The sequence below is a fragment of the Ipomoea nil genome, unplaced genomic scaffold (assembly GCF_001879475.1).
Source record: "Ipomoea nil cultivar Tokyo-kokei standard unplaced genomic scaffold, Asagao_1.1 scaffold2647, whole genome shotgun sequence".
In the NCBI taxonomy this organism is placed as follows: Eukaryota; Viridiplantae; Streptophyta; class Magnoliopsida; order Solanales; family Convolvulaceae; genus Ipomoea; species Ipomoea nil.
This window is the reverse complement of record NW_017619075.1, coordinates 4,148,299-4,220,387: the sequence shown is the minus strand read 5'-3', so window position 1 is coordinate 4,220,387 and position 72,089 is coordinate 4,148,299. Positions and strand designations below refer to the sequence as shown.

The following is a 72,089-nucleotide window of genomic DNA, read 5'->3' as shown; positions in this document are numbered from 1 at the left end:
GAAGGTTTTATATGGATATCTCAGGTTCAGGTAGTTACTATATATCTTTGTTTAAGAGTTGATTATATATATATATATATATATATATATATATATATATATATATATATATATATATATATATATATTCCTCATGAATGCTTGAAATTGATTATGATTGCTACTGCAGATTGCACAACATAGTTTGTACGTTCTGCATGGTGAGTTTTAGAGACACGTAGTGGTGGGCTTGTTGTAACATATTAGGAGGGCGATGGTCGGAGCCGGCAGCCGCCGCGGTGGAACCATCGATAGAGTCGGGGGTAGGGGAGGGATTCTCATCGGTGGCCATAGGATCGAAACTGTAATCTGATACCAAATTAATGAATAGAACTGTATGTTCGTATATATATATTTTGCAGAGGAATACACAGGCCTATTTATACACAGAAGACTAACAGATAAATAGGCAACAGTTACATAAAAGGCTCTAACAGACTCTGTATTATCTAACTGACTAATAGATTGATATTGATTTATAAGGAAAAGTATAATTCTAATTCTCCATTTGTGGCATCTATCATATCTTACAAATCCTCACTCAAAGCATAGATAATATATTTAAAATTTTCTTCTTAATTGCATGTAGGCTGCAAAACTCTGATTTCAGCTTCCTTTCCATGCCATCTTATGATCAGATTGCATTCCCAAAGCTACCTACTAATGTAAGAGTGTTGTTGTTAAGGTGATTGGCTGCAGTACAAAAATGGCAGTCAACATCTTCCAACACTAGACAAGGTTAGAGAAACTTGAAATATGCATTATTAGATTGCGTGTATTTTGAAATTTAAATTATTAGTGAAAAAAAAATTGCCTTAGAAAATTAGGAAATGTTGATATTCTCAAACCGAACTAATGTATTTGACAGTAAATGGCTTAGAGCTCCATAAGTGTGTTTATTCGTATGTAAGGCTTCTGTTTTCTCATGGAATTCAATCTTTAGCCTAGAAACATTTAAAATGTCCAGCCTCATTTTTGTTCTACTTAGCATAGTTGGATATTTAGTACATTTGACATGTCACATTTCCTTTTCTAGGGATTTGGAGGCTTTAAAATGTGATTGGTTCTACTTATTAGAGAATATATATCAGTTACATCCTACAATTTTACGGCAATGTGTAATGTGAAATGAGTGTATATGCTTAAGATTCATTACTCATGTGCTTTCTAATGTTAAATATTGTAGGATTTATCTCTTAGCTTCTCATATCATATTAGATCGTACTTGTTATAGTTTTTTTTTTTTTTTAAATAAACATAGTTGTTATAGCTTGTTTAAGGAAATAACTAATAAAAAGGGGATTAGGTTCAAAAAAATTTGTAAATTTATAATCTTTACATATAGAGTAGTTAAGCTGTTTTCTTGACTTCTTCCCAAGAGTCTTAATCGTTTTTTTTTTTTGAAATCAGGACTATGTTGCGGTTGGCTGGCATGATGAGAGTTTATAGGCTCATATGGTAGCATCATTTGTGGTCCAATTAATGCTAACACAATAAATTTTCTATGCTTCTTATGCAGTAAAGATTAGATCTCTTGTATGTGAGAGAGCTAGTACTTCATCCTCACCCTCATCACAAGTGGATTAGACTTGATATTCATATTTTATGGATTATTATATTGTTGTTTAGACATGAATTTCATATTAAGTATACCATTAAATTTGTGAATTATAAAGCAGTATTACTTTTATATTACAAATTATATTGTATTTTAGTTTTAAGAGTGCTTTTGTTTATAAATATAATTGCATATTAACATTTTATATACTCACCTTAGAATTTTAACATAATAATAATTACTGAAATATTAAAAAATTAATAATTTAGAAGAATAGCAACGAAATGTGATTTTAGTAATAGAATATTCATTGTCGTTATGATGATGAAATTGGTGACGAGAAGATTACTGTCGCCCAAAATGCAATGAAATTGCGACAGTAATTAGTTTTATTACTTTCTTACTACGAAATTTCGTGATGGAAAAAAAAAATTTGCGACAAAATATCTAGCGATGGAATTGCGACGACAGTTTGTTCTGTTGTTTTGTTACGGCGGAATTTCGTGACGGAATACAAAATTTACAACGGAAAGGTTAGCGACGGAATCGCGATGACAATTATTTTCGTTGTTATATTTCACGACGATGTGCGACGGAATATGAGTTTCGCGACGGAATATTTTCTCACACGATGGCGACGGAATGAAAGATTTCCGTTGCCAAAATCGCGACAGACTCACGACGGAATGATTTCCGTAGCCAACTTCACGACGGAAAATTCCGTTGCGGTTTTCTGTCGCCACCACTCGTGACGGATTATTTCCGTCACGAAATGGAATACTACAAGCCTGGAGACTACGGAATGAATTCCGTCGCGAAAATGCAAAATTCCGTTGCAAAACGCGATTCGCGACGGAATTTCTCGTTTTCACGATGGAAAAATTCCGTCGCAAATCGAGATTTTTCTTGTAGTGATAGGATTCTCTTCCCTATAATCAATCTTCTTCTTTGTATAAATTAGGGCTTGTATTTTCCAATTGAAATGAAGAACTATTCAGAATTTCTTACATGGTATCAGAGCCTGACTCTAAACCCCTAGCTCTTCTCTATCCTCCCTCACCAAATCTCTCCAGCAACTATGTCTAAACCTATTGAAACCCTTCCAGTTGATTCCTCACCGTTAGATGGGTCATCACATCCTTCTCACTCGACTTTCACAAATCATCTTAACCTTCCTCAAGTCCTTGCTTACCGTGAATTTTCCAGCAAATCTCACGATAATGTGGCTGCAACCTCCGAAACATCACCCAATGAAGTCAGTCCTTTCTCAAAAATTAAGCTTGAGGCGCTGCAAAAGCTTTTTGGGCAGATATCTGTTGCACACAGTCAATCCCACCTTCCGCTGAAGCACATGTTAGTATGATGAGTCATCAAGGTACCACTTCTCACGCATTTGCTGCAAATTCAAATAACAGAAGTCCTTGGATTGTGGATTCCGGGGCATCCGACCATATGTCAGGTGATTTAAAGGTTTTTCATACATTCAAACCTTGTACCAATCCCACCACGATCAGAATTGCTGATGGATCCCTCTCTAACGTGATAGGAACAGGATCTGTCAAATTAACTGATGAACTTTTTCTTTCATCTGTTCTCTTTGTTCCTAAATTAAGTTGCAACCTTCTTTCCATCAGTAAACTCACTAGAGACATGAATTGTGTAACTAAATTCTATCCTAAGCTTTGTGAATTTCAGGTTGTGGGCTCGGAGAAGGTGATTGGCAGTGCTGAAATTTGCGATGGTCTCTATATTCTCAAAAACACTCCTGAAAATAAACATTTCCCCAAGTCAAATTATGGTTTCAATTCTGTTTCTGTCTCCAATGAGAGTCTAGTCATGTTGTGGCATTTTCGCCTTGGACATCCAAATTTTGTTTATCTTGAAAAACTGTTTCCTGGTTTATTTATCAATAAAAAACCCAAGTTTTTTCATTGCGAAGTGTGTCAACTTGCAAAACATACTCGAAGCATTTATTCAAGCAATCCTTACAAACCTTCTCAACCTTTTTCGTTGATACATAGTGACATTTGGGGGCCTTCAAGGGTGAAAAATGTTAATGGTTCTAGATGGTTTGTATCCTTCATTGATGACCACACTAGGACCACATGGACTTTCCTCATGAAAGAAAAATCAGAAACTGCATCAATTTTTAAAGCTTTTCATTCCATGATTCAAAATCAGTTCAAACAAAAAGTCAAAGTTTTGAAAACTGATAATGGGACAGAATACTACAACTCAATTCTTGGTCCATACTTGTTAGATCAGGGAATTGTCCATATTAGTTCCTGTGTCAACACCCCTCAGCAAAATGGAGTGGCTGAGAGAAAAAATAGGCATCTCCTTGAAGTCTCTTGGTCCATCATGTTTTCAAATCATGTGCCTAAACACTTTTGGGGGGAAGCTGTACTTACTGCCACTTACCTCATAAACCGTATGCCTAGTAGTGTCTTAAAGTTCAAGACACCACGATCTTTGTTATTACAAGCATTCCCTCACCTCTCAGTTTTTTCCTCGGAATTGCCACTCAAAATTTTTGGTTGTACTGCTTTTGTCCATATCTATGATCACAAAAGAACAAAACTTGACCCCAAATCACACAGATGCATCTTCATTGGGTATTCTAATACTCAAAAGGGGTACAAATGTTACTCTCCAGTCACAAAAAGAGTTTATCATACTTTGGATGTCACTTTTTTTGAACACCAATCATTCTTTCCCAAATCTGGTATTCAGGGGGAGCATTTGAGCGAATATCAACTTTGGGAAACACTTCAAGATAATCAGGCTACCTTTCCCTCACCTAATGTCCTACCATACCACCATCAACCTACTCCAACTCAACCTGATTTATCACCTACATCATCCAATTCTCTATTACCTCTTTCATCAGATGTGACTCCAGAAAACATGGTCAATCACCCGCCATCCTCTCTTCCTACAATCAACCCATCTTCGCCTCTAATAAACAACCATCCATCCTCAGAAAACACTCTACCAAATTCACCTCCTCAAGCACCAGAACTCCGTGTTTATAGAAGGAGAAAACTTCAAAATATAGAGGCTAACATGCAAAGCCAGGACTGTTCAAACACACATTCGAGCTTACTTGACCTTGAAAATCATGAAGGTAAGGACTCTATGACCCATGAGTTGGTATCTACTGCTATTGATGATCTTGATTTGCCTATTGCTCAACGAAAGGGTGTTAGAACATGCACTAGTCACCCAATAGAAAGGTATGTTGCTTATGGGAAATTAACTCCTATGTATCGAGCCTTTGTTGCCTCTCTTGATCTTGTCCAGATTCCCACAAACATCTACGAGGCACTAAGAGATCCCAAATGGAAGGTTGCTGTCAATGAGGAAATAAATGCTCTTGAGAAGAATGGTACATGGCGTCTTGTTGAGTTACCTAAAGGAAAACATGCAGTTGGATGTAAGTGGATTTTCACTGTCAAGTATAATTCAGATGGGAGTATCAACAGATTCAAGGCTCGGTTGGTTGCCAAGGGGTTCACTCAATCATATGGTGTTGACTATCAAGAGACCTTTGCTCCTGTTGCCAAACTCAATACAGTAAGAGTTATGTTATCACTTGCTGTGAATTGTGATTGGCCTTTATATCAGCTGGATGTAAAAAATGTATTCTTAAATGGAGAATTGGAAGAAGAAGTTTATATGGAAATTCCACCAGGTTTGAAAAAGAACTCCAATGGACGACTGGTATGCAAACTACAAAAATCTCTCTATGGCTTGAAACAATCACCTCGGGCATGGTTTGATAGGTTTGCAAAGTCAATTGTAAAATTTGGATACACTCAGTGTCAAGCTGATCATACCCTGTTTGTTAAAATCTCTTCAACAGGAAAGCTAGCAATTCTCATTGTCTATGTGGATGACATAATCCTAACTGGAGATGATTTAGGTGAGATTTCAAACCTCAAGAAGTTTCTTGCATCAGAATTTGAGATCAAAGATCTAGGATTCCTCAAATACTTTCTTGGGATGGAGGTAGCTCGATCTAAGGAAGGGATTGTTATATCTCAACGAAAGTACATCCTAGATCTTCTAAACGAAACTGGAATGCTTGGAAGTAAGCCAGCAGATACTCCAATGGACCCTAACTTAAAAACAAATCGGAGTGGGGAACCAATTCCAGTAGAGAGGGGGAGTTATCAAAGATTAGTGGGAAAACTAATTTATCTCTCCCACACTAGACCTGATATTGCTTTCTCTGTTAGTGTTGTAAGTCAACATATGCATAACCCTAATGAGGAGCATTTGGAAGCTGTTTATCGTATTCTAAGGTATCTCAAAATGACACCAGGTCTTGGTTTGCACTTCAGAAAACATGACAACCGAGACCTAGAAGTTTACACGGATTCTAGTTGGGTGGGAGAGTTGACTGATAGACGATCGATTAGTGGTTACTGTACCTATGTATGGGGAAATCTAGTCACTTGGCGCAGCAAAAAACAGTCAGTTGTCTCTCGGAGTAGTGCAGAATCAGAATACCGTGCACTGGCATTAGGTATATGTGAGGGGATGTGGATTAAAAGGTTGTTGAATGAGTTGAAAATTGAAGCTCCTACATCTTTCAAATTGTACAGTGATAGTCAAGCTGCCATCAGCATTGCTAAGAACCCGGTTCATCACAATAGAACAAAGCACGTTGAAATAGACAGGCACTTCATTTATGAGAAGGTGAATTCGAGGATCATTGAACTCAACTACATTCCTACAAAGAAACAGATTGCCGACATCCTTACGAAGGCTCTACCTAGAAGGAGCTTTGAAGAATTCAATTCCAAGCTGGGCTTGTATAATATATACAACTCAGCTTGAGGGGGAGTGTGGAAATATTAGAATTGATATGTGAAAATATTTGATTGATATGCATATATTCTTAGGATCTGTAATTAGTGATATGATTTTATTCTTTCCTAGTTTAATGATTCTTTTTATTTACATTCCCTGATTATAGGATTCTCTTCCCTATAATCAATCTTCTTCTTTGTATAAATTAGGGCTTGTATTTTCCAATTGAAATGAAGACCTATTCAGAATTTCTTACAGAAAATAGTTTTTATGTTTGAGTGAGTGACAATTCAACTTATATTTGAGTATATGACTGACATATTTGTCTGAGTAGGAAAGTAGAAACATCCAGTTTATTATTAAGACTTAACAACTGCATCATGCAAAAAATGATGTTAACATTGGGAATATATCTGTTCAAAAGTTTGGCTATCCTGAATCTTCGATGCGTGTAGATATACTTTACCCTTGTATTTATTCTAAACCTATTTCTTTTCTCAATTTCAATTGCCTTATACTCTATTTGTTTTTATGATGTTATACTGTTACATATTCATCTTGTGAGATCTAAGGGGTATATGCCTCCTTACATGAATACGCAAAGAGGTTCTATGTTTTATTTCCTAGCATACATGTACAAAGGTCTGAATTTTTTGAGAAAAGGTTTACAATGTTTGAGCTTTTGTCATCCGTTATCAAGAAAATGCCACACTGCTTTTGGTTTAACCGTGTCAATTGATCTGTTACGATAAATGGTCATTTCAGTATAAAAGTTTGTTTTGCTTCCGTTTTTCATGATTGTTTGTGTGGTAGTTCCTGTTGTACTATGGTTAATAACATCAAATGATGTACTTATAAAGAAACAGAAAACATAGAAAAATGTGGTGGATACACTTTATGACTTTAAGTTAATTTTACATAATTGAGATAAATACCTGATAGCCATGTAAACATCCTGCATTCATTAGCTTTCTACTCCAAAAGCATGTGCAATATACAGTGTATGTATTTTTTTCCCTTCTCTTTCAAATGTAAGACATAATTCTAAAGCATTGTTACCCAAAGAAGAAAAGCTAATAAAATTATTTTTATATATGAGAGAGTAGGAATGGAATTAGAGTAATTGAGTGCTAATCTTCCTGAGAGGTGGAAATTTTTCTTGATTTCTCAATTGCAAGGCACTACAGGTCTACAGTATATATCATCTTGCAGTTCTGAAATAAGATCAGAAAAATTGTCAAAGTAATCAACCTGAGACACGATTTCAACCCAATTTCAAAGGTCAGTGCATGATACTGATGATCATTCTAATAATATAGTCAGTATATTTTTTCTTAGGCACCACTGTATTTATCAAATGAAGTAACTAGAGCAGGTTTCAGCAGTTTACCATAACCAACTTCCATGTTCCAATATGAATACTGTGTTAACATTCTTTCAGATATTAAGCAACCTAATGCACACTTCTGCTTTCCCTTTGTCTAGAAGTGTTTATTATTTACCAAGTTAGACTTCAAATGAATTATTGTATGGAGAAAACTAAAAAGGATTTCTTTTAGCAATTTATGAATGATCATCACACTACTGTTATCTCCTTCACTAGTGGATCTTGTATTGAGCTTATGGCAAGGTGAGCTGAGTTTCCACTACTTTGGATTTATCATTGCATAAGAGCAGCTGCTGCAAGAGGTTGCATGTGCATTGACCCCCTCCAGGTTTGTTTCCCAAGTTGCTTTTCCATCCCTTCTGTACAACATTTTAGAGCGCTTTCCTCATCTTGTTTAGAAAACTTAGATGACATCTCTAACTTTGACTATTTTTACTGTAAGTATTATAATATTCATATCTCATGCCATACTTGACTAACGTCAACCTGTTTTGATGGCATTGAACACCCATCTAACTCCCTTCGTCCTCGTCTAACCCAATTTTACATTGTCCAACCCTTGTCCAATTAAACCTAACCATGTCTAACTTTCTAACCCCATCCAACCCTTGTCCATCACCATTGAATCTATTCTAACCGTGTCAAACTCCTCAAATCCCATCTAATCCCGTCCAATCCTATCCAACGTCATCCAAACCAGTTGAATCCATCTAACCATGTTAAACATTTTCTAACCCCATCTGACCTTGTTTAACCGCATCTAACCTTGTCCTACCTTGTCCAACCACATCTAACCCAATTTAACCCAATCTAAACTTGTCTAATCCCCGTCCAAGAATGTCTAACCCTGTCCCTCCAATCGTGCCTTTACTATGACCAATCCTATATAAACACATCTAACCTTGTATCTATCCAATTTCATCAAACTCCTAAAATCGTATAGCCACGTCCAACCTGGTCTAACTCGATTTATCGACATCCAACCCTGACTAATATTGTCCAACCCCATCTAAACTAGTCCAACAACGTCCAACCCAATCTAACACACCCCATTTAATCATGTTTGACCTATTTTAACCACGTCCAACCCCGGCTAATCCCATCCAACATTGTCTAACTACGCCAAAATGTGTTTAACCTAGTCCTACCTCGAACAACCTCATTGTCTAACTACACATAACCCATTTACTCACTTCCAACCCATTCTTTTGCGTAAAGCCTTGTCCAACCTCGTCAAACTCCATCTAACCTAGCCAAACCTTGTCCAACCACATTTAAATATGTTCATGTCTATCCTCACTTAACCCCTTCTTACATTGTCCAACCCTGTCAAACCCCTGTTCGTTCATGTTTAACCCTGTTCTAATCCCCTCAAACCTTGTCTAAAGTAATCCAAGCTTGCCTCCCACCTAACCCCATCCACCACAATTGAACCATGTCTAACATCTCCAACCTCGTCTAACCTAGTCCAACCTTGTAAACATTTCATAGCGTTTTCGTCATTGTGTAGAAATCTTAGATGATATCTCTAACTTTTGAACTATGATTACTGTACCGTATTATAACATTCATATCTCATGCCAAACTTGGTTATAATATAGTATCAGTACTGAAATTCTCTTTCCTAGTTGCTTTGTTTTAGAATGAAAAGTAGACAAAATTGAATTGGGCAACAATTTTTATGCATGCCTAGTTAAATAAATGTTAGCATTTAGATAGAAAACCAATGGTATTTAAGTGGGGCCATTTGCGACCCAAGGGAATTTTCTGGCACCCAATTCTAAAATTCAAACCCACCTATATAACCCTAAACCCATCCACCATCCCAAATTATCAAGCCACCCACATCATATTATTGTTTCATATTTGAGTCTTTCAGAAAAAGGACAAATTTTGTCTAACACCATTGAACTCTATCTAACTCCAAACAACCTCACATAAACTTGTCCAACATAGTCCAACCATGTCTAGCAATGTCCAACCTCGTCTAGCTCCGTTTGACTCTGTTAAAATCCCTCCAATCCAGTCAGGTCTTGCCCAACCCCACACAATTGTCAAACCCCATCTAAGCCCCATTCACATTGTTTAGTCTTGTCTAACCCATCCAACTCTTACCGAATCACGTTTATTCTTGTCCAACCAAACCCTATCTAACACCATCCAACCTCATCCATCCATGTCTAACCCTTGACCAACCTCGTCCAACTCCATCAATATATTCCTAGCCCTATCTAATCATGTCTAACACCATCCAACCTCATCCATCCATGTCTAACCCTTGACCAACCTCGTCCAACTCCATCAATATATGCCTAGCCCTATCTAATCATGTCCAACACCGTTTAATCCCATCAAACTTGGTCTTACCCATTTAAACCCTGTCCAACCCCGTTTACCACCGTCATACCTCGCCTAATCTGGTGTAAATCTATCCAATCTCGTTTAACCTCGTGCAACCTCAATTAACCCAATCTTACTACGTGCAACCTCATTGAACCCTCTTACCCAGTCCAACTTGGTCTAACCCTGTGCAACGCTGTCCAAACCTATCTAACCCCGTTCATCCCTTTCTAAACCATCTAACCATATCCAACCCCCATCAAACCCTTTCTAACCCCATTCAACCCCATACAAAACCTAGTTAAACCGTCTAACATTGTTTACATCATTTAATCATGTTCAACCCTGTCTTAACCCATTCTAAAATTGCCTAATATCTTCTAATCTCGTCCAACCTCATCCAACCCCATGTCTAACCTTGTATGAACTAGTTTAACAATATCTAATTCCGTACCCTTCTAACCATATCTAACCCCATCTAACTCTTTTGAACCCAACACCTTCCTTGTTTGAACTAGTTTAATAGCATCCAATTCCACATCTAATCTGTTATGGAATATATATTTGATATATAGAATCTCTATATATTAGGCAGCTTTAGGGTTTTAGGTAGGTAGGACATAAGGAAACGTGTTTCCTATTCGTAGTCTTATAGCACCTATTTATAGGATTTTGTATTCTCTTTTCTATATGACAGTTTGAGACAATATACGACAGCACATGAGAAACTCTCTCTCTCTTTTCTTTCGTAACATGGTATCAGAGCCCTTTATGATAAAGGGATTTTTTTTCCTCCACTGCCATCACCACCCATCTAGGAAGGCTCGCCGGCTACCGTGCCTGCAAATTTTGGCACTGTTCTAGGCAACGTGTGAGGCTCACGCGCCATCGCAACCCTCCGCCACTCGCCCCACCCGCCGACGCGTGATGGTTTTTCGGCCACCAGGAAAATTTTTTTGTCGCATGTTTCTGGCTCGCCTAGGTCCCCTCTTCTCAGTTCTGGATTTAGTTTGGACCATTTGGCTTCCGTGATTTTTGCTTTCCAGTAAGGTTGTTTCGTACCCTTTCAGGCTCCATTTTTTGGTGTTTTTGTGATTTATTTGTGATCTGCGTTGGTTGGTATGGCTGAGGTTGCTGTTGCCTTGGGCTCTTGTGACGAAGAGAGTTATTAATGAGGGGCTTGCGTCTGGGGTCTCTACTGACCTCTAGATGGATGGAGTTTTATCTCGTTTTGGTGCTGTCTCGTTTTAGTCCTATTTCGTTTTGGTGTTGACTCTCCTTTTTTATGCTCGTCATTTGGAGCATGCTTCCGATGCTACCCTTTTGCTAGTAAAGAAATTGTGTCCTCCAATTTGGAGTTTGTCTTCTTTACCTTGTGTGTCCAAGCTTGTTCAGTCCACTTTATGTTCACCCGGAATTGTGGTATTTGTGGTGTTCAAAGCTTTCGTTAGAGGGAGAGTATAAGTATCCAATCTCAAGCTTGTTCGGTCCACTTTGTGCTCACCCATTATTCGTGGGATTCGTGGTGTTCAAAGCTTTCGTTTCAGGAGGACTATCCAATCTCAAGCTTGTTCGGTCACTTTGTGTTCACCCATTGTTCGTGGGATTCGTGGCGTTCAAAGCTTTCGTTTCAAAGGAGTGTCCTAAATGGACTTGAGTTATTTGTTATTTTGTTATTTTGGGTTATCACTCATTTGTGTAACAAGTTGGGCATTATTAAAATATATATATATATATATATATATATATATATATATATATATATATATATATATATATATATATATATATATATATGTATGTATATATATATATATATATATATATATATGTATATATGTATATATATATACATATATATATGTATATATATATATATATATATACATATATATATATATATATATATATATATATATATATACATATATACATATATATATATATACATACATACATATATATGTATATATATACATACATATATATATATATATATATATATACATACATATATATGTATATATATACATACATACATATGTATATATATATATATATATATATATATATATATATATATATATATATATATATATATATATATATACATACATATATATATATATATATATATATATATACATATATATACATATATATATATATATATATATATATATATATATATATATATATATATATATAGAGATTTTGAATCAGGTGCACACCCCCCCTTTAGCCGAGCACATGAGAACTCTTTTTAATCGTTGATCTGTTATTTTGAATGGTCCAGATTATATATAATATCAGTACACGTGCGTTGCTTTTATTTATTGGACAGGGGCGTTTGTGTAATTGCATATATGGGGTGATTATTACATACACCAATGTTCGTCGGGTTTGGTGCATGTGTGTGTCTTAAAAAGGATATTTTAACCATTCTCTCTCCGCAGTCAATTTTTGCTTACCGTAGACGATTCCTCTCTCGACCCTTCCTCTGTCTTCTCCGTTTCTTCTTCTCTTCGTCTCTCCGGGAGCTCTTCGATCGGCGACTGGTAGACATGGCAGGGTCTTCTAGGAGACTATCCAAGCGGCTTAGGGGGATATCCTCAGCTTCAAGTTCCGGTAATCCTCACTCCGATTCGTTGTTTTTCTTTTTAGTTTTGTTTTTTTTTTGTTTTTTTTTTGTTTTTATTATTATCTTTGTGGTTTTCTGCCATGGGTATGTTGTTTAGCATTATTGTGATGAGTACTTCCAATCTAGGGTTTAGGTATGCTTTAGGTTGCAGTTCAATTTTTCTGTTTTTTCTTCGATGTCCGGTGATTCATTGCGGGTTTGGGGGGTGCACGGCGTGTGCGTTTGTGGTGTTGTCCGGTTGATGAGGCGGTGCACGGCATGTGCGTTTGTGGTGTTGTCTGGTTGATGGACTAGGGTTGTTAGTTTTTTTTTTTTTTTCTTTTTTTTTGGTAAGTATTGCCGGGGGTGCGGTTGGACTGGTGTGGGTGTGGGGGGCGGAGTAAATAATGTCGGGGGGGGGGGGGGGTGTGCGATTGATAGGTTAGGGTTTTGTTAGTTTTCCCCTTTTTTTGTGTTTTTTTTTTGTTTTCTTTTGTTTTCTTTTCTGGTTCGCCTTGGGTTGGGGATTTAGATCGTTTATGGTTGGTGGGGGTTTTGGTGGGTTTTGGGTTGATGGTGTGTGTTTGGTTTTTATGGGTTTCGGGTGTTTGTGGGTGTTGTGTTTTTTTATTTTTTATTTTTTTGTTTTTTTATTTTATTCGTATTTGTGGTGTTTCTTGTTCCAGGTTGGATTTTCATTTGCAGTGGATATTGTGTGGGGTTTCATTTGTTTATCGTGTGTATTATTTAATTCTTGTGGTGTTGGTTTTGATGCCAAAAGTGTTTTTTTTTTGTATTGTTTGGTGCCTTTTATTGCCCTTTTTTTGTTCCGTACCTTTATGGGGTGGGGGGGGGGGGGGGGGCTTGGTAGGTTGGTTTGTGCGGAATTTGCTGTGTCTCTGTGCTTGTCTGTTTGATTTCATATTATATTTGTATATATTGTTTGATTTGTTGCCTTTTGTATGCTTCGTTAGGGGTCAGTGCGTCGTTATACTATCTGTGTGCGTCATACGCTTTTTATTAGTTTTTTTTTTGTTGATATCTTAAGTTTGGTATTATAGCTCATTGATGTTTATATTTAGGATGTTTGGGTTCCGGTCTATGCATACGGGTGTCCCACTGTTTGTGTGGGATATAAACGGGTGGCATTTTTACGTTGTTTTGTGGTGATTGGTTAATGTTGGGGTTGTAGATAATGTATGTTTATGATTACGTTGTTTGTGATCCGGTCTATGCGTACATTGGTTTGTGCGGAATTTGCTGTGTCTGTGTGCTTGCCTGTTTGATTGCATATTATATTTGTATATATTGTTTGATTTGTTGCCTTTTGTATGCTTCGTTAGGGGTCAGTGCGTCGTTATACTATCTGTGTGCGTCATACGCTTTTTATTAGTTTTTTTTTGTTGATATCTTAAGTTTGGTATTATAGCTCATTGATGTTTATATTTAGGATGTTTGGGTTCCGGTCTATGCATACGGGTGTCCCACTGTTTGTGTGGGATATAAACGGGTGGCATTTTTACGTTGTTTTGTGGTGATTGGTTAATGTTGGGGTTGTAGATAATGTATGTTTATGATTACGTTGTTTGTGATCCGGTTTATGCGTACATGTGTCTAGTTGTTTGCGTGATAAGTAACGGGGGTGAGTGGTATGGGCCTTTTTAAAATTGTGTTCATGGTCTGTGCTTATAAGTTTAACACTGTATGCACGTATGGTATTCTGGTTAGTGGGAAATTGGTGCTCTGCATTGTTGGATGTTTTTGTGTCCTTGATAAAGTTTCAAATGCTGGGTTCCCGGTATATGCGTACATGTTCATTGCGGTGTGCATTTGTATGCATTTGGTTTTTTATTTCATTTTTTTTTTTTTGTGTCTTGCGTATAATTTTTGGAACCCCCTAGGTGATTTTGTGGAGGAGCCTGTAGGTGTTGCTGTGGGGGAGCCAGAAGTTGTTGGCGATGGCGGGGTACCTGTGATGCCGCCTGAAGATGCCCAATTGCCGCCGCAGCCAGCACAACCAACTGTGGATGCTTGAGGATCGCCCGGGATTCCCGATCAAGTTGATGAGACACTTTTTCCCCCTCTGAAGATTCGTGCTACTCCAACGCATTTGGTTAAACCGATGAAGAGGTTTTCTGCGTGCCAAAAGAAGGCGGTCGTGGAGTTGGGTTTGGGGGAGTTACTGAATCTGCAAGTCCGGGACATCCCAAAGTCGTTGGCCAGATGGTTGCTTGTCAATTTCAACCCCAAGGATATGTGTTTGCGTCTTGAGGATGGGGCTGTGGTAAAGGTTACGGAAGGTGATGTTCATTCCATCTTGGGATTACCGGCGGGCGAGACTGTGATTTATAAAAGGGCGAAAGATGATGTCAGCGACGCTTTGAAGGATTGGCGTTCGCAGTTTGACAAGACCAATCATGATGTTACTCTGCCGATGATTGCTGATGTGTTGAAGGAAAAGCTCGAGGGTGATGTTTGGTTTCGGAGGCACTTCGCTATGCTCGCTATTAGTACGTTGGCGGGCCCTATAGCGAATGGTTACGCTAATCAGCGTGTGTACCACCATTTCGAGGATGTTGAGCAGATTAGAAACCTAAACTGGTGTAAGTTTGTGATTGAGTGTTTGGTTGAGAGTCACGAGAAATGGTTTGAGAAGCAGAATCAGCCCTTTACCGGTCCTTATTTGTTTCTGTTGGTACGAATTATTTATGTTTGTTATTTTTTGGTATTCGGTTTCCCATTCTTGTTGATGCTTTTTAATTCTTGTGTGTGTGCGGTTTCCAGTTGTTTTATGTGGATAGGGTCGTCCATGGGGAGAGAGTTGTGCCCCGGGCGATGCCAGCTTTGCGAGGATGGACTACACGTCTTCTTAAGGGAAGGCAACTTGCTGAGTTCAGCTTTTGGACGTGGTCAGGTGGTTGGGCCATACATTCCGGATCCTGTTGCTCCAGTTAAGGTATTTTTTTCAATTTCTAATTTCTAATTATATTTCTGTTGTTGGGGGTTGGTTCGCAGTTCTGGTCTGTGCGTTGGTGCATTAGTAGTGTGTGCATCTTTGGGGTAGTCCACCATGATGGTAGTGTATTCGGTTTAGGGGTAATTTGGTTGGTTGATGGTCTATGCGTATTTTGTAATCGGTTTGTGTGTGAATTCATTTTGTCTACTTTCCATTTCGACGTTATTTGTGTTTGCATTATTATATTGGTCGGGTTGTTTTTTTTTTTTTTTTTTGTGTTTATCAAGCCTTTTAGATTGTGTATTGTGTTGTGCGTAACTGTGATTAACTCTGTGCATATCCTAGTGTGCGAAGTTGAGCTCTGTATTTCATGGGAATTGGATTTCGTGCTTTTATTTTTTGTGCGTTAAAGGCAGCTCCTATACTGCTAGTCCTGCTCTGTGCATGAATAGTATGGGTTTGTTGCGTTCGAGCGTGTGTTTATTTTTTTGATTCTGATTGGTGTTTGAATTCGTGGCCAACCATGCATGCTTTATGTTGTTGCTGGGAGTGCGGGGTATCAAGAGTTTCCTTTTATTTTTTCTATTTCTCTATTAATGACGTAATACAATTTGGTGTAGACTGTTGATGAGCTTTTAGCCGACAAGACTGGTATGGTTGTTGGGGCGTTGGATGATTTGATGCAGTTTATGGAGTAACACAATGATCGTGCTGCGCAGACGGAAGCTGTTTCGAGGGTTGTTGATGGTGCACGGAGATTTTTGCTATTGGCTGATCGTGCTGGAGAGCTTGGTGGGGCTCCTCCTGTTGAGTCTAGAGCTGTGGGTGCGTTCAGCGATGATGAGATGTGGAGGGACCCTGAGAATTTGGATGCCATTGATGCCTGTGTCGTAGCTGCCCAGCAGGAGAAAGCTGTTGGAGTTGTGCCCCCCTCTAGTTCAGTCATGGACCAGCAACAGTCGACTGTACGTTCTGCAGAGGCGGTAGTTGAGACTGGGGATGGTGATGGTATTGATGTTGAGGTCCCGCAAGAGGTGCAGGCTGTTGTGGAGACCCCTGTAGCAGTTCGTAAGGTTGGTCGTCCGCGTAGAAAAGCTAGGCGTCTTTAGGTTCTTTGTGGTGACTATCTATGAACTTTTTTTTGGATGTCTTTCGCCACTAACCTGTTTTTGTATTTTGTTATCATTGTGTTGTGGCATGCACGGGGGTGGTTGTATGTGACGTTGGTGGTAACTCTATGTACTTTTTGGGTTGTACATTATGTATGCACAGTCCTAGACTCCGGTTAACTGTTTTAATGCTTTGATTTGTTCCATTTGCAGTGACCAGCTAGATATGCATTGCGTCTTTTATTTAGTTATACACATGAATTTGTTTGTATGACTTTTTATTTGCATTCGATAGGGTATGTCAGATATTCCTTCGTTCAGTTTTGGCTTGTCTCAGGATTTGCCTAGTGATGGTTTGTCTCAATTTTTGCCTAGTGGTGGCTTGTCTCAGGAGTTGCCTTTAGAATGTTGGGAGGTCGTCGATGCAATTGTTCGGGAATATAACGCACGTACACCTGACGTAATGCGGCGGGGCTGTTCATCTGCTCCATGTGCTGCGGTAAGTGCGATTTTTGTACTCTATGATAGTGAACTATTTTTTTTCCTTAATGAATGGTGTAACGTGTTTTGGGCGTGGGGTTTTGACATGTTTATTCTGGGTGCGTTTTCCTTTTTAGCTATGTGCGTATCACTTGTTCTGGCCATTTTTGATTTTTCACTGTCTCTGGTTGGGTCTGTGCGACTTTCCTGCTGGGTTTGTGCTTGCCTGTTTATTTCAATTGTGTAATATTCGTTTCATTTGTTCGTACTATAGGTCTGCGCACCTATCACACACGATGCGACTGCACGAGGTACGGCTTCGGTAGGGCAAGACCCACGAAATCGTGTGCCTTCGAAGCGCGGTCGGTATGTTGGTGCATATGTTGATGGCGTTGAAAACTCAACTCCGGTTGAGGTATTTTCCTATAACGTTGCTTTATCTTTGCTGGGGCTTTGCTTAATCCTTCCTTTTAAGGTATGTTTTATGTGTTTGGTTCTGTTTCATTCTATGTTGTAGCCTCTTGTTCCACTCGTGCCTCCGACTAGTGCGCTGACTAATCCACCTATGTGTCGCGCGCCTACCAAACTACCACGTAACACTTCTGAAAATGTTGATGCGTTGAGGACGCTTGACCTGAATTAGTATGAACCACGTACACGCGCTCGTGCTGTGCTCAGGCCCCATGCCACCGTCCCTGATGCCAATGCTGTGTATGATTGGTTGCTTGGGGGTAGACAGTTGGACATGTATTACCATGCTGGTTTCTTTGTTTTGTTCATTGTTGTGTGCATTTTTAAGTTTTTTTGAATACAAAATTATTATATATGTAGGGATGAGGAATTATTTAATATGGTGGTTGGTCGGCACGGAGGGCAGAATTTGTTTCTCTGTTGGAAGGTAATGAGGTGATGGTTGGTATACTGAATGCTTGGACTGCTGTTTTGACTTATAGGGAAAGGATGAAGGCGGTTGGTTCACCTTCCAGATTCTTTGCGTCACCGACTACTACGGTTCTGCTCTATTCCTTGGTAGTATATGTTTGTATGAATGTTTCTTTCATGGGGGTCAGTCAGGGCCTAACCTTAGTTGAAATATGCAAGGCACACACTTTACAACCGCTATGCTATTGAAATTATCTGGTTTTTTACCTTCTTTGCTTATGTTGTGGGTTCGATTTGTATGTCTGTGCGCAATGGTCGCTCACTAAGTGCGTGTCATGGTTACGGTCCGTGCGTATTTGTGGCCCATCATTACGGTTTGTGCGTCATGGTAATAATTTCTGAGACATGCTTGCCTTTATAATTTTCTGAGCTGGTGTTTACTCTTATCGCTTTATTTGCCTTTATAAATTTATTTTTCCCAATATATCTTCTACGCTTACATTGTTCAATTGTAATAATCAACTAATAACTCTATTGTGTCAAGACATCTTCTATGCTTAAATTGTTCGATAATAATTTCAAATTATTCCCATTCCCATTTTTTCCCGACGCAGTACTACCCCTGTGCGTCGTCTCGTAACGGTTTGTGCGTCATAGGAATAAGTTGTGCACCATGTTTGCCCTTATAAATTTCCGAGCTAGTATTTAATCTTATTGCTTTACTCGTCTCTATTATTTTAGTTTTCCCAATATATCTTCTACGCTTAAATTGTTCAATACTAATATTCTACTAATAACTATATAATGTCAAGACATCTTCTCAGCTTTAATTGTTCGATAATAATACCAAATTATTCCCGTTTCCATGTGTTTCTACACAATACTACCCCTGTGCGTCGCCTATTATCGGTCTGTGCGTATGTTTGTATGTATGTCTACTATCACCTCAACTCACGTGTAAACTGTATTTTTTCTGCTTCAGCTGTATACTGGTTCTCGCACATGCATGCTGTTTTTTTTTTTTTTAAAAAAAAAACCACAATGTAATGGTAAGAATTAAATACATGATCCAGTTGTCCAAATATAATAGTTCGAATTAAATCTTAACGAAATGACAATTTTTTTCAAGTGTAATGCCAACTTTATTTTTGTGGACAAATCCTACTATTGTGGCTGGTTGCTAGTCCACAGGTCTTGCATGTTCGTTTCTTCTTACTTTGCTCCTTCATTGCTATCTCTTTAGCAGTCCTCGTGCGTTTTCCTGACCCTTTGTTGCTTGAAACGGGTGGTGGGTGCACATTGACTTCCTCAGGTTGTGGGACGCCGCAGTATGACTCCATAATCACTTGTTTGCCTTTATCTGGACCCCCTCGTTCTCTCCCGCTCTCGGACCATGTCGCTTCGAAATCCTCTAGTGTTTTTCTAATCGGCTCCAATTTCGAACTGTCTCCTTGTGCTAGACCTAGACATCGGTATAACAAATTAATTATGGTGCTTTCTTCGTTACTGTTGGTTGAAGAAGTCCTAGCATGTTGCAGACTATCATTTCCCACTCCATTTGTGTTTTTTAATGCTGTTTTTGTCCATCGGGGGTTGATATGTTGGGGAGGTGTGTGCTCAATCCGTTCGTAGATTAGCACCGCATAAGCATGACTGCATAACAAACCAATTCGTGTGTACATTCGGCAAGTGCAGGTTGTTGTGTTTGTCTCATTCTCTACTATGACCGTGAATTTCTTGTTGTATTCATCCTCAACCACATACGTGCCTACTGGGCCATCATGCTTGACAGAACGCACTCGACAATCAAAACATCCGGCACAAATATTCTCTTGTACCTCTTAAAACACGGTTAATGTGTACTGTGTCGCTGCATCTTGCTCTATTCGCAGTTGCGTTTTGAACAGGGGTGTTTGTGCGTTGCAAGCCCCACTAAGATCCGCCTCCGTGATCCGTTTCTTTCTAATTGTACTCTCTAGTCGGATGAAAAATTCCGAAAGACACATGTGTTTGTTTGTGTTGGTTCGGAAAATTCTATTTTCTGCTTCAGACCGGGATGTTGTACGGAGTAGTCCGCCCATAAACACGTCTTCAAAACACGCAGGCACCCATTTCGCACGCTCGTCGTACATACGATTCAGTCATGTATTTTCTTGTAATTCGTACTTTTCAATAACTCCTTTCCATGCGACTTCGAAATATTCGGAAGTCGCGCTGTCATTCCACACTACATCATTTAGCTCCCTTCGGAACTCTTCGTTTCGTGCCATCTCTGGGCTCACTTTATCACTCATCTTCGTCATTATGTGCCACATGCAATAATGGTGTCGGGTCTCCGGGAATTCTTTTGTAATTGCTACCTTCATTGCCGGGTCTTGATCGGTTACTGTAATACGCGGTATGCTGCCCATTGCGATCTTGAAGTGCCTCAGCGCCCAACAATACGATTCCACATCTTCCCTAGCAATTAGTGCTGCGGCAAATGTCACGCATTTTTTGTGGTTGTCTACGCCTGTGAATGGGACAAACACGAGACTGTACCTGTCACACCAGAAAACTAGTTAGTTCTCATGCATATACTGTCCAGTTTTGACGGGCACAACGTGCCCATGCATGTGGTAGACACTTGTACGCTCACGCCTCAACTCACGCACGCACAGCAGAATGCTACTCACCCTATCCCACTCCATGTACATTTTCAACAACTACACACAGAATTTGACTTTAAGTTTTTGCCGTTCTATTAGGTTGCCATGCATTATCAACCATCTAACACGCTCACTATATAACTCACGCACGCATAGCGGAATGTTTCTCCCCAACACCCTACGTATTGATTTTTAAATAATGCTTTCAAAACTCTGGATCACCCTCAACGTTTACACATATAGTACGATTGCAATTTTAGTTTTAAGTTTCCGGAATTGCGTACCTGTTTGTTTTGTACGTTGCATCGAATGATACGACATCTCCGAACGCACAGAATTTTTGTCGTGCCACACCGTCTGCCCAAAACACACGTGCCAATTGATCTTTTTCATTTGCTTCGTATTCGAAGTACATGTCACTGTAGTCAGATTTGATATCAAGGTATTTTGATATTACCATTTGTGCGTCTCTACCTTGCATGTATGCCAACACCTCCCTTCGGTAATTCTTGAAATCTTGCTGCGTACAACCCACATTCTCAACTCCACCAACCATCTATGCGTATATGTCAAAGCTCTTACTGGCACCGACATTAACCTTAGAGCAATTCGTTATGAATTGTTGATGACCAACATCTAGTTTCCTATTCACTTTCAAGAAAGGCTTGTAACGCTCCCCGCACAAACAGTGCGTGTGTGCCTCTTCGAATGTCGTCACAACATACCTTCCCGCCTTGTCTCGTTTGAATACAATCCTAGCCATGCACCCAACTCTGGTTGAGGGCCGGCGGTGTCTGGCCTTGGTTGGTGCATCACTAACAACTGGCCCTGTGTTTTTGGTTTCCTCAAAACCTTCACGTGAACAAACCATCTTTTTCCTCAAAATGGCCCCATACCTGTTCTTCTTGTCAGAACTACGACGCACATCAAAGCCAGCTATAGATGCATACTTCATGTAGAATTCAATACCGTCGTCTAACTTTTTAAACATTTGACCTTGTGCCGGCTTAATGTTGGGGTCACACTCAGTTAACCAAGTCTCGTTGCCGCCTGGTGATACGTCCATAACACATTCTCGCTGCCCGACATCATCTTCCATGGGTAATGGACCTGACAAACAACATACATTAGTAAACTGGTAGTCTGTTCAGGAACCACTGTTAGCCCAATATGCACCAACTACTTATGTACCACGCACACGTCACAATATTCTGAAATCATGGAGTTTCTGACTGCTACGAATACACCTACACGCACACACCTGTTACTACGTGTTAGTTGGTGTCACAGTGCACAGACACAGTTTCAATATAAGTGTCAGTGGCCCACATTCCTACCTCCGTCATTTTCCAAATATAATCAATGGATATAAAGAGTTCTCATGTGCCCATGTGTCATGGGGTGTGCACCGGATTCGAAGCCTATATATATATATATATATATATATATATATATATATATATATATATATATATATATATATATATATATATATATATATATATATATATATATATATATATATATATATATATATATATATATATATATATATATATATATATATATATATATGCTCCAACTTGAGGGGGAGTGTTATGGAATATATATTTGATATATAGAATCTCTATATATTAGGCAACTTTAGGATTTTAGGTATGTAGGACATATAGAAACTTGTTTCCTATTCTTAGTCTTATAGCACCTATTTATAGGGCTTTGTATTCTCTTTCCTATATGACAGTTTGACACAATATATGACAGCACATTAGAATATTCTCTATTTCCTTTCGTAACAATATTCATACATCGCCAACAATCAATTTATGCGTAGTTAGTTAAATAAATGTTAGTATTTAGAATGAAAACCAACGCGGGCCCTATAGACAAATATTCTTTATTTGGTCATTGTGTCTAGAAATTTTGTCTAAGGTGGTTGGAATTTAAGTGGGACCATTGTGACCCCAACATCCTTTCTTGAGAATCTCTTGATAGTCAAGCCCGAATAATCAAACCACCCATAACCCTAATTGACAACCCACCCATGGCATTAGTGTTTCATATTCGAGTCTTTTAGAAAAGGGATAAACTTTGTCCAATTTTGTTTATAAATCTAATTCCTTGTCTAACTTTGAACAACCACGCTTAAACCCGTCTAACCCAATCCAACCACGTCTAACAATGTCCAACCTTGTTTATACTCAATTGCCCCTGGTTAAATCCCTCAAACACAACGAAACCCTATCTAACCATATTTAACTCGATATGGTTGCCTTACCGCCTCTAAACTTGTCCAGTCTAACTCCATCTAAACTCGTCCACCCTTGTCCAATCCCGTCCAATCTTGTCCACCTTGTCCTAACCACATCCATCGATGTCTAGACCCGTCTAACGTAGTCTCACACATTTACACCCCTCGTCAAACCCTGTTTAAATCCTTGTCTAAACCCATCCAATCTCGTCTAACCACATCTAGCCTCGTACAGCCTTCTCATGCACCCATCTAACCTCATATCCCATCCGACCCTTTTAACCACATATAACCACATCCAACTCATGTCAAACCCTTTCTTACCCCAATATAACCACTGTTTAACACCGTGTACACCTTTTTAATCATGTTAACCTTATCCAACCTTGTCTTAACCCTCTCTGAAATTGCCTAACGTCGTGTATTCTAGTCTAACCTCATCGAACCCATGTCTAACCCTGTCTAAACTAGTGTTTAGCACCTCCTGATTTTGTCCAAAACCCCTTTTAATCACATCTAACTCCTTCCAACCAACCTTGTGCTGTCTAACCCTATACAACCCACATCCACATCTAAACTTCATCCAGCCATGTCCAACCTTTGTGTATCCACGTGTAATATTGTGTAAAAAACATTGACCAACTTCGTCCAACGTTGTCTAAACCCTGTTTAACACCATTTTAACCTCGTCGAACCCTGTCTAACACCATATAACCTCGTCCAATCCCTCGTCTAACTTGGTCTTAGCCAATCAAACTTGGCCCAACCCTTTCAAACCCATTCTAACTTAGTCTTACTCTGTCGAACCTGGCCCAATCCAGCCTAACCTCGCCTAACGTTGTCCAAGCTTATCCAACTAGTCAAACCCAATTTAAACTCGCCAAAACCCTGCCTCCATGTTTAACCCCATCTAACATTGTCCAACCTTACTAACCCGGTCAAACCTCATCTAATCCAATCCAACCCTATCTAACCCCATATAACTCTATCTAAACCTTGTGTATCCACTTGTAACCCCATCCAACCTAGTTTAGTGCCATCCAATGCCACCCACGGGCCTATTCCTTACGATACCTATCCAAAGCTGTCTAAAACTATCCAACCCTTTCTAATCCCCTCCAATATAATCTAACCTCTTTTAGCCCTGTCTAACATTGTCTCACCTAGTCCAACCTCATGTAATATCATAAAAACTCATCTTACCTCATTCAGCCTCGTACATCTCTATCCAACTAGCCAAATCCCATCCAACCCCGTTTCACCCCATCAAATCTTTTCTAAGACCCCCTTTTATCATGTATAAACATGTCTAGCCCCATCTTCTAACCCAACATAGCTTGTCAAATCGAATCCAAACCCAGTATAACCCTTTTCAACCCCATTTATCCTTGATCATGTTCTATAATGCTCAATCTCGTCTAACCATGACTAACCTATTCTAACCATGTTTAACCTTGCCAAACCCAATCTAAACAACAACCTCATCTTAACCCCATCAAATCGTCTAACATCATCTATTCTAGTCTAGCTTTATTGAACCAATGTCTAAACCTATCTAAACTAGTGTTTAACACCTTCCAATTTTGCCCAAGCCCCCTTCTAACCCAATCTAACTCCTTCTAACCCAAAATTACCTTGTCTAATCCTATATAACCCCCATCTACATCTGAACTCCATCTAACCACGTCTAAAAAACGTCCAACCTTGTGTATCCTAGTGTAATATTGTGTAACATTGTTCAGCATTTACCAACTCCGTCCAACGTCGTCTAAACCCTATTCACCATTTTAACCTCGCTTAGCCCATTTTAACCCCGTCCAACCATATCTAACACCATATAATCTCGTCTAATCCCTTGTCTAACTTGGTCCTACCCTGCCAAACATTACCCAACCTAACCTCGTACAACCTTATCAAACCTTTCAAACCCAATTTAAACTCGCCTAACCCTGCCTAACTCTGTTTAACCCCATATTACCCCATCCAACCCTACTAACCCTTTCAAACCTGATCTAATCTTGTTCAACCTTGTCTAACCTCATATAACTCTGTCTAAACCTTGTGTTGTAACCCTGTTTAACCTTGTCTGGTTTCATCCAACGTCATCCAATGGCCTAACCCTTACAAACCACGTCCAAACTTGTCTAAAATTGTCCAACCCTATTTCACCCCCCTATAACGCCGTCTAACCCTTTTTTAGCCCCGTCTACCATTTCCAACCTGGTTTAACCCCATGTAATATTGTAAAAACCCATGTTACCTCGTTCTACACTGTACATCCATATCCAACCAGCCAAATCTTAGCTAACCCAATTTCATCCCATCAAATTTTGTCTAACCCCAATTTATCTTGTCTAAACATGTCTAACCTCATCTTCCAACCCAACTTAGCTTGTCAAATACTCAAATCAAATCCAAACCCAATATAACCCTGTTCAACCCCATTTATCCCTATCCAATCATGTCTAACTGTATCCAACCTATGCTAACCCCGTTTAATCTCGCCATATCCCATTTAAATAGCAACACCGTCTGACCTTGTGCTACCCTGTTTAACCCTATCCAACCATGCCCAATAACTTCCAACCTAATTTAACCTTGTGTACCCTATCTTACTCCGTCTAACCTAGGTCGACCTCGTCAAGCCCCGTTTATATCTCTCACCAAAGTTGATAACTTAAATGCCCTACACATCCCACTCATTCTCTTTCTTCTCCCTTTGGCTTCTTCTCCATTATCTTGTTGGGAACATTTAAGTATCAAGCTTTGTCCCACATTGCTTGTGTATCTCACTATTTCTCACTATTTAAATTACCACTCAATTTAGAAGGCTTGAAGTGTTATGAAGAGGAAACAAGGGGAGAGCTCGCGCCGCCCGCTCGGCTCGGTTCGCACGCGCGGTGTGGTGGGGTCAAAGTTTTGACCCACACATCTTTTTAACTCCTGTTTTTAAGGAGTTTTGACCACCTTGTCCGCACACTATTCACAAACTGTGAACGTGCATGGGTTGCTCTCCTTCTTTGTAGCATTTCACTGGATGGGGTGGTTTTATTCTTAGTATATATAACACACTCCATCTCTCTGCTAGTAGAACACTCTAAAATCCTTCTTTCTACCTGAGAAACTCTGAACTCATATGTTCATAGAATCTGTGTTTCCTGTTCGCAAATGCTTTTAAGGGAGTGATTACTATACACGCCACAGATATATTATTGTTGTTCTAAATTATTATTATTTCTGTTCGACGCTGCTTCATTCATGCTGTTCGAAACTGAGGCTTCACGCTAATTATTGTTGATGATCGGAACTGAAGATGTCAAAGCTTAAGCTGCCACGCTGCGTCATCCCTGCATCATCCCTGCGTCATTGTTAATTATTGTTGTTGTGCCAAATTGAAGCTTCCACGCTAATTGCAAAATGTTGTTGCTGCTCAAAGCTTAAGCTGCCACGCTAATTACCAATTATTGCAATTGTCCAAAGCTGAAGCTGCACGCCAATTATTGCTGCTATTCGAAGCCGAAGCTGCTACTCATTTTATTGCGTTTGTTCGACTCATTGTTGCTGTCCAGGTTGGTTCGCATACACGCAAACAACTTTCAACAATTAAAAGCATTTGTGTTAATCAACAATGTCGAACACCCACTCCGACATCACGCCGGTTGAACCTCTCATTGGGGGCTTGAACTACAAGCGATGGGCTGGTAAGGTGATGATGATTCTCGAATCTAAAGATGTAGACTATGTCATCTTTGAGGATTCTGAGAAGAGTACGGAGACAGTGGCGCAAGTTCCTGCTCAAACTGATAAAACTGCTGCAACAGAAAAGCAAGCATCCTCTGCAGACTCAACAGCTGAAAAAACGACTCAAGCTCAGGCCACTACAGCGTTACAGATAACTCGAACAAAATTCGAGAAAGATAATAAAACTGCACGGGCAGAAATTCTTCAACGAGTAAGTAATCCGCTTTTTGACATTTACTCGCCGTACCGGTCTGCTAAAGTGATATGGGAGCTAATGAAAGCCAAGTTTGGCGTTGATGATGTTGGAAAGAGAAAATATGCTGTGCATAGATGGCTGCACTTCGTGATGACGGACGACAAAACCGTTACTGAACAGGTACACGACTTTGAAAACACCTTGTCCCTCAACTGATGTTAGCCTTCAACAAAATTCTACTGACTCTTTTCCGAGTTTCTCAAACACTTCAGAGGAACCAAGAAGAAGTAAAAGAGCTAGAATAGAGAAAAGTTTTGGTTCTGACTTCATAACTTACTTGACAAAATTGAAAGACATAAATGAAATTTGTGATCAATTCATATGTCAATTGGTCCTAGAAGAAGAACCAAAAACCTTTCAAGAAGCTATGCGCTCGGTAGATTCCACATTGTGGAAAGAGGCTGTTAAAAATGAATTAGACTCTATACAGTCAAATCACACTTGGGAGTTGGTCAATCTACCAAGAGGCTGCAAGCCTATCGGTTGCAAATGGATCTTTAAAAGGAAATTGAGACCAGATGGCTCAATTGAAAGATTCAAAGCCAGACTCGTGGCAAAAGGCTACACTCAGAAATTCGGTGAGGACTATTTCTTTACTTACTCATGATTGCTGTAATTTGGGGCAAACAAATAATACCCGGAGTATTCGGGTTGTCGAACCACAGAGAGGTGGTGTACTAATCACTAGCTACTAGGTTACTCATATGAAACTAGTCCGAACAAAGCTTGAAGGTTGATTGATTGCATAAAATAACGAGCAGAATAAAATAAGTAGCAAGGTTTTGTAGACAATAGAGCAAAATAGGATTCTTGGGATCACAATGTTTAATCACCTAGTGCCAATTAACGTTTGTAATATTTGGTTTGGAATTAAGATTTGTATGGGAATGCAAAGTGGAATCGAATTACTCCCGTAATCTCTATTCCTAGTGAATTTCCACTCCCATGGCTTAAACACCCAATAAAATCAAAGATCAGCATTCAAGTATTCCTAATTACTACCATCTCCCGATGAGCAATAATCTAGAATAAACTTCCCCTAATAAGTTCCCCTTTCCCAAGGACCAACCATTAGGTGCAATCGTGTGTGCCCTAATTTATGCCCCAACTCCCATTGGTGACACAAACATGACTGTGAAGCTAGTAATTTAGGCCTTTAACTACCAACAACAACAGGTTAAAACAAGATTGCAACACAAATCATAAAACCAAACATAAATATATTAAGAAATTAACGAACTAGGCACATAGGTTCATAAACAAATTCACCCAAAAATCCTTAAGGAATTTAGCCGAGCATGGCTAAATTATACATAGCAAATATGAATAAAGGATTACAAATCATCAGAAGAGTACAAGAATTAACCAAGCGATTCTCCCAAATCTCCCTGGCTTCCTCTTGCTTCCAAAGACGACTTGAGCCTCTTGATTTCTCTCTTTCTTGTCTACAAAGAACTCTAAAAATCTCTCGGTGTCCTCTTAGGGTTGAGGAAGGAGGGATTTTATAGTGGGTACAAAGTTGAGATGAAATAGGAATCTTGTACCAAATTGGACTCAAATTCTAATTCCTATATTTAAATAAAGAAATTGCCGTCTTTAATGATATTTAGAATTTGGAAGATTCCTTGAATTGCTAACTTTTAATATGGAGATATGAGCCTTGAAATCCGTGCAATTGATATTAGGAAAAGAAATCTCGCGCTTGTATTAAATTTTGCCCAGCTGCGCCACTTTAGGCGTCTGTTTTTATCCCAGAAATAGACGCCTATTCTCTCGACGCGTCGAGAATTTTCTCCACGCGTCGAGACTTCCTATGCGTGAATTAGTTAGCTACTGGAAAATTTCGACGCGTCGAGTCCACTGGGCCCCGAACTCGTCCAAAATTACTCAAAACTCATCCTTGAACTTCCCTTGCTCATATCTTTGACCTAAAATGGTTCAAAAACACTAACAAACACCGTAAAACATTCAAAACAAGTGTGAACCATAATTAAATGATAATAGCAAGGAAAATATGTATTAAATAAGCAAAATTAAAGAACTTAAATACTGAGATGATTCAAAATAACTATAATAACAAGCAAAGATGTGATAACATCAACTCACCGGTAACAAAAATAGCAACCATTCGTGTTCTATTTGCTTTGGCGTCTTTACACAGGTTGTTAGTTCACCAAATGGACGTGAAGACGGCGTTTCTCAATGGTGAACTAGAAGAAGAGATCTATATGGAACAACCTCCTGGATGCGCAGATCCTGGCCAAGAAGGGAAAGTATGCAGGCTTAAGAGATCTCTGTATGGCTTGAAACAAGCTCCCAAGCAGTGGTATGAAAAATTTCATAAAACTTTATTAGACTTGGGTTATACTACAAACCGGTCAGATGCCTGCTTATATACTAAAGAGATAAAGTCTAGCATTGTAATCATCTGTCTCTATGTAGATGACATGTTGATTTTTAGCCCTAATATTGAGGCTATAAACGACACAAAAAGAAGTCTATGTGACAAATTTGACATGAAAGATCTAGGGGAGGCCGATGTAATACTTGGGATAAAAGTCACAAAAACCGAAGAGGGTTACCTCTTATCTCAAGGTCATTATACAGAGAAACTTCTAAAGAAGTTTGGGAGCTATGATGTAACTCCAGCCAAAACCCCGTACGATCCCAGTGTAAAATTGTCAAAGAACATGGAGAATAGTGTGTCACAAGAAGAGTATGCAAAAATAATCGGTAGTCTGATGTTTCTAATGAACTACACTAGACCCGACATTGCATACGCAGTAAACAAACTCAGTCGCTATACCTACAGCCCAGGTGTCTTACATTGGGATGCACTAAAACGGGTACTGAGATACCTGAGAGGCACAGTAGACTGGGGCCTAGATTATAAAGGGTCTCCAGCTGTGCTAGAAGGGTATTGTGATGCGAACTGGGTAAACGGTGGTGATGATGCAAGCTCAACAAGTGGATATGTATTCACTATGTGTGGAGCCGCTGTATCGTGGAAATCGTCAAAACAATCCTGCATTGCCAGATCAACGATGGAAGCTGAGTTTATAGCTTTAGATCTAGCAAGTCAGGAAGCAGAGTGGCTGAGAAACCTATTGGCAGACGTGCCGTTGTGGGGGTATCCAGCACCTGCAGTGCCTATACACTGTGACTCACAAACTGCCATCAGTGTTGCGCAAAACAGTGTCTACAATGGCAAGAGAAGACACATAAGAGTCAGACATGAGTCTGTGAGGCAGTTAATGCTGAATGGGGTAATCACAATGGAATTTGTGAGATCTGAAAAGAATATAGCAGACCCCTTCACGAAAGGTCTGAATCGAAATACCGTCCTTGATATGTCAAGGGAGATGGGCTTGAAACCCAATGTGGTAAGAAATTCGTGATGCACCATATATGTTGGGCATATGAGATCACGGAAAGACTTACAAAACTGGGAAGACCAGTGACAAATCTGTAGCCTGTTACAGGTAGTCTATGCAGAGATAGACTTGACAGATTGAAAAGTCTACATGTAGAGGTAAACGAAACAGGGATTATCACAAAGTTAATGAGTGCAACTAAGTTCAAAACTCGAATGACCGATGAGTTCAAGATCTAATTCACTCTCGGGAAAGGGTTACTTAGTTCCACTACATGTCAGTTCAAGTTTTATACACTGATATGGAAATTAACTCTGGTGTAAACTCAGGTTGGTACGGTATAACAATGCCACCTTAAATGTGTGGGGGATTGTTGAGAACATTTAAGTATCAAGCTTTGTCCCACATTGCTTGTGTATCTCACTATTTCTCACTATTTAAATTACCACTCAATTTAGAAGGCTTGAAGTGTTATGAAGAGGAAACAAGGGGAGAGCTCGCGCCACCCGCTCGGCACGCGCGGTGTGGTGGGGTCAAAGTTTTGACCCGCACATCTTTTTAACTCCTGTAAACAGGAGTTTTGACCACCTTGTCCGCACACTATTCACAAACTGTGAACGTGCATGGGTTGCTCTCCTTCTTTGTAGCATTTCACTGGATGGGGTGGTTTTATTCTTAGTATATATAACACACTCCATCTCTCTGCTAGTAGAACACTCTAAAATCCTTCTTTCTACCTGAGAAACTCTGAACTCATATGTTCATAGAATCTGTGTTTCCTGTTCGCAAATGCTTTTAAGGGAGTGATTACTATACACGCCACAGATATATTATTGTTGTTCTAAATTATTATTATTTATGTTCGACGCTGCTTCATTCATGCTGTTCGAAACTGAGGCTTCACGCTAATTATTGTTGATGATCGGAACTGAAGATGTCAAAGCTTAAGCGGCCACGCTGCGTCATCCCTGCATCATCCCTGCGTCATTGTTAATTATTGTTGCTGTGCCAAATTGAAGCTTCCACGCTAATTGCAAAATGTTGCTGCTGCTCAAAGCTTAAGCTGCCACGCTAATTACCAATTATTGCAATTGTCCAAAGCTGAAGCTGCACGCCAATTATTGCTGCTATTCGAAGCCGAAGCTGCTACTCATTTTATTGCGTTTGTTCGACTCATTGTTGCTGTCCAGGTTGGTTCGCATACACGCAAACAACTTTCAAGATGTCTTTCTCATATCAGACTCCTCTCCATTCTCTTTCTCCAAAGCTTCATCTCTTTCTCTTTCTCTCATCTCTCAAAGCGAACCACTCATTCTCTCATCTCTCTCTCTCAAAGCTCTCCAAAGCTCATTCTCTCATTTTTTTCTTCTACTTCTTCTTCTGTCTTTTTTTTCTCTCTTCTTTTTCTCTCTCCTTCTCTAATTTTCTATACGGCCAAAAGGGAAAATGGTGAGAGATTGAGGTGACAGTGGAGAGAGCGGAACACGGTAGCCAGCCAACAAATCTGTATAGAAACACACTAGCGACTGGCGTACGAAGAAGACAGAGGCGACCGGTGTACAAAGAAGACCGAGGCGACGGGTAAAATTTCATTTCTGGCAAAGAAGACTTATTTCTGGCGTATATCAAAATACACTGTATTTTATTTTATTTTCTGGCATTGAGAAGTAATTTTATTTCTGGCGTTGAGACTTATTTCATGATGGTTAGACACTTAACACTTTATTTATGGCGTTGAAACCACTTGTTTGGTGTTGCTGTTAAGTATACTGTGTTATTACTTTTTGTTCGCAAAATAGTTTATAGGGGAAAAATCGCAGACTGCTAGCCTAAATTTATACAAAGGAAGCCTTTTCTTTCTTTCTTTTTCTTCTTTCAAACAGTGAAGCGAAAAAAAGTTAAAATGATGATAAAGATTGGTATTGGTGGATCAAAAATTAAAAAGTATTTTGTTGTGGCAATGTCTTCTTCCCATAGTGTATTGTATATATTTCTGTTTTGAGTGTGTGTTGTATATATTTCTGGCGTTGAGACTTATGTGTATTGTATGTATTTATTTTGATTTACATACAACAAAATGCGGTGCTTCAAATAGAAGATTCATCTGGTTCAAAGGTGTGCTTAAAGCGTTCATCCTAAGTAGCATTGTTGAAAGCGTTCATCCTCAGACATGAGCTTTCGCATCATTTATTTTCTTTTCTTGGTAGCACTGTATTAACTCATATTATCTATGAATAATATTTGTTTGTTTTCCTCATTTTAAAGTAGATAGTAAATTATGTTTTTATATTAATTAGTTGTTATGTGTGTTGTGTGTGTATATATATATATTAAAAAAACAAGAGTTAATACCCAAAATGGTCCTTTGACTATTAGCTAATACTCGATTTTGTCCCGAAGAATTAAACATACTCAATTTAGTCCTCTTAGTTTTCAAACGGTACCCAATATGGTCCTCCGTTAGAATTACCATCTATCTACCGTTAATTTGAGGACATAAGCGTCATTTTAGTGGAATTTCTTCCTTCATCATTCTCATCAAAATGTGAAGACAAAACCAGCAGCCCTGAGCCTTTCTCCCTCGCCAAAAACCAACAAGAAGAACCCCCATCAACTACACAATCTTTGCATCAAAACCCTCCTCATGTGAAAATCGTTATCTCAGAATTCAAGTACTATACGTGCATCTATATATCCTGATTCCAACCTATTTATATATGATGAGCTCTTAGTTTTTCATTTTTCATTCTGTTGTAATATGAATTATAGTTTACAGTATAATTTGCCAAGAAAGGCATGCTAAATGGAGTTGTAAACAACTTCAAAATGGCAATAAAGGCATTCTGTCATGCGCTATGAAGCTGATCCCTTGTGCCGGCTTCCTAAACACCACCACCAAGCCACAGTAATCGTTCTGCTGTGACCCCCTCAAAGAAGCCGTGACTAAAGAGCTTCCTTGCCTCTTCAGCTTATTCAATGAGCAAAGCCCGCTAAAGAGCTTCAACATTAATGTCACCCAGGCCTTGCTCTTTGCATCAAAACCCTCCTAATGAAACAGCATCAAATCACCACAAAAATCTTGGAAAGCTATTAAGTTAAAGCTCAATCAATCCGGGTTCACTCAAAATCCAAATAACCCAATTACAGGAAAAAAAAAAAAGGGGGGGGGGGAATAGAATAAGAAATCATTAAAGATGAAAACTTTAATCAAGAAAAAGAGAAATTAAAAGATCTCAGCTTTAATCAAGAAAAGAAAAAAGCCATCTCTTCTCTTCTTCATCGTCTCAAAGCCGTAGCAATCCCTAAATCCGAACAAAATACATCCATCATATATCTTCTTCTCTTTTTAATTAATACAGTACTTTGCAAGATCAAAATTAATGGTGTTGATTTACTGGTGACCAATATCATATACAGTTCCATCAACCGATAACTCCACCACTTGGTGTTGAGTGTGAGAGACCCGGCTGGGTTTCTTCCCTTTTCCGGCCATAACAGCCACAAGGAGCACCAGTTCACGATGAACAGGGAGCAACCGCCCAGATCAAGAAACAGAGTAGAGGAACTCACCGGAACTGTGACGGAGGCCACGATGAGCAGCTGTCGACGAGAGGTGTTACTTCACACCTCGACCGGAAAACCCAGAAAAATACGGCGACGAGAACTGTGGCACCGGTCGCAACCTTCAGGCTCACCGGTCGCAACTTTCACGCGACGAGAACGTGGTGCAGGAAAAAAAAAAACGGTTGAACTCACATACACTTCATGTGGACATAGAGGGTTGAACTTCTTAGCATGAGAAACGGAAAAAAAAAAAAAAAAAAAAAAAAAAAAAAAAAAAAGCGGTGGCGAAGGACTTCAACTAAAATGACGCGTAAGCCCTTCAAAATAGCGGTGAATGGATGAAAATTCTAACAGAGAATCATATTGAGTACTGTTTTAAAAGTTAGAGGATTAAATTGAGTAGGGTTAATTCTTTGGGACAAAATTGAGTATTAGCTAATAGTCAGAGAACCATTTTGGGTATTAACTCAAAAAATAAAGTGGTATAATAATAATAATAATAATAATAAAAATAAAAAAAGAAGGAAAGAATCTGCAAGCTTTCCGCAACACCCTAGGTTTCTTGAAAGCTTAGGTTTCCTATGTCACTCACATCCGCTACACCTATCCCCTTTTACAGGTGTAGCTTATGTGTTGTTATGTACTAGTGACGTGCAAAAGAAAATGATTTTTATTTTGAAAAGAGATCACCATGCAGTATACACGAGTGTTTACCGCTCAAGGTAACTGCTCTAATATCCCTTGTTGGTTCCGGTGAAAGTTAGGGTACAAGTCTAGAAGGGATTGAATAGACTTGTAGAATTTTGAAAACTTTTTGTGAATAGTTAAAGCACCCAAGAGGTAACTTTAACTTCTCGTCAGAATGCACATCGAAAATTATTTTAACCCTTTTGAGTTTCTTTGCACGTAGTTTTAACCTTGTCAAATTTTAGGTTTGCTTCTGAGTTATGCAATAAAGCAATAAATAATTAAAGCGAGAAAGAGAGAAAGAGAGAGATTTTTATAGTGATTTTGCTATAACCAGCCTATTCCACTATTTTCCACAAACACGAGGAGGGCTGCACTATCACAAGTACAAAATCGGACGTTCACGCTTTGAACACAAAGCCAGTCGTGAACTTCAAAACCACCAAGTTTTTCAATTCAACATGAGTTTACTCCGCCTCTTTCTACTTCAACGAGGCTTGATGAATCTTGATCTTCGCGATTGAGTAGCGCACGTTTCTAAGATCTGGATGTAATCTTTTCAACTTTTGTCTCTCTTTCTCTTCAATCACTGGTCCCATTCCCAGGTGTGTTGTCATGTGATTTTAAGTTGTGTGACTGTTATGTTTGTCTATGTGCACGGGTACAGAGTGTTGAGTTCCTTGCATTACATTATGTTTGTCTTAGTGTGTGTTTGTTCATGTTGGTGGTTTGTAGCTAAAAAAGGCAGGGGATGCACATTCGAAGGGTTGTCTATCTGAATTGCATAATGATGATGGTGATTTTGTTGACCCTCCGCGGGATTTCGTTGATCGAATGCGGCAAGAACCTTGGTGTGATTGCTCCGAATACTAATCTTACTCCGGAGGAATGGGTGCGGGTTCCAAGTGCAAGATTGATGTTGACAATTTGACTCCATATTTATAAGTGAGTGGCAGCATGTGTACGACTCTATAATAGCTTATCATTGAATCATATATTACTTACTTTAAGAAATGTACACTGGCACCTTTCTTGTTATATGCTCTTGGTAATACTAGTAACAAATAATTACATCTATATATTACGTTACGAAATTACGGAAATCTATGTGTGCAAAGGTGGGTGGCTCATGTTTTCTTAATATGGTACACGACATAGTATTATGAGGCACACGATTTCCTCACAAATGGCACACGAGATTTTAAGATATATGACTCAATAAAAAATTACTAGTGAAGGTGAAGCATATATTAATTACTGGAACCACATGTTCACTCGAACCTATCTTCTTTTATGTTCTTGGTTTTAGTACTTATAATCACCCTTTATAAAAAATAACGCCATACTGTGTGTGCGAAGTTATGCGGTTCTTGTTTTCCAATTGTGGCACACGACATAATATCAAGATGAACACAATATCCTAAATCATGGCATACGAGTGTTACAAGCTCACGATTATATAACCTAGTACCGTACATACCCGCACTCCGGTGGGCTACGTTACACCGAATGCACAGCCTTCTCGCCTCATGTTTAGCAATGCCTTCTCCAGTCACGTTTACGCACTGCCTTCTTTGGATATTATTCTCTATCATAATTATACTCCTTTTTCAATTCTATGTTTGTTAATTATAATCGTTCCATCATTATAATTGCTCTCAAATGTCTTCTTTGCCCTCTATAATTAGTTCAGGTGTGAATCAAAGCATTTTATGGACAAGATCTCAGTCATGTAATCTCTTGAATTTAATGGGTATGATTTGTCCTCAGAGTCCTGTAACAACATGTGTCCTCATGTGAACAAGTATATATATATATATATATATATATATATATATATATATATATATATATATATATATATATATATATATATATATATATATATATATATATATATGTGTGTGTGTGTGTGTGTGTGTGTGTGTGTGTGTGTGTGTGTGTGTGTGTGTGTGTTGTGTATGTGTGTGTGTGTGTGTGTGTGTGTGTGTGTGTGTGTGTGTGAATTCAAATGAGGACAAGTATATTATAGAGGACTGTGAGGACAGATGTAGTGTGTGCCATTAGCCGGTATGTCGTGTGCATGGCGAATGTAGTCGTGTGCCACAGTTTGTATGTCGCGTGCTAGATTTGTTAATTTATAGAGCCAGGGTTCGAAACCTGATGTTTACATTTATTCTTGTGTGCCATCATGTATTAAGTTGTGTGCTTGGTATTAATTTGTTGTGTGCCTATTATTTGTCCTCACAGTCCTCTATATATTGTTGTCCTCATTTGAACTCAACCATATATATATATATATATATACCACCCAACGTCCCTCGAGTTTGGTGATTTCACCACCTATAATCCCTAACTTCCGTAATTACCATTCGTGGTCCTCCGAGTTGCGAAATCTTACCTTCTGTTGTCCTTCCGTTAGTTCCTTCCGTTTACACCGTCTAAAACAAGGATAGAATAGTAATTTCTCTTTGTTTATTAGTTTTTAAGGGCAAATATTAGTGATCTGATTCATATTTGAATTCACACAAAAATATCAGTGATCTGAGCAAACAATGGGGCCCAACTGGTTTAGTAAATTATGTAAAGATTGCGTTAATCATTTTTCTGATTATAGTATTAGCCTCTAAGAATTGAAGAGCTCAGAAGAGAGGAAGAATGGGTGCGCACGAACAATAGAGTAAATCAAGGGTTGTGAAGGTGGATTCAATGGAGTCCTGGGAATTCCACCTAAACCAAGTCCCCAATCATGGCTGCCCAGTAAGACCCTCATCTTGAAGGAAAAAAAATGCATAAAATCTGAATTTTCACTTTCATTGGAAAATCTGGATGATAGTTTCATCACCTACGGGTGAAAAGATTGTATCTTGGTTGAAATTCTGCCTGCCCATATTGAGCTACCCGTGCGAGCTAGTTGTTGGCTATTTCCTGTAAAGAGAGAGTGAGAGAAGTCGGAGGATCAATTGCCGACGAAGAAGCCGTTTCGATTTGCAACACCGACGTTGGAAAAACCTCGCCGGTAAAGCTGAGGGAGGCCGACACCCTTTGTTTCCGGCGGCTGACACCCTCTTAGTCGACGGCAAAGATGGTAAAATATGCCTGGTACTCACCAAAAGGCCATAACTTAAGCTCAATTATGAGGGTGTGATAATGTGCCACCGACATTCGTTTGGCCACAATTGATCTCCAGCAGTTTTCATCGTCGTCTCCAAAACCACTACCATTTTCTCTTTCCTCGTCAAAGCCTATCGTGAAATGGGTCGACTAACCTCTGCAATTGAAATCCCAGAAGAACGGCGCCGGCGCCACAGAGATAGTGGTCGCGACCGTGGCCGGTACTCTCCAGAATTTGATTCGTATCGTCGTCGTTATCGGAGTCGCAGCCGTAGCTCTAGCCGAAGCCAGAGTCGCAGTCTCAGCGACAGCAGGAGTCATAGCCATAGTCCAGACAACTCAAGGTATGAGCCTTCCTCTCATAATAACCGTCGTGACCAGCGGCCCTATTCTCCTTACCGTTTGAGCAATCAACAAAACCCTAATTACGAACCCTACAAATTCGAACGTCTGGGAGATCGAAGGAAAGGCTACGACAATGGAGATTATAGACTGAGTCGGAATCGGATGAGGAGCTGATAGGCTTGAGTTATGAAGAGTACAGGAGGCTGAAGCGTCAGAAATTGAAGACGTTGAGTACAGGGGTGAGAACGAGCCAGAAGATGTTGATCGTCGGAATCTATGAATTGGGTTCTTCTTAAAATGGGGCGTTGATAGAAGATGGGGCGATGAACTGGGAGACGAATCAGTATGGAAAATGACAAATTTACCCCCACATCTGACAGCTTAGATGGAAGGAATTAACGGAAGGACGGCAACTGGTCAAATTTCGCAACTCGAAGGACCACGAATGGTAATTACGGAAGTTAGGGACTATAGGTGGTTTCTGTGAAACCATCCAAACTCGAGGGACCTTGGGTGGTATTTACTCTATATATATATATATATATATATATATATATATATATATATATATATATATATATATATATAGTAGGGTTCCAATGAGAAGACTTGCTTAGGTGAGAACGTGAGAACAAATTGTGTGCATCCATCTAATTGTCTAGATTAGATTAAATGTGTGCAAACGCACTTAATCGCGTTTGCACACATTTAATTCGCGTTTGCACACACTTAAATCTAATCTAGACCATGAAAAAATATTAGATGGATGCACACGATTCGTTCTCACGTTCTCACCTAAGCAAGTGTTCTCATATGATCCTATATATATATATATATATACTGCTGGAAATTTCGCTATTTCCGTCCAACATTTCCGTCCAACCAAATATTGGTCGGTATTTTAATAAAAATTTCAACATTCTATCACTAAAAATGGGTGGACGAAAAATTGATCGAAATTTCCGTCCAACACGCGAATGTTGGACGGAATTTCCGTTCAACATCCAGTGTTGGAAAGAAACTTTGTCCAACTTGTAGTGTTGGTTGGTAAATCAAAATTAACTGATAGGTAGGAATTAAAATAGTAAGTATTTTAATTTCTGTCCAACATCAATGTTGGACGGAAGTCTAAATATTTTAGCCTTCTATTCTTCTTCTCAGTCGAAGTCTCGAAGACTACCGCTAAATATTTTAGACTTTCCCTCCCGTTGTCCAAGACTACCGCCAAATGGATGGCATCACCTGCAAGTCGGCAGCCACGACTGCTTCCGCCGTCCAAGCTCAGCAGACCGCCGGTGGCTCCTCAGATCGCTCATGTGTTCAATTTCGCGGCGGATCTACGGGCTCTACTCAACATCACGGAGGATTACGTCGTGCCCTTCCTCTCCTCTTCTTTGGAAGCCACAACTGAGAGGTAAGTTTTATTTTTTATTTTTAAATTTTCAACTCTCCTCCTTCGTTCTTTAGATCTGTACAAGAGGAGCACTTTTTCGGAGAGTCCTGTTTCAGATCTACACTGGCAAGTCAGATCTACGCTGAGAAGGGAGGAGATGAGGACAGACTGAGAATGGTCGCTGCTCTGCCGGCTAAATCTGTCTACTGCTTTTACTATCATTATTTTTCTTTCCATGACAATGTGCCCAATAGTTAATATTGGCTGATTTTAGTAGTTGAGTTTGAATATTCTTGTCTTAGAAAAACGATTAACACCACAATATTACTTAATTTTTCATGTCTAATGACTTGTATATCTAATAAAAATGAAACATTCCCATATCTAATTTGAGAATTTCTTTAAAAAATCAATTAATTAATTCTTTTAAAGACATTCCCATTTCCCAAATGGAATTATTATTATTATTTTAAAGACAATAATAGCAGATTAATCATATGTTTTCATGGTATTGTTGCAGAATGTTCAAGCTAAGCTGGGGTTGAAAACCATCTTTAATAGTATGTTCTAGTGCTTTGATATTCATACTGTAGAACTATCTTTAAAGTCAATGTGGTCTAGCTGGACTTGTGAATGGCATCAAGGATTTGGTCATTGCATCCAAAGATCAAAGTAGGTGTTCTATTTAATTGCATCTTTAAAAAGGTTGAGTGGCTGCAAGATTCATAAGTTTGACCCAATTGTACATATGTATCTTATGATGTTCTAGATTTCCAGTTTCCACCAGTGCAGAAATGGTTTTCTCTTTTATTTTGTTTGCTCAAGTAGTATTGATCTGCATCATTTCCTTTAGATGTTGTATGAAATTGTATTTCTCCCTTTATGCACTGGAAACTATATTAAGTTTTGGGTTTTAGCCCCAAATCTGTATGTGTTGAGCCTAATAATGCTTGCAAAGAAAAACACTTTTAAACTCAAATTTCATAAGCGCATGTAAAGAAGTACTAATCTCACTAGTATTCCATTTACATTTTTGAGAAAGAGCTGCCTTGAATCTATGCACATTCTGCTTGTAATCCTGCATTGTCAATTTCAATTGTTACGTACTTTACTGATTCAAAATTTTGTCTAGGCTGCTTATGTTTTTCTTCTTCTATAGTAATATCTACCTATATTTAGTTTGATGTTAATTCAATTCTCTTCCCATAATTTGAGATTTTAATTTATGTTTGTTTTAGTATTTTCATGGTTTGTGATGTCAGGAAGATCTGCACCATGCCTTGCTCCTCACCCTGCACCAACACCATCTCCATGCATTCTTTTACATCGGTAAAACTTTTTAAAGATTCACATGAATTTATATAGCTTTTGATATGATCTCATTGACTGCTTGTTTACCTCTTAAACTTGTTTAAAAATTTGGTAGGTTTTGCACTTCCTTTCTTGAGATAAGTGTTCACGAATACTCTGGTATGTTCTTTTTTTTTTTTTTTTCATGTTATGTTTGATATAATGTTAATTCATTTATATAGATGTTAAAAATTTGGTAGGAGTTGCATGTTTGATTGGTGTTACATACGGTGTTTGCACAGAAATTGTGGATCCGAATAGGGCAATTCATCTCTGTTGTCGTTGGTTTGCGTATACAGGTCAATGTAAACTCAACACAGAAGCTCTTGAACATTTTAGAAAGGTAAGTTAATAATAACTCTGAATTTAGTTTGTCACATTCAAGTTATTGGCCTCATATCTCTTCTAAGCTTATCTTCTGCATGAATGATTACCATTGGAATCCCATCCTACCTTTCTATTTTGGACATGTAATGTTCATTGCTGGCTTGAAGATGCTCAACAATTAGGAGCAATTAAGGGAGATAGTATTGTTACTCAGTATCTACAAGAACAATCATTGAATTCATATGTGTGTATGTTAAGGTGATAGGGTGAAATTCATGTGCATTCATATCTACATTGGTACATTGAAGCTGCAATTAAATGCATATTTGTTAAGGTGATAGGGTGAAATTCAGGAGGATGATAGTCTTGGGAGGATAGATGTTTTCCAAGTAAAAGTAAGTAAAAGTAGACTGAGCTTTTCTGCTTTGCTTTTATTGTGAACATGAGTATTTTCTAATGAGTATGACATTGCCTCGATTCCTTACTTGAGCTCAATCTTCAGTTTATCTTATAATATATGCATACAGTTTCCAGATGTTAGTTCAGAGGCTTTACTTAAGTTGGTGTTTTGCATATGCACTTTTGCAAGTCCATTATAATGTCAGTCTTATGAGTTATTTAGTTATTTTCACATTTTTCTATGTTCCAGGATACCATGGTAGTTTGCCACTTTCCTGTTTAACAAAGGTTGAAGAATATTATGATAGTTTGCCACTTTCCTGTTTTCTTAAATCATGGAGCGTGATCTTCAAATGCAACTTCAAATGCAGCATTGATGGTAGAAATTCAACAAATGTGGGAAGAAAACAAAATGATGAAACACAAGTCCTTCCTGATGAAGATTAAGTATTTTATGTTTTTATGACTTCTTGTGTATGGCAATAGTACTGCATTGCTTAAATGTTTATGAACACAATACTATCTTTTTGTTGTAAATAATTTTGATATTTAAATATATTTTCATTTTGAATTTAGATTGTTTACATTACTTTGTTGATGATGTAGAATTTACTGACAACAAGTAAAACAAAATTATAGCAATATCAAAATAATAAAAATAATTTATATAAATATAGATTTTCCTACCAACCATTGGTCACAATTTCCGACCAACCGTTGGAAGGAATTTTGGATATTAAAGTGTATGAGTTTTCCGACCAACAGTTAGTCGGCATTTCCGTCCAACGAGTAAAAGTTGGACGGAAATTTCCATCCTAAAAATGGTGGGTTAACATCCGGAATTTTCGTCCAATTTTGACCCGTTGGACGGAATTTCTGTCCAACATTTGATGTTGGACGGTATTACCGGTATTCATTTTTTCGGGGTCACGTTTTGGTCGGAATGTTGGACGGAAATAGCGAAATTTCCAGCAGTGATATATATATATATATATATATATATATATATATATATATATATATATATATATATATATATATATATATATATATATATATATATATATATATATATATATATAGAGTTGCACTCGGGTGCGAACGGCTCGCCCAGGTGCGAAATAGGAATGGATTCTGTTCGTCCACGTGTCCAGATCTAATGGATGAGAAACACTGATTTTTTAAAAAAAATGCGGTGGCATTTTCGTAAATAATTGAACATCGAAGTGCAAGTAAAATGTATTACAAGTGCATGTAAAATGTATTATAGGTGCAAGTAAAAATTTACACTGAGCATCAATACTTAGTTGCACTTATAGTTCTAAGTAGTTGCACCTATAGTTCTAAGTAGTTGCATCTAGGTGTATGAATGTTTGGAGTGGTTTTCAGGAGTATCACTACCCGCTGAACTCAGATCAATGAATGTTAACAAGACAAAATTACATGCACTTATAGGTAAAAGTAGGTGCACACATAGTTATAAATAGTTGCACATATAGTTATAAGCACACCCAGGTGCATGAATAGTTGCGGAAAGTGAATGCTAACTAGGCAAAATTACATGCACTTATAGGTGAAAATAGGTGCACTTATAAGATATTTTACTTGCACTTCGATGCTCAATTATTTACGAAAATGCCACCGCGTTTTTTTTTAAGTTATTAGATCTGGACACGTGTCATGCGCTGATTCGTTCGCATTTCCTTCCTGGGCACTTATTCGCACCTGAGTGCGTCCCTATATATATATATATATATATATATATATATATATATATATATATATATATATATATATATATATATATATATATATGGATGCACTCACGTGTCCAGATCTAATAACTTAAAAAAAAAAAAAAAAAAAAAAAGCAAAAGATGTAATAAACATTGACCCATAATTATGAACTTAAAGACACAAAATTGTACACTTTAAGGCACAGAAATGTGCATTCAAAGGCACAAAAATGTGCACTCAAAGGAAAAACTGCGTACTAAGAAAAGCACATGCACTCGAAGATGGAAAATGTGCACTCGAAGAAGGAAAAATGTGCACTCGAAGACAAAGAAAATCAAAACTTACCTACACAAAATTACAAAAATGCCACCGTGTTTTTTTTTTTTATTTTTTTATTTTTTTTTTATTATTCTTCTTCATTATGGACTGTTGATTTAGACTAGATCTATGACTGAGATTTTTTAACTTTTTTTTTTTTTTACCTAAAGCCTTCCTTCGCATTTGATCCGTATTATATATATATATATATATATATATATATATATATATATATATATATATATATATATATAAAATGAGACAACATCTTCCTGTGAGACTGTGAGACTGTGTGAGACACAACATGAATGCACACAAACTAAAATGTGTGCAATTTACCCAACATGACTGTATACAATCTAGTGTGTGTGCATTCATATTGTGTCACGCAGTCTCACGGGAAGATGCTGGCTTATTGGAACATTATATTAACCTAAAGTTTACAAGTAAAAAATGACTAAAGTAACATCAGTGATTTAGTTGGGTTTTTTTTTTTTTTTTTTTTTTTTTTTTCACACATGGAAGAGGGGGAGAGGGAAGAGTTAACTTGGAGGAGAGAAGGGAAAATAAAGAGGAAAAAAAAAAAAACGTATTTGTATAAGGATATGATTTTTAGTAAGATTCGTGAAATTAAAAAAAAAAAATATTAATCACAACTGGTGCACTTAACGCATAAAACATTTTTTTTATAGTAATTTTCCTCTATTTTCTCACCCCCATTTGGCATGAAAAACCTTTTTTTTTAAAAGGCCCTTGAAGATGTTCTTAAAACTGTCTGGATGCACTTTCTTTCAAAGTATAGGATGTATTTCTCTACCAAAAAAAAACAAAAAAGTATAGGATGTATTTGAAACTTTTTTTTTTTTTTTTTTTTTCGTTTCTAGTTCAAAATTGCAATTAAAGGTCCGTTTGAAAAGAAGGAAAATGACTTCTAGAAAATGTTTTCTAGAAAATAAGTCATTTTTTAAAAAAAATATTTTCCCTTTCCGGTGTTTGATTGCCTTCTGAAAAACTGTCATGGTGTGTTTGGTTCATTTTCTGAAAAATGAGTAGAATTTTGTAAATAAACATTTTATTATTTTATTTAGAATATTAAAATATTTCAAATAATAATAAACTAATTTTAAATATAGTCCTACAATAACCCAGGGTGGTAGCTCAGATGGTAAATGAGCTCTCTTCGTGGGAAAAAATTTTGGGATAACGCAAATGGGGATTAGTCAGGTGGACCTGGACCGTTAAACAGACAGAGAAAGACCCGGACCACCTCGTAGTTTACACCTAAAAAATATAGTCCTACAATTAAAAAATCAAGCAATATAATTAAAAGAAATAAAATGAATCTTCATTGGTTTCCGCGTGGAAACCAAATCGGTTGTTTTCAGCCGGAAATATGGGGTTTCCGTCTTATTTCCGACGGATCAAAGTGTCAAAAAAAAAAGTGAATTTGTTTTTCAAAAAATTAGGCTCATTTTTCTTTGATCAAGCCTTATTTTTCGTTGACTCAAATTTTCCTTTGCTTACCAAACATAGAAAATTTGAATTTTCGAAAATCATTTTCCGAGTTTCCAAACACACTCTAAATTTTCATGAGAATTTATTTGAGATTTTTTCTTATTTATATTTATCAATTTTGAACATCTGGGGTCAATTTATAATTTTATAAATTGCAAAGGTTGCAACTGTAAGCACACAAAGATTGACTCGAAATTATCAATTTCAGCTTCTCCCAATTAGGCAATTTGGGGTTTTGTCGGCCTCAGATGATCGCAAACAGGAGAAAAATGTCCGGCCATTTTCCTGAAGACGTCTTGATCAGCATCCTATCAAGGCTCCCCGTCGCCACCGTTCTCCGGTGCACCGCCGTCTGCAAATCTTGGTACGCTCTAATCTCCAGTCCCCTATTCATCTCCGCGCATTTCCAATTCAATTCCGCCAAAACCCATCTTTTACTTAGATACTGCGATGGAGAGCGAGTGGTGGACAAGAAGGAGAATTATGAACTGTATTTTGATGATAACGACACATTTGAAGTGTACAGAAAGTTTGAGTTTCCTTTCATTGGTGTAAACGATTATTTCCGCATTGTGGGTTCTTGTAACGGGTTAGTGTGTTTGACGGATGATATGGGTGAGTATAACCTCACCACTATTCTCTGGAACCCGTCGATTAGAAAATCGGTTGTTCTTCCCGAACCTAGGGTTACATTCACTTCGCATGGGGCTTGTAGCCATACCCACGGGTTCGGGTTTGACCCGTTGAGTAATGAATACAAGGTTGTTAGGATTGTTAATATCTGGCTCAATGATGGGCCGCCCCAGGTTGAGCTCTTTGAGTTGGGGAAAGGAAGGTGGAGAGATATTAGTCAGGCGGCGAGTGGGTTTCTCTATCGTGTGGGGGCCACAGCGCCTGCTGCTTTCGCTAGGGGTATCTTGCATTGGGCTGCCATGGATGAGAACTTCAGAAATGTCATTTTGTCGTTTGATGTTAGTAAGGAGGTGTTTGGCGAGATCTCGCTACCGGAGAGTGTGGCGAGTGCGAGTTTGAGGTATTTTACGGATTTAAGAGTTGGGATGTACAAGGAAGAACTTGCTGTTTTTGTGCATGGTACGTATAGCATGAACCCATATTGCTGTGTATGGGTAATGGAAGAGTATGGGAATGTACGGTCTTGGACTCGGTTATTCTCCATCAATCATCTTCGTCTAGGGTTTCAGTTGCTTGTTGGGTTTAGGCAAAACGGTGAAGCTTTATTTGTGGATCGTGATAAATGTTTTGCTATATTTGATCCCAAGGCACTGGTAATTGAGTATCTTGATATCCATGGCTCATATTTGCATGCTTTTTATGCAAGCACTTACACGGAGAGCCTAGTTTTTATGGACAAAGTTGAATGGTCTGATACGAATACTGTGAGAGACCTTCTGCTTAAGCATAGTATTGAAGATGATGCTGATCAGTGTACTCATAGTTGAAACTTCTAAGGGAACCGAGTAGATTGATAGAGAAAAAAAGAAGCATGTGAGTTGAAGAAAGGTATCTCTTCCATTCTATTGCTTACCATTTTCTTTTCTTTTTATTTGCACTAACCAGTTTTATTACTTCATCACTAATATGGAGTATTATTTATTATCTCATGGACTTAAATCTTAAACAGGACTGGCTGGGATTAGAATTCACCTCAATTCAGAAGAAAAATCTATGAAGATTACTTGGCTGATGATGATGACTTTTGGCTCTCAAGCTTTCTTGTCTAGTAGTTGAATCCCTAGTTTTAGTTTTATCTCTTAACCGGGTGCTTGTGAATTCTCTGTTTTTTTGAGTATAGCCCAGAGGGCTACTTTTCATCTGGTAATATCATATTTTGCTTTCAAAGGCTCTACATGCTCTACTCATATTTTTGCTGCTCTTTTTTTTTTTTTTGGTTAGACCACGAGGCCTCCTAACTGTAAGAGGCACCTTTAAGCCCGTACCATACTCAGACTAATCCCCGTTCGCACTGGGCCGGCCCAATTAAGGGGCAAAGTGCTGACCAGATTGGTTTTTCATATGAGAGGGGGTTCGAACTCCCGACCTCTCTTAAGGGACGAGAGTGCACGGCCACTCACGCCAACCAAGCTGAGTTTTTTTGCTGCTCCTTTACATCTACCATAAACCAAACCATTCCCTACCCATTCTGTGGTTTCGCAGGTTGATACATTGGGTTTGGATATCAGGTCTATTTGCACTCTGTTGCTTGTGCCATTGATCAGGCATTTGTCTTTCAGCTTTATATTTATCAGAAATTGTATATACTGTAGTTTCGATTAGCCGATACATGTGAATAAAATTTGCTAAATTTTTCTCACTGAGATTTGTTCTCTTGCCCAGAAAATATTGGAAACTGTTCTTCAAGTTCTTGATATATTGAAATGGTCATCCATTTTTTCACAGTTGTACGTCCATACAATAATCATTATTACATGGTAGCCATTGGCATGTATAAACACACACAAAAGCTGAAATTAGAATATGGTTTGTGCATATATATAAATATATATAAATGAGCAGAAAATTGAACTGCATCTACAGGAGGACTTTCTCATTTTTGTGATGATTCCCAGTGGACTTAAACACTGAGGGCTCAGCATCAACCAGCATTTTGACAACCTCTTTCATGCTGGGCCGAAGATTCGGAAGCTTTGTGGTGCAGAGTGTTGCAATTCTCAGGACTTTGATCATGTCATCCTGGACTAGCTCCGAGACTACATTGGCGTCGAGAACTTTGAGGATGCTTTCGAGGTTGTCCAGATGAGTTGAGACCCAGTAAACTATGTCTTTTCCTTCTCCATATGCATCATCTATTGGACTTCTTCCTGTCACTAGTTCAAATAGCACCACACCGAAGCTATACACATCACTTTTCTCGGTCACCCTAAGCGTATACGCCATCTCTGCACATGAATGAAGTGCAGAAATCAGTAGAGAGTGATTGTGTTGGTGTGAAATTGGTAAAAATAAGAAAAAGAAATTATGGATTCATGAAGCTTACCAGGAGCCATGTAACCATGAGTTCCTGCAAAACAGCTAAACTCGGATCCTCTTTGAGAGATTTCTGAAATTCTTGCAACCCCGAAATCTGAAACTTTTGCTTCATAAGCCTCGTCGAGGAGAATGTTGGTGGACTTGATATCTCTGTGAATAATAGGAGGAGAACAATCGTGGTGCAGATAAGCTATTCCTTTAGCAGCTCCCAGCGCGATTTTATACCTCTGATCCCAATCCAATTCCGGCTTACCAAATTTGATTTTGCGGTGAAGTGCTTGGAAAAGATTACCATTTGGCATGTACTCGAAAACCAAGTAATTTGAACCTCCATTCATTAGACAGGCATAGAGTTTTACTATATTTCTATGCCTAATTGTCCCCAGAATTTCCATTTCTCTAGCCAGAACTTTCACTCCATCCCCCTTCCACAGTTGCTTCACAGCCACAGTACCACAACCCTTTTTCAAATCAAGGCGATATACTTTCCCCGTCCCTCCACTCCCAATCAAATTCTCCTCGTCCAAATCGCATATTTCATCTGCACCAAACTCTATGTGGTGGAAGCTCTCGAGCTTCCACTTCGGGACTTCCTCCAATTTCTTAGCATTTCGGACGCTCTGCTTGTAGTTCCAATAACTCACGATCAAGAAGCCGCCCAGAAGAGCGGTCGTGGCTAACAATGCAATGCTTAGCACCACCACTTTGCTCTTAATGAGTTTATGCCGGACAGTGTGCCCACCGCAAACGCTTAACTCTGTGTTCACTTCACTTTTGATACTGTGATCAATGCAGAGTCCTTTGTTACCGAGGAACGCCTTATCTCCCCCCATTATCAAAAGATCATATGAAACTTCCCCGGAGAGTTGGTTGTCAGACAGATCGATCGATGAAAGCTTCAGGTTATCTAAGCTTCTTGGAATTGAGCCGGTGAGGTTGTTGTTTGAGAGATTCAAGGAGTTCAACAGAGAGGGCATCGTTGTAATGGAATCGGGAATGCTACCACTTAGGTTATTCGAAGCAAGGTTCATATCCGCCAGCCTAGAGCAGTGCCCTAACTCTGCAGGTATTGATCCCACGAACGCGTTTTTCTCCAAATGGAAAGATGACATTTGCTTTAACATACCAAGTTCAGATGGTAACAACCCAAAGAAACGGTTATTGTCCAAGTAAAGCCTCTCCATAAGCAAGAGATTTCCAAGTTGTTTTGGGAGCTGACCCGAGAATTTGTTGTTTGACAGAACTAACTGGTTCAAGTTTGTGGCAGCCCCAATCCGGGGAGAAATACCTCCACTGAAACTGTTGCTACTGAAATCAATCATTTTCACATTCGGAAGGGCCCAAACGCCATCTGGGACTTTCCCAGAAAGGCGATTCTCGGTGACCCTCAACCTCTGCAATGGTGTACAGGAAGCATAAGTCTCTGGAAACTCACCTGTAAAACGGTTTTCCACTGCAAGCAAATACTGCAACTTCCCGTTCTGACATAAGTATTTCGGGAATCCACCGGAGAATTGGTTCTCAGAAATGTCTATACTACTCAGTGGTGAAAACTTGCCAAGGTTTTCTGGGAATGTACCTGAGAAACTGTTCTGGTATATAGAAAAGCTAACGAGATGCTGCATATCTCCAAAGCCTGAAGGGAGTTCTCCCGAGAAGTTGTTCTTCGACACATGAAAAACAGTTAACTTTTTCAGGTTCCCAATACCCCGAGGAAGAGCACCATACATCTGGTTCTCGGAAATATCAAATTCCTCCAGAAGGGCGAGGTCTGCAAGTTCAGCTGGAATCTCGCCAGTCAGGTTATTGTTATAGAGCTCGATTTTGTAGAGACTTTGCATTTTGCCTATCAACTTTGGGAAATTCCCGGAAATGCGGTTCATGCAAATGTCCAATGTCTGCAATGCCTCCAAGCCGAAAATAGAGTCTGGGATTTCTCCTCTCAGATTTGAATGAGCGAGGTAAAGCCAGGTCAGTTTCTTCAAACTCCCAATGCTCTCCGGGATTCCCCCCTCATCGAAATCATTATTGCCAAGGCCTAACGAAACCAAACCTGTAAGATTCGCGACCCAAGTTGGGAATTCTCCAGAAAAATAGTTGATGGACAAGTCAAGAATCTCCAAGTTCGTCAGCTTGGATAAATCGGGCAGGCTGCCATTCAAGTTATTCCCGGTGACATTCAAGACTCTGAGGCTGGTGCATTTGGACAGTTCGGTTGGAAGAACCCCGGACAAAGCATTCGACGGAAGCACTAGAGACGTGAGCCCCTGGAGCATAGAAATCGAGGGCGATATCACCCCCGAAAGACTCTTGTTATCAAGCAAAATCTCGGTGACCAAACCAGTTCTCGGGTCACAGGTAATCCCGTAAAAATGGCAGGGACTTTCTGAAGCCTCCCAAGAATCCAAGTAACTCAAGGGATCACTGAGCCGCTTTTTGAATTCAAGAAGGGCCTCAGTTTCTACACTCAGAGGCTTCGATAACGGCAGGAAAAACAGAAACAGAAGTAAAAGATTTGCAAGAATTTGGAGGGAGAGGAGTTTTGGGTTTCTTCTGGCCATTGTGGAAACACATTAATTAACTTCACAAGGGAGACACAAACCCAATCTGACTCCCCAATATTGCCATGATGAGGAGGATGCCCATACTAGCTAGCTGTTGCTGAAACAAAAAAGGTAGCAATCACACACCAAACCCATAAAGCTTTGTTCTAAAATATAAAATCCTAAAAAAATTTAATGGTTTTTTTAACAAATATTTTAATGAAAGCAATTTGTACCTAATCAAACAGTTGTCCCATTTGTTAACACTTCTGATTATAAAAATGGAAAAAATGGGATAGGCTAAAGATACAAACTTGTAATCACAAGGTCACGAGTTTAAATCCCAGCCTTCTTGGCTTCAGCCGATCAGCTATGGGCAACCTAGACTGGTTTACCTCCTTGTGATCCTTTGCCTGCTACAAAAAAGACGGGATTTACCCGGTGTACACCCGGTAGCTGCGGGGACCACACAGATGGTGCTGTAGTGAACAGGAACAAAGATATACTTACAAATATGCAATACATAAAAAAAGAAAAAAAGAAGCCTGAGATGTCAAATTGGTTTTAGTTGTGTATTACCTCTTAACAGAAACTGATCTCCCTTTAAAGCAACTCAAATACAAAGTTGCACCAAAATTATACAGACTGTTTTGGGTTTACAGTAGAGCACAAGACACTCTTTATGTACTATCCAAGCATCATCTAAGTATGTATGTGACATAAAACCACCCCTGAAAAGGGTGAAAAAGATAGACAAAACATATGATTTCACAATTGCATCATAAGTACCTACCTAATCTTTACCAGAAAAAGAAAACAAAGAAAGAATTACATAAACACTCTCCTTATATATGCAATACTAAACTTCAAGAACTGTGCAATAATATAACTAAATTTCTCTAAGAAGAGTAAATTCTTGGCTAACTCAAAAGATACCCATAACCCATTTTTTCTTACAAACAAACACACCCAAATATGATGAGATTGAAGAAGCTTAAAAACCAGAGTTACCAAAACTGCTAAAGCTAGCCCACAGCTTGAGGTTGGATGATGGAGTGGATGAAAAGTTCTCTTTTTTTATAATAAATTCCAAGCTTGTTTTCTCCGCAATGCAGGGTTATTGTGTGGAACTCAAAAAGTAAATGAACCCCAAAATGGAGAAAACCAAGTGGATTCCTAGTATGGGGAAAAAGTTTCAGAAATCATAGGATTTTGTGGAAGAAGCTTCTTATGTTGCTTTAAAGAAAGAGATGGAAAACAAAAAGGAAAGATTGTTTCTTTACTTTATGATATGGAGGGAGTTGGGAGAATAGCAGATGATATGGGGTAGTTGAGGGGGATGGGGGATAGGGGGGGGGGGGGGGGGTTGTTCTTGAGTTATAATATGAGTGGGAAGTGTGTGATATATCATATTGAAGTCTGAGATTGAGAAAGTCACAAACTGCCAAAAAGCACTACTACAATTATCTTTGATGGAAAAGACAACCACTTCCATGGTTCATCTCACGTAACTTTAATTTTGTAATCACTTGTTTTAGATATGCAACAACTCTAGAATTGTCTCAGCATCATTCATTTTTGCTGTCCTTTGTCGGTTTGCCCGTTCACTCATTTCTATTTTTATATGCATATCTCAATATTCATATTTTACTTTTTGTTCTCATGATAATGACAATATTATTGATTTTTAACTTGCTTGATTGATGTGAGTGATGTTTAGATGAAGGTCGCTAAAAACTAAGTTTAGCAATTGATGGTTGGGGGATTATTGGACAGAGGCCAGTAAAAGGCCAAGCCCAACACCTAGTGTCTCGAACAATGTGATTGACGGTTTATAAGTAAGGAAATAAAATTGTGTCTTCGCTACTAGCTATAGTTTTTTGCCTAAGTAGTAAGCACTTGATTTAACAAGTGGTATCAGAACCAGGTCAAGGAAATAAAGTTCATTGCACCTTCGCTACTAGCTATAGCTTTTGGCGTAAGTGGTAAGGTCGAAGGCACCAAAACATCAGTTTGGTGTAAAAATTTGGTGCAACCTTGCTCCAACGAAAGACACCAAATTTTATACCAAAATGGTGTAAGTGAATAGTGTTACACCAAATATGGTGTAACACTATTCATTTACACCATTTTGGTATGGAGCTTTTTAAATTCTTTTTGCTAAATGTTTCATTTTAAAATTTTATATTATTAGAAATAAATTATAAAGATTTAAAGATCTCATTGAGACGTTTAAACGGAAATCAATATCAACTATAAAATAATTAAAAATTAAAATACATTAAAACGTAATTTTTTTTTTTTGAGATAAAAACATAAATTCTATTTTAAAATAGTATTATTTATATATATCAAAATTATATTTTATATTAAAATAATTAAAGTAAACAAAATTAAAGTTTTAAATTATAAAAAATACAAAATTATTTTAGTGTATGAATAGAATTTGGTGTAAATGGATTGAAGTTAAAATAAAATTTGTTATAAATGGGTTGTAGATGAAAAAAAATTGGTATAAGAAAATGCTGAGAATATTCTTTTTGGTGTAAATTAAAATTTAGTGCAGAATTTGGTGTTTTAGGTTGGAGATGGTCTAATAGTGGTCATGCACACTTATCCCTTGAGAGATGTCGAGAGTTCAAAATCCCTTCTCGTATAGGAAAACTAATATGGTTAGCACTTTGTCTTTTAATTGGGTCGGTTTAGTGCAAATGGGAATTAATCTTGTACGAAATTAAAGATGTCTCCTATTAATCGTTATGCCATGGAACCATGTTCACCATTCATGGTGAACACGGTCCCAACGGTGTTAGTGCACCGTTTTTTTTTTTTTTATTATTTTTTTCTCCTTAATTAATCGCGTGACTTTTCTTCTTCATTTTCACATTTCGCGGTTTCACTTTAATTTGAGGTGAGCAATGATTTCTGACATTCATAAATTATGAATCCATGCCTGCATATTCACTTTGGAACCATGCCCACACATTCCCGTCCGAAACCATGGTTGCTCTGTAGCGCAAGCTTCTTCAACATTCATAAATTATGAATTTTCTGTTATGAGATTATGAATTTTCTGTTATGAGATTATGAATTTACAGTAAATTCATAATCTCATAACAAAAAATTCATAATCTTTTAAAACGGCGCCGTTTAGACCGGTGTTCACCATTCATGGTGAACACATTTCCAGGGCATAATTTGCGGTCTCCTATAATTAGGGCGTATTGCTCTATTCAGAAACCAAAAAAATATTATTGAATTTATTTTGGGGCAACTCATGTTACCGGAGTCTATGTCCACAAGGAAGCCAACATATTGGATAGAACTCCAACTACAACTATCAAGTTTCGATTTGTGTCATTATCCATATTCTACTATTTGAGCTACCCGTGTACACAACTTTACTGATATTACTGTATGTAGTTGACCATTTGCTACAATTTTCATTCACTTAACTTTAATTTTGAACACAATATTGTAAATTTCTTAATTTTATTCTCATATATTTGTTTAAAGAAATACTCCTACACGGCATAATAATAAATAACTTAACATGCTCGCATATGCAGCTCAATTGGTCATATATAGGGGTAAAGTTTGAAAAAAAAAAAAAAAAGATAAGGGGATTGATTCAAAAACCAACGGTAGTGTGGGAGCAACCTCCATTTCTGTGTTCAACTAAGTTACCATAATTTATATTCTCCTAGATACTCTATCGGAGCGGGATTGGAGATTCAACCCTTTTGAATAAATGACTTAACATAGAAAAAAAAAAAAAAACAGTAATTTTTTCTATAAAAATGTGTACTAAATTATTGTTTTAATTTTAATTTTTTTTTCCATAGATCATCCCCACTCATGGTTTTTGGTGGGATTTTTGAGAAAACAAAAATGATGTGGAGGATAGAGGGTGATGAGAGAGAAGAAATAAGGTTATTGCACTATGAGTGGTTTTTAGTCTAAAAATGTGGGGCCCGTCTGGAGAAGAAGTAGCGCTTGATTCGTGCGTGTAAGTGTACAAATTTAGTACACATTAAACCTTGGTTGGCTAATTTATTTATTTTATTTTAATTAGATTTAAGCTAGACTAAAATCTTTTTTGGACCACTTCCTATCAACTAATATTAATTTGAATGGCTACAATTTATTGGTTGGTTGAGAATGGGAAGTCAGCAATGCAGTGCATATAATGTGAGACTTTCAAATCAAATGTGTGGCTTTGGTTCATTGAAGATTATGGAATGCTAATTATGTGGATCAAGTGATGGGATAATATTTGCTATAAAAAGAAGTCATTCCTTTTTGGAAAGTTACTGATTTTTGTGAATTACTGTATTGAGAGAAAGGAAATTACTTTACGAAACTGTCTCATTAAATCTATTCTATTATAATAATTCTTGTGGGATTAAATATGAGCTACACAGTCAGTACCTGGAAGCGCTGAAGCTTCCATGAAATTAAACAAACTTCTTTATTTATTTATTATTATTATTTTTAAATATAAGTGAAGGGTGTGGGGTAACTAAACTAAGACTTAATATACGTGTCAATTTACTTTTAATCCTTTTAATTCAAAACATCCCTTGTTCTTCCTAGTATTATTGTGGCATGATCATTTTTGGTCTTCTGTCAAGAAAATCATTTAAATAGCATTAAATATGATAGTACTAATTCCCCCGTATAGAAGGATGTTTGTACTGGATGAATATGTATATGCGTATGTATAAGCATAAAGAAGAATCAACACCAGAAATAGGTGAAATTGGCTTCTTTTATTAAACCGGTTTGTTGTTGTTTGTCTCCGCATTCAGAGAAAGGGGAGAAGAGGGAGAGAGAGAGCCGAGAGATGGGGAAGGGAGGAAATGGGCCTCCCCTTTCCCAAAGGGCTCCAGGCCCTTTTAAAGGCCCACCGAGGCGGCGGGTTTGACCCATCTCGGGTTTGACCCGTCGCCTTTGACCCCGACCCGACTGCGAGCGATGGCACGGACCCGGGGTATATACCTTATCAAAATATAATAATATTTTAGTCTATTCAGTTCTAAGTGTTAAGTCTTTTTCTCTTTTTGATCATAGATTTATATGTATTATTTCACTTTTAATCATTTTTTTTCATAACATCCCCGTTAGTCTTAGCATTATTGTGGTATGATCCTTTTTAGTCCTCCATCAACAAATATTTGTAAATAACATTAAAAATAATGTAATAAAACTGTTATCAATACATAAGTTTATTGCGAAAAAAATACTGTTTAGTTGAAATACTTTATACCAAGACTATGTGGTCTAATGGTACTCGGGTTGGATTTCCATTTAAAAGGTTGTAAGTTTGAGCCTCACTAGAGGCATTATTGGTTTTTTTGTGTTCAGCCAGTAGCATTCAAAAAAAAAAAAAAATACTTTATATTTACTTCATCCAACCCTTAAGCCTAGTGCATGAATCTACTTCATAAAAAAATCACAAGACTTGTAGTTCTATTAACAAGAAGAAAAAAGGAGGATTTTGAAAATGATCATGCCACAATAATATTAGGATTAGGAAGGATGTTTTGCTACAATAATGTTATGACCACAATTAGTGTATATTTCACCACAAATAAATAAATAAATGCATTCAAAAAAAAAAGATAAATAAAGTAAAATAAGGGATAAGTGTCAAATAGGCCCATGTACTATTGTCAAGTGCTCAATTTCCACCATGAACTAAATTAAAGGCTAATTAACCACACTTACCTACTAAATTTGTTCAATTAGCTTTTTTTTGTAGGTAATTGACTTTTTTTGCAGGTTACCAATTCAATTATTAAAAAAATAATTTCAAAATATTTAAAAAAAAAAAAAGAAAAGAAAAGAGGCTGTCCGGCGAGGACACCCGGTGGCTGTATTCTTTATTTATTTATTTATTTATTTTAATAATTAAATAGGTAACCTGTTATTAACCTGTAAAAAAAGTCAATTGAACAAATTTAACTCGTAGATGGACCTATTTGACACTTAATTTAGTTCGTGGTGAAAATTGAGCACTTCGCAGTAGTAGATGAGCCTATTTGACACTTGTGCCGTAAAATAATAATAAGTAGATAATATTACTAACGAAATTGGCTACTGCCGACGCTGAAATTTAGCTGCTTCCTGTATGTGGTTCGTGTGTGACCATAAGTTGTGTGGACTATATTTTGTATGTTATAAAATAATGTACATTTAGTATAAAAATAATGTATTTTTAGTATATTAATAATGTACATTATTTAAATACTGAAAATACATTATTTTGTGTGATGTACATAAAATACACAAATAATATACATTTAGTATATTAAAAATGTACTTTTTATTATAATCCATATAACATTGTGTGGACCATGACCCCACAATAATTTGCCCCAGCATCAGCTCAGGCCACAACAATTTTTTGACATGTCGGTGTTCTTCATAGAAACACATTATATGTTTAAAATATATATATAATAGATGAAAATTGATCCTAACATCATGCCGAATTTTAGTTGTAAATATATAATTGATCAAAGTGGTTATCCATGGGATGATATAAGTTATATGAAATTAAAATTTTCATTGACTCTTTTATCATTTGATATATCTTAACATTATATTATTAAGTTATTATTATGAGTTAGATAAATTTATGATTAATAAATTGATCTAAACTCAACATATATCAAGAATATATCTGTTGAAAAAAATAGCTTAAAATTACATAAAATGACATGTTAAATGGCTATTTTGTGGTACAATTATCAGTGGGGTCCACTTTTGATTTGGGTCGGGTCAAAGTGGATTCGGATTCTTCGTAGTGAGACGAAGAGATTGATATATTGTACGCTCAAAACGGATAATGGGTGAATGAGATATTGATTCTCAAAGTAGACCCATTGAGATGGAAATATGAAGGGAAAAAGTGAGCTTTTGTCCCGCATTGGTTTGGAAAGAGGATTTGCACCCCTTTTTATACAAGAGCTCTTTTGAAGTTTGTAGAATTGTATAGCATAGAGGCTTTCTTGCAACTAGAAACGAGATTGAAAAGGCTTGATTTAAGATTGAGCTTGTGTGTGCTGGCGGGCACGAATGTCGTTCGACGGTCAGAGTTGTAGTTACGAAATTTTGATTGGCCTGTTGCAATGCTATTTTAATGTCATTTTTAATTGCCAAAGTAAAGGCTATTTATTCCTTCCCCGCTATATAAGAAGGAGTAAGGCAGAAGCTTTTCAAAAAAAAAAGCACAACACACATACGTACACCCTTTCAGCTTCAAAACACTTCTGCTTCTACTCATGTCATTTTAATTGCCAAAGTAAAGGCTATTCATTCCTTCCCCGCTATATAAGGAGTAAGGCAGAAGCTTTTAAAAAAAAAAGCACAACACACATACGTACACCCTTTCAGCTTCAAAACACTTCTGCTTCTACTCATTTCTTAAGCTTGTTGTGTTCATAATCTTGCTTTGTTCGCCGGATTCTTTGTTTGAGTGCTCAAACATTGAATCATAGCAAGTTTTATCATGTGAAGCCTAGGCCACAACGCTCCTGGCACTTTTGGGAGGTGGCAAATAAGATTTTAAGAAAAGAGTGATCGCTTGACTCTTGCAAAAACCCAATACCAAACACTAGCCAAATTCTCCATCTTTCCTTCCCTTCTTTTCCAGGGAAATAATAATCTTATTTTATTGGATTATTATTTGTTTTCACCAACGGATATCCAACAATATCTTCTTCTATATCTATGTGTGTATCCTAATTCTCCTATGAGAACAACTACATCATCCTGGTAAGAATTGCTGATTAATCTGAGTTATTCATCTAGCAAATTAAATGGTTGAAAAATGAAGAAAAATGGAGTCAATTTCATATATATAATAATTTTTAAATTTCAAAGTTTATAATATTTATTTATGATGGAACTTGACCCAACTCGTCTTTTTTTTTCCCCTTTATTTTGAACCGTTAAATTTACTAGATAAACAATTTAGGTTTGTCCACCGTTCTCACAGGAATGATGGTTCTCATATGAACCATATTTTGTGTGTGTGTGTGTGTGTGATTTATATCTAATAAAAATTTGCGCTTAGGAGAGAATTAAGAACGAACCAGAGTTGTTCCTCTGTAAAGATTTAATAGTTTTAAAGCAAGGAGAGGTGAAAATACGTGGTGATATTTTTGTAAATAATTTAAAACTTTTAGTACAAATAACAACACTATATGCTTAAAAAAACACTATAGAGTACACCTATAAACACCATAGTCCATAGATTGCACGACGTGATATCTATAGGTGCATTGAAAGTATCCACATTTTACTTTTTATGGTTTTTTTTTTTTTTTTTTTTTTTTTTTTTTTTGGTTTATGTTTTAGTTCTTTCTTTAATTTGTTTAGAGGTTTACTTTATAGTTTAGTATTTATGTTTTGCATTTAAAGTGTACCTAAGAACAATATAAAGTACACCCATCAACAGTGGAACGTGCAAGTAACGTTATCAATAATTGCAACAAATGTGAAAGTTACACTTTAGAGTTCACCTTTTTTTTTTTTTTTTTTTTTTTTTTTTTTACTTTATGATTTTGTTTTGTTTTGCTTTTATTTGGTTTAAGGGTTCAATTTTTACTATTTTCGTGGTATTTGGTTCAAAGAAGAAAAATAAAGTGAATACAATAAAACCCCAACATAAATGGAATAAGAAATAAATAAAATAGGAATACTATTCTACTGGAGTACTGGTTCATAAAGCGATTAAACGTGTGACTATATAAGAAATTATATTCTTGTGTTTGGTTGGACCATGAAATAGAAAAGAAATACCATTTAAATAATCAAAATTCCCCTATTCAAAATAAGACACATATAAATATATGCATATTTACCTTCCATAAAATAACAAAATACAAAGCATCATAAAAATTTTTATTGTATTATTTCAAAAGAATAGCAATTCTAATTTCATAAACTACTAAAGGTGCTAATAGGAGGAGTCAAACATGCAATCTCTCTCCTACAAGAACGGGCCTAGACGACTTCAACTCATAAATATCAAATGGGGCATGGAAGGTAGGTTTTATGGGTAAAGAAAACTATGGGGGTGTGACCGTGATTGAAGCTGTAGCCATTGTGAAGGCAATGGAATGGGCTTGGGAGAAAGGAATTCGGGATGTCGAAGTTCAGTCAGTTGCAAAGAATGTGGTGAATTGGATCCATGAGCGTGCCATCTTAAGACGTCCAATTCGGGGTGTTCTTGAAGCTGCTGTCAAATGGATGGACAAGGATGGGAAGATATCAGTTTGTGTAATTTACCGTGAACAAAATAGAGTGGCGGATACTCTTGCTACCTTGGGTACCCAGCAGCACCACAGTTAGGTTGATTTGGAAAATGCCCAGAATGTACTAAAGAAATTATCTTTCATAATACTGTGCGAGTGTCGAGTACCCGCAGAGCGAGGGAGAACACCTAAGTTTGGGTCTCCCTCCGGGTCTCCCCCTCCTGTTTTGATCAAAAAATTCTAATTTCATAACATTTCAAAAACAACCAAAAATAAAAATAAAATTATTATTCTACTCCAAAAAACTCCTCTCAACAATATGGTCATAATAGATATCACCACATAAATTAATTGTTATCAATGAACATATACCGCATTGTAGTAGAGTTAGTACTATTCGAAAAATAAAATTAATTGTTATCAAGAAACATTCGTATTCCGTATCCACCGTAGTCTTCATTCAAGATGACGCCCAAGAAAGGAAAAAAAAAAAAAGAGATGAAAAAGATAATGGCAAAATTTAATTATCTTAAGACATAAGTATTTGGTATTAAATTGTTAAAATTCGCATTGTAATAAAGTCAGTAGTATTTTAAAAAAAATTGTCAAAATTTAAAAATTGAATTTTTTTTTGAATAATATTAACTCTGCTACAATGCAGTTTCTATTCATAACTACTTTCTCAACCTATTAAACTACAAAGAGTCAATAGTGCCTCCCCTGAGGTTCAAACTTACAACCTCTCATGTGGAAGTTTAACTTGGTACCATTGGATCACAAGGTACTTGGTAAAAATTGAAATATAATTAGGGATGGCAATGGGTCGAGCGTGGGTCGGGGGAGGGCTACATCCATCACCCGACCCACCATATATTTTTCTCCACCCACCCCCACCTCCAAGGCAAATTATGCCCTGGAAATGTGTTCACCATGAATGGTGAACACGGGTCCAAACGACGTCGTTTTTACGTAAAAAAAAAAAAATCGCTAATGTGTGTTAACGGCGTGCGTTTGGTCAGATTATGAATTTTCTGTTATGAGATTATGAATGTACTGTAAATTCATAATCTCATAACAGAAAATTCATAATTTATGAATGTTGAAGAAGCTTGCGCTACAGAGGAGCAGCCATGGTTTCGGACGGGAATGTGTAGGCATGGTTCCAAAGTGAATGTGCAGGCATGGATTCATAATTTATGAATGCCCGAAATCATTGCTCACCTCAAATTAAAGTGAAATCGCGAAATGTGAAAATGAAGAAGAAAAGTCACGCGATTAATTAAGAAAAAAAAAAAAAAAAAAAGATAACGGTGCACTAACACCGTTGGGACCGTGTTCACCGTGAATGGTGAACACGGTTCCATGGCATAACGATTGCACCTCCAACCTGCATCGGGTGGACTTTTTCAAAACCCACCCCACCCCCACCGGGTGCGAGTGCCCACTACGAGTACCCACCACTTATTATCTTATTATTTTATTCAAAAAGAATAGTTAAATTACTTACACATAATAAAATAATAAAAATGATTAGTGATAATAAAAGATAAAATAATAGAAATATTTAAATATAATAACTAAATTGTTAATTTTTAAAAATAATTTTTTTTTTTAATGCTACTGACTCTATTACAATGTAGTATCTGTTCATATACTTTCTCAACCTATTGAAACACAAAGAGCCAATAATGCCTCCACTGAAGCTCGAACTCACAACCTTCCAAATGGAAGTCCAACCCGAGTACCATTAGACCACATAGTAAAAAAATAAACTTAATAATTTAGATATAAAAATAGTAAAAAGATACATGAAGTTATATAAATTTTTATAAAAAACTACATACTAGTACTTATTTTACTATTATATACATATATATATATATATATATATATATATATATATATATATATATATATATATATATATATATATACACACACACACACACGCACACACACACACATGGTGGATCGGGTGGGGTTCTAGGCGCTTTTGTACATAGAACCCTAATCTAACCCGACCCACCACGGGTTTACTTTTTAAAGATCCACGCCCGATCCACCACCCATCATCACTCAAAAAAACCTGATCCATGCGGAATGAATTTGGGTGGGTATCCACGAGACGGATTGAAATTGCCATCCCTAAATATAATTGCTCATAAATCATAAATGTTTGTTTTTTTCCCCACCAACAACCTTCTTAATTGGTGTGCCTTAGTTGATTTAAATGCACTGCAAAAGATCTAGATCAGAATGCAGAGGCGGACCCAGGAATTTTTTTTCAGCGGGGGCAAAATATTAAAGTAAAATTGATAATTAGAAAAAAAAAATGAAACACTTAAAAAGTATAGCCATAAATAATATTGGACATTAGAAAATTATAAAACACATAAAAACATTATATTTTTATTCATAACAAAATATGAACATAATCAATTTGATAAAATAATTTGAATAAAAGATCCATTATAAATCACACATCTCATCTCATTATTAATATATAAATGAAGATTATATTATTGTGTTGAAGCAATATGCACTTTTAATAATAGTGAAAATGTGAAATAATGAGAAAAGGAAATGTTGAAAATAGATACAGGAGATTCGAACCCTAGCCTGCATCCAAGCCACCCATGCGCCCAGCCCACTGGGCTAAGCCACATTCTGTTGACATTTCTCTATTTTTTAATACTTATACTTAAACCTCTACTATATATACACATATACATACAAGGGTTATATAAGGGGTGGGGGTGGGGTGAGTGGGGGCAGCTGACCCCACTGCCCCCACTGTAGGTCCGCCGGCTTAGCTTGCCGAGTCTATATCATCATCTATAATTGGAAAATATAATATTTTAATTAATCAAAATATTAATATTAGAGTTAATTACCAGGACTATGTGGTCTAATGGTATCCGGGTTGGACTTCCATTTGGAAGATTGTGAGTTCGAACCTCAGTGGAGGCGTTATTGGCTCTTTGCGTTTCAGTAGGTTGAGAACAATATAGTAGAGCCAGTAGCATTTCTCTTAACTATAGCAAAATTATCAATTTGGTCCTTGACTATTTTTTTGGACCAATTAAGTCTCTCAACTTTAAAAATCTTAACCAATTTGGTCCTCCGTTTGTTTGACCGTTAACTTGGGACCAAATTGGTAATTCGCTATAGTCAAGGGACCATTTTGGTAATTAACTTTAAGGGTGGGCAATTCGGTTCAGTTTTCTCGAACCGAACCGTACCAAACAAGTTAGATTCGGTAATATACCGAACAACCGAACGGTAATAGATTCTTTTATATTGAACGGTTCAATAAAAACTCGAACTGAACTGAATTGTTCGGTAAAAACCGAACCGAACCGAATATCGTTTAAACTTTGGATTGCTATTTTGTTATATATTAGCCTTTAGATATGGACTATGTAAACACCATAACACATAATATAGAACTTTTGATAACAAACCATAAAGAAATCAAATAAAACATTTACGAGAGATACCCGTGAGAATATGAGCTGAACGGCAGAGCAAGCAGCAAGGGACTTGGATTTATTTTTATTTATTTATTTATTTATTTATTATTATTATTATTATTATTATTATTATTATTATTATTATTATTATTATTATTATTATTATTATTATTATTATTATTATATTTTTTTTAAAAAAAAAAATCAAACGGTATTCGATTCAGTTCAATTTTTTATCGAACAATTCGGATCGGTTTTTATCAAACAGTTCGATATACAAGAATCCAATACCGTTCGATTGTTCGGTATATTACCGAACCAAACTAGTTCAGTTCGGTTTGGTACGGTTCGGTTCGAAAAAACTGAACCAAATTGCCCACCCCTAAAGTTAATTACCAAAATGGTCCCTTGATTATAGGAAATTACCAATTTGGTCCCAAGTTAACGGAGGACCAAACAAATGGAGGACCAAATTGGTTAAGATTTTTAAAGTTGAGGGACTTAATTGGTTTAAAAAATAGTCAAGCTAAGACCAAATTGATAATTTCGCTATAGTCAATGGACCATTTCAGTAATTAACTCTTAATATTATATTGCATATATAAGGTTAGTTGCATGCACAAACTACTATGTAATGTAACGGAATCTTTATTACCATTTCAAATGGATTTTTAAAAAAATTGTTGCATGCGAAATCTTTTGCCATATTTACATTGTACGTTATTTTTATTGCAAAATCTCTTATGAGACCATCTCATGGATCTTGATTCGTGAGTCAGATTGAATTTTTCACATCGGGCACCCAGGGAGGTAGGTGCCTAGCGCCTAGGACGCTTAGGCGGCGATTAATTGGCACCAGACGCCTGTGTATTTTTTATTTTTTAAAAAATTTATTTAAAATTTTTAAGACTTGATAATTATAAAGTATTTAATACTTTAATAGTTAATACTGAAATATTAAATATTAACATTTTTTTTAAAGGTCAACCAATGGCTTGTATTTATAGATAAGCTGAAATAGAGTCAGGTGGGACAGTGTCCCTACACATAGTCGTATCATACTCAAAAGATGTAGAAGCTAAACTATGCGCTAAATAGTTTTGCGATCTAGGAATGAAATTAATACGGCAAAATGCAAAAGTAGATATGTAGTGTCTGCTTCCGTCAATAGCATAGCCAATGTATGATCGCTGCGGCAGGCCTGGTGAAGTCAAATAATTCCAAAGGGTTTGACAATCTGTATAAAGCTTAATAGATTGTTCTCCACACGTACGTAACCAAGATAGGGCCTCCTTACATACATACGCTTCAGCCATAAGTGGAGAGAAACAATGGGGTAAGGGCGCACTGTACGCTGAGATAAACCGACCATCCGCATCCATGAGTACCGCTCCTACTGTAGCCGAGTTCACCGCATGGTGATAGCCGGCGTCGACATAGCACTTGCTCGGTCGTTGCATAGGACCATGAGGCGGCGACAGCTGCTCCGGATTCGCCTGGGCAGTGTGACGCAACGTTCCCGGCTGCAGCGCTTGTCGTGCATTCTGATTCGCATCGGCAGCAGGCGGTGGTAGCAGCTCTGCCTTACCGTGCTGGGCAGTGGATCGTTAAATATTAACCTTTAAAACATCTAAAGTTTGAACAATTTAGAATTATTTCGCTCAAAATGATATTCTTTTGAGTGAAATAAACCATTTAAAAAAGAATGGAACAATAGCTAATCGACCGACTAGGCGACCTAGTCGGTTCCTAGGAGGCCTAGTTGGCGCTTAGGATACCTAGGCAGTTAGCGCCTAGGTGGCACTTAGGCCGCCTAGTTGGCCTCCTAGACCACCGATTATGGTGATACGCTAGGCATCCGGCCGACGCCAAGCCCTTAATCAGTGCCTAAGCGTTATTTTTGCAACACTGATTTTTCATAAGTACTACACTTTTCCATATAAGTATTACAATTTTTTGTTCATAAGTAACTCTTTAATCCCTATTGTTTCATTTTGATTTAAAAGTATTACATTTTTATCAAAAGTATTACACTTTCCTCATAAGTATTACACTTTTCCAATAATTAACAATAAACCAATTTATTCTTAATTACGGAGTAGTATTACATTTTTTTTTTCATAAGTAATTGTTCAATAGTTAAATATTACATTTTGATTTAAAAGTATTACATTTTTCTTATAAATAACAAACAATTTAGTCGTAATTAGTATTAAATTTTCTAGCATAAATAATACATTTTCATCTTGATTAGACTATTTCACAGATAAAAATATGTGAAACCGCCTCACAAGAGACTCACTTTATTTTTATATATTATGATTAAAAATGAACCTTTTTTTTTATTATTATTTTAAGACATCCAATAAAATGTACTCCGTATCATTTATTTTAAATTTAATAATATTTATAGTCTCATATATTATCAAAAAAAAAAAATCTTTTCAAATTGAAATCGAAATAAAAATAACTATACATTTAATATTACATTTATAATATGATAAAATTAAAATGATATGATCTTTAATTAATTCTCCATATTAATGCATAAATGTACCCTCTTAAATTTATAAACTTGTTGAGAAATTTGGTAACAATGAATATAAGAATGGCGAATTATGTGTATTATTTACGAAAAAAATATTATACTCAAATAACTTTTCAGAATTCAGATGCAGATGATGCTTCATCCACGCATTGTGCGATTATTCCGTATTTCTAATATTTAATTTAGACATATGGCGATGGGCACATTATTACATTAAACGTACCCTCGTCCTAGAAAGACGTGACATAAATGTTATGGTGGCCTATTGTCAAATGATGCAAAGGCATGGCCCCTACCAACACCAAATGTATGAGCTGTGATGATTGGGGAAGTTGACTAAAGTCAACCCAATTTCTCCACCACCTCGTTTTGACGTTACACCAGCGGTCTTTGTCACACCTCACACTACACTAAAAATAGTGCTTAGCTTATTAATTGCAAAATTGACTTTAGCTACACACTATTTCATTTATTTACAATATGAATTTTTTTTTTTTCAAGCCTAAATGTTAATAACAAATTATCATAATCGAAAGTGATACGATTTTTACTATTATTTTAAGTTTCAAAAGTTGTACATTCTTTTATTTTTAAATATAAATATTTTTGTCATTATGAAATGCTGTTAGAACATATTCATTGTGCTTTTAGAGGAGAAAAAACTCCTCTATTTTGTAAGCAAAATGCTGATGTGGAGAGTAAAGAATGACAATGTGTGTCTTGTCTAAAAAAAATGCTTTAAAAGTTGTAACATGTTATGTTCTCGTGAGAATCTATTGTGAAACTAAGGTCTAAGAAGCACCACTTGTGTCTAGGGATGGCAATTCTACCCGCATCCAACGGGTTCCCCGCATCCCCGCCCCTACGAGTTTTAAAATACCCGCACAATTTGGGTAATGGGTGCGGGTATGGGGGGAAATTTGTATACCCGCGCGGGTATGGGGGCGGGTGCGGGGGGAGGTATCTCCGCCCCGCACCCGCACTTATATATATTGTTATTAGTATTTATTTATTATATAAGTTTATGTACATTTTATAATTGAAAATGCATAATGAATTAAACTTCTTATCTTTTTGTTTATGAAATTTGAATAGGAACAACACAAATAACATAATGAGTAAACACTTAATACATTTTATACTATCAACCCCACAATTTTAGTTCCAATTAAGAACTAACTTCATTGGCTCTTATTAAATTTTAGAGTTATGTTCAAACTTATAAAAAATTCATGTGATAATTACAATTGTAGTATAAGATTTTTATTAGATTTAAGTGTAATATAAATAATTAGAGTTGCGGGTTGGGTATTACCCGCACCAGCAAAATCCCCGCGGGGGCGGGTATGGGGTAGGATTTTCATTACACGCGCGGGTGCGGGTGCGGGTGCAGGGAGTGGGTTGGAACCCGCCCCCGCACCCACCCCGCCCCATTGCCATTCCTACTTGTGTCCACACACTCTGACCTGGTAATTTGTGGAGGTTACTCATTTTGAGAGGTAGTTGGATCAAAGCCTAAATTGTCCATCATACCCTTCAAGAAATCCCACTCCAGCCTATCATAAGTCTTGACCATATCCAACTTCAAAGCAGCCCATCCACTTTTCCCAATTATTTTCTTAGTAGTAATGCCTTAAGTCCGCAACTACCAAAATATATAATATCGGCCTTGATTTGTGTTGGTCCCAAAAGTGATATGGTAAAAGTCGGGAGGGGGGGGGGGGTGGTGAATAGACTTTTAAACCGTTTTTGCAAAGTACAACAATTGCTAAGGCACATAGAAACCAAAACTCTTAACTAGATTGTTAGAGTCTGGTGCACAACGAAAATAAATAAAGTAAGTGTGTGTAGAGATTGTGTCAAGTATATCTCGTGAGAAGCAGTAAGTAAAGAGGGTGGTGAATAGACTTTTAAACCGTTTTTGCAAAGTACAACAATTGCTAAGGCACATAGAAACCAAAACTCTTAACTAGATTGTTAGAGTCTGGTGCACAACGAAAATAAATAAAGTAAGTGTGTGTAGAGATTGTGTCAAGTATATCTCGTGAGAAGCAGTAAGTAAAGAAAGTAGTAAAGAACATAAGAAAATTATAGTGGTTTGGAGGTGGTGTAATCCTCCTACTCCACTTGCTCTTATCTCCAAGAGCAATTCACTATATCCACCACTACTTGGTTCCTAGATACAATGAATTTCGTGATCTAGTGCTTTGATCACAAAGCCCGCACTAATCACGCCCAGTGCCACCAACTCTGCTGCTTCGGATTTCACGACTCCGCGTTACTTTCTAGGATTTCACGACTCCGCATTACTTTCCCCCTGACTTCTACACTCCAGTAGAACTGCTACTTGGGTTTCTCAACTCCGTGCTACTTTCCCCTCTCCAAGACTTCACACTCCTTGTGGCAGTCTCCTTCCTACACTCCAGTAGAGATGTCACTTGTTTATAGAAAAACAAGTTTTTCTTGCTTCCAACTTCTGAGACTCTGTAGATGATCTTCAATGTGCTGCAAGTCTCTTGTGATGAAGATTTAACACTCTTGAATGATTTCTATTGAAAGCTCTGAATCTTCGAGTGTTTTTCTCTCTTGAATGTATCAAGTATAGCACTTGATTTTTGGAAAGCTCTCTTGATTTTCGTATGCTATGTTTAGCTCTGTATTTGTTCGTGTAAACTCTTCATGCTTTCCTCCGCTTCAATCTTCATCCTTATATAGCTGGTAATGAGAATTTGCCCGTTGGAAAAAGACCGATCTCATTTTTGAATTCTTGTATCTTTTGTCAGAGATCTTATCTTATCTTCTGTTAAAGTGTCAGAAAGATATTCTAGCCATTTGTAGAGCTCCAAGTCCACGCAAATGGGTTCCCAAACTTCATCTGGTGTGCTCACGTTTCTTGGGAGTATTTGGGTCTAAGTTTCATGTGGAACGGCTTCTATGATCTTTCTCTGTAGTGATTCTCGTTTCTTTGTGAGGATTTATATGCTTCAAAAATATTCTTCAATTTAAACCCATACTAGTTAGACTAGTATTTTCTTTCTGAGATTTATTCCTGTAAGTTTTTCTTAATCTTCACACTGGGTGTCCTCAGATTTAATTAGACTTCAAACTGGCTTCAAACTTCTTCCCTCAATTTCAATTTGGTAGACTTTGACGTCTGGGTGTTCTCAGATCACTTCTTCCTCAATTTCAATTGGCACCCAAACTTCTCCTGGTTATTTGAATTTGGTGCCCAATTCCCTCAATTTCAATTGGCACCCAAACTTCTCCTGGTTATTTGAATTTGGTGCCCAATCTTCTTCCCTCAATTTCAATTGGCATCCAAACTTCTCCTGGTTATTTGAATTTGGTGCCCAATTCCCTCAATTTCAATTGGCACCCAAACTTCTCCTTGTTATTTGAATTTGGTTCCCAATCTTCTTCCCTCAATTTCAATTGGCACCCAAACTTATCCTGGTTATTTGAATTTGGTGCCCAATTCCCTCAATTTCAATTGGCACCCAAACTTCTCATGATTATTTGAATTTTGTGCCCAATCTTCAATTTCTTTGTCTTTGAAACTGATGCCCAGACTTCTCTTGATTTCAAATTATATCTCAATTCAAATTGCCGCCAACTTGAAATTGCTTCCACTTGCAAACGCCCAAAGCCAAACTAGCGCCCAACTTCAAGGTAAAATTTGAAGTTGGGCGCCCAACTTCAAATTTTACCTTTTAAAATTGTAGATGGTGAGATTCAAACTTGAGCCAAGGTAACATTATAGATGGTGAGATTCAAACTTAAGTCATGGGGTATAATATTTTAGGCATTTTCCACTTCATCCGTACAACCATTTGGTTATATTTCCAATCTTCTTTGATGTACTCCTTTCTTTCCATAGATGCTTGATCTTCAAGTCAAATTCATGCAAACTCCAAATCTTGATTTTCTTCAAAGAAAATTCTTCTGGAAATTCTTTCTGAGTATATCATTCGCGTGAAGTTTATATCATACGTCTTCTTCTTCTATTTGTCATTTTCACTAGAGAAATTCTTGATTTTAGACTTGATATCTTCTTCTATTTTTCATACATATTCCTCTTCTGTTTTTCTCTTTTGCTTCTTAATTAATAATTTCCCGATCATGGTCTAAGACTCAACTAGACTTAAACCAAACAAAAATTGGGGGTTCTACAAATACAAATTTGGCATATCAAAATCTATTACAATTTATTCCTAACAATTTGTTTTAAAAAATGTACAAATATGATGATTTTCAAGGTTGCTTATTTGTAATCTTTGATGCTCAACTTTGAACGTTATGTATATAGTATTACTAATTAATGGAGTAAAGTTCATGTTAAATTTTATATTGTACTTTTAATACATTCATAGTATTTGTAATCATGTCAACTCTGATTGGAATAAGACTCGAACCTAAAATGCTCCTTATGAAAATCAATTGTGTAAATTAAGAATAATAAATAATTAAGGGAATACTTTCGACCACCTTATCCAAATGTAAAATACTTATTTTAAAAGTGCTATATTCTTCCCAAATGTTGAATCTCTAACCCCAAAAGCTTTTAAAGTGCTATATACTTTTATGGCACGTTTGGTTTGCGGAATAGACCTGGAATGGAATAGCATTCCCAATAATAGGTCTATTCCTTTGTTTGGTAAACCCTCTATTCCCAGGAACAATATTTCTGGGAATGACTTATTCCCCTTGCAAGGAGAATAGAGATTCCTGCCACCCCTGGTATTAGGCTATTACTGAATTCTCAGGAATAACCTAAAATTACTATTTCCTTTTTTACTCCCAACAAAATCTAAAACATGTCACATAGCCATCGCGGCCATCATCAATCTTTAATCTTCATCTTAAAAATTCAAAATCATTAGTCCAAAGCATCATCATCAAATCAATAGCCATAATCACCATCTAAGCTTCATTAACAACAACAACAACAACTCATATAATTTCATCATCAAAACTAAGCTCACATACGCACTCCACCATGCTATGCCGCCCAAGCTACACCCTCCGAAAGTTTGACTCAATGCCGGAGGAAGAAAGACACTGCCCAGCCACCGCCACTGCCATTGGCGAAGGAAGACCCAACCTCCATTGCTTCTTTATCAACACACGCACTATCGCCGGCAAAGGAGAGAAAAGAACTGGGTCGTCAGATAAGCGCGTCGGAGAATGCCTACGCTGGAAGGGGAGGGAAGACGTCGCTGCTCTGCCATTCGTCGGATGCTGTTGCTCGCCGTCTGCCCTGCCTTCCCCGGAAATAGAGGACGGCGCCGCCGACCGCCTTTGCCAATCTGATGGTCCCGTGCTGCCTCGTCGACGGGAAGAAGAGAAAGAAGAAGAAGGCGATAGGTGGGGTGCTGCTGGTCTCGCCGGAGGTCTTTGCTGCTGCCATGGCCGACGACAGGAGGTAAAGAGGAGGGGGCAGCCGCTGGTTTGTTGAGAGAGAGAGAGAGAGGACGAAGGAGGCTGATGCGTTGGTTTGTTGAGAGAGAGAATGCTTCACCAATGTTTTGATTTTGATTTAGGATAAAAATTCTAGTTTTTAAGAATTGAGCTAAATATTTTGGGCTTAGGCTCTTTAAGATTTATAAAATGTCATAATATAATAATAATAAGAGAAAAGGGCTAAATAGGCCCTCAAACATTTGTTAAAGGATTAATTAGCCCCTCCAACTTTTAAAGGTGCAATTACACCCATAAATAATGCATTTTGATGCAATGAAGCCCAAGTACAGGTAAATGACCTGCTATCATAGGTCATTGAAGATCCGGCCATTTTCTGATGTATTCTCCGACGTATTTTCAGGCCAAAAAGTGACCAACGACCGTCGAACGATCGCCGGTCACGGACTCCGGTGACCACCGTCTCGCCGGAGAAGGCAACCAAAATCTGGATTGCCTTCTCCGGCGAGGAGGCCACCACAGTGGTCACCTGTGACAACCCAAAATTTATTTTATAAATCCGGGTTTAAGAAAATCCAAAATAGCCAATTTTCACTCCATAAAAATTTTTACAAAAGAAAACAG

General features: G+C 37.5%; 3 protein-coding genes and 2 long non-coding RNA genes across 12 annotated transcripts; 3 read left to right on the top strand and 2 right to left on the bottom strand.

Moving 5' to 3' along the window:
* Positions 1-31,847: 31,847 nt before the first annotated feature.
* Positions 31,848-32,712, top strand: LOC109154359. The gene is made up of 2 exons (XR_002049693.1): positions 31,848-32,040; positions 32,555-32,712. It is a non-coding gene; the product is annotated as an uncharacterized LOC109154359 (long non-coding RNA).
* An 842-nt stretch (positions 32,713-33,554) lies between these two features.
* LOC109154358 lies at positions 33,555-34,251 on the bottom strand. The gene is made up of 2 exons (XR_002049692.1): positions 34,030-34,251; positions 33,555-33,761 (listed from the first exon to the last, which is right to left on the bottom strand). It is a non-coding gene; the product is annotated as an uncharacterized LOC109154358 (long non-coding RNA).
* Positions 34,252-39,306: 5,055 nt separating this feature from the next.
* LOC109154519 lies at positions 39,307-42,118 on the top strand. Of its 4 annotated transcripts, none has more exons than XM_019302281.1 (4): positions 39,307-39,583; positions 40,989-41,010; positions 41,155-41,255; positions 41,889-42,118. In XM_019302281.1, the coding sequence occupies exons 1-4, from the start codon at positions 39,402-39,404 to the stop codon at positions 41,899-41,901; spliced, it is 318 nt and encodes a 105-aa protein (XP_019157826.1). In that variant the 5' UTR covers positions 39,307-39,401; the 3' UTR covers positions 41,902-42,118. The 4 variants fall into 4 exon arrangements, with proteins under 4 accessions (XP_019157826.1, XP_019157825.1, XP_019157824.1 ...); XM_019302280.1 differs by having other exon boundaries at positions 40,989-41,032; positions 41,144-41,255; XM_019302279.1 differs by having other exon boundaries at positions 40,989-41,032; positions 41,113-41,255.
* A 3,260-nt stretch (positions 42,119-45,378) lies between these two features.
* On the top strand, positions 45,379-47,075 carry LOC109154518 (F-box/kelch-repeat protein At3g23880-like). Of its 2 annotated transcripts, none has more exons than XM_019302276.1 (2): positions 45,379-46,729; positions 46,851-47,075. In XM_019302276.1, the coding sequence occupies exon 1, from the start codon at positions 45,457-45,459 to the stop codon at positions 46,666-46,668; it is 1,212 nt and encodes a 403-aa protein (XP_019157821.1). In that variant the 5' UTR covers positions 45,379-45,456; the 3' UTR covers positions 46,669-46,729; positions 46,851-47,075. The 2 variants fall into 2 exon arrangements, with proteins under 2 accessions (XP_019157821.1, XP_019157822.1); XM_019302277.1 differs by having other exon boundaries at positions 45,379-46,745; positions 46,836-47,068.
* Positions 47,076-47,577: 502 nt separating this feature from the next.
* Positions 47,578-52,114, bottom strand: LOC109154517 (receptor-like protein kinase HAIKU2). Of its 4 annotated transcripts, none has more exons than XM_019302272.1 (5): positions 51,772-52,114; positions 51,340-51,491; positions 50,997-51,239; positions 48,225-50,878; positions 47,578-48,126 (listed from the first exon to the last, which is right to left on the bottom strand). In XM_019302272.1, the coding sequence occupies exons 4-5, from the start codon at positions 50,776-50,778 to the stop codon at positions 47,759-47,761; spliced, it is 2,922 nt and encodes a 973-aa protein (XP_019157817.1). In that variant the 5' UTR covers positions 50,779-50,878; positions 50,997-51,239; positions 51,340-51,491; positions 51,772-52,114; the 3' UTR covers positions 47,578-47,758. The 4 variants fall into 4 exon arrangements, with proteins under 4 accessions (XP_019157817.1, XP_019157818.1, XP_019157819.1 ...); XM_019302273.1 differs by having other exon boundaries at positions 48,225-50,872; XM_019302274.1 differs by having other exon boundaries at positions 51,075-51,239.
* Positions 52,115-72,089: the final 19,975 nt, after the last annotated feature.

Excerpts from the sequence above, each read along its gene's own strand:
- LOC109154519 (XM_019302278.1), top strand. The coding sequence starts at position 39,402 with ATGGCATCACCTGCAAGTCGGCAGCCACGACTGCTTCCGCCGTCCAAG. Across the intron at positions 39,584-40,988 it reads TTGGAAGCCACAACTGAGAG|GTTTTGCACTTCCTTTCTTG; the intron begins GTAAGTTTTATT and ends AAAATTTGGTAG. Across the intron at positions 41,033-41,888 it reads AAGTGTTCACGAATACTCTG|GATACCATGGTAGTTTGCCA; the intron begins GTATGTTCTTTT and ends TCTATGTTCCAG.
- LOC109154518 (XM_019302276.1), top strand. The coding sequence starts at position 45,457 with ATGATCGCAAACAGGAGAAAAATGTCCGGCCATTTTCCTGAAGACGTC.
- LOC109154517 (XM_019302272.1), bottom strand. The coding sequence starts at position 50,778 with ATGGCCAGAAGAAACCCAAAACTCCTCTCCCTCCAAATTCTTGCAAAT. Across the intron at positions 48,127-48,224 it reads TCATGGTTACATGGCTCCTG|AGATGGCGTATACGCTTAGG; the intron begins GTAAGCTTCATG and ends ATTCATGTGCAG.